This window comes from Dendrobates tinctorius, unplaced genomic scaffold (genome assembly GCF_039654945.1).
Source record: "Dendrobates tinctorius isolate UK_male_01 unplaced genomic scaffold, ASM3965494v1 ptg000058l, whole genome shotgun sequence".
In the NCBI taxonomy this organism is placed as follows: Eukaryota; Metazoa; Chordata; class Amphibia; order Anura; family Dendrobatidae; genus Dendrobates; species Dendrobates tinctorius.
Window position 1 is genome coordinate 1,089,778 of NW_027361726.1, and position 72,089 is coordinate 1,161,866.

The following is a 72,089-nucleotide window of genomic DNA, read 5'->3' on the forward strand; positions in this document are numbered from 1 at the left end:
TGCTGTACACAGATGCCAGCAACATGGGACTAGGAGCAGTACTGTCGCAGGTACAGAATGGGAAAGAAAGCGTGTTCTCCTATGCCAGCACAAAGCTGCGCCCCACTGAAAGGAACCTTGATAATTACAGTTCTTTCAAGCTGGAGTTCCTTGCCATAGTCTGGGCTGTCACCGAAAGGTTCAAACATTACCTAGCCTCTGCTAAGTTCACTATCTTCATGGACAACAACCCGTTGACGCATTTGGACACTGCAAAACTAGGTGCACTGGAACAGCGATGGATGGCTCGGCTATCGAATTATAAGTTTAGAGATAGCAAATTGGTATATCATAAACAATAAAACATAACCTTTAATGATTCTTTAAAAACCATACATCAAATCTAAACAAACATGTGCCAAAGTGCAATTGTGCAGTGCTCTATTAAAAACAAACCGTTTTGTACTTTATGAGGTACCATATGGCCCTGGACATTATCGTATTTCTTGTCCAAGTGTTTAAATACCTGGACTCTCCGACCATATGGGCCTTATATATATGTAATAGTGTGCCAACCGGCCTTTATGTCATCAGAATTATTATTACTTAATAGACATGTATCCAGCCCGTATACAAATAGCACAGCATATGTACAGCATCGGTCAAATGCCTAAGCATAAAATCACCTCATCAGCAAATTGTATCCATTTATGATACCACTATAGAAAATGAGACCGCTGTACTTATCTTTAAACGCTTCTATAAAGAACGGATGATCAGGTAAGGTCCATCTGAAAACCCCAAGATCGTGACCCGATCTCCAGAATTGTCACCCAACGCGTTTCATCAATGTCTGACTCATCAGGGGTATTGTGACACCTTCTTCTGGCGCATAGCACGCCCTTTGTGAGATAGCTGCCTTTTATAAATCGCGGCATACCGCGGCTTGTTGCCGTTTCCGGTTGCCCCGTTCAGTACTTCCGGTTTGCGCATGACGCCGGCATCTGCTCAGGCAACTTGCCCCACTTCCTGGGTTTTCCTAAACAGGCGCCGCGCGTCATGTTGAGACAGGAACCGACCATACCTTGCCCCACTTCCTGGGCGTAACCGGGCCTATCGGTCTGCATATCAAAATATTGCGTGATTGGTCTAAGCAGTCACCTGACCATTACGTATCATTAGGAGCCGCTCACTTTGTTTTATTGCATCAATCTAATAGTGCGGCTTCATTTACTCAATCATAAATGTTGAATGCGTCCCCCTATCATTATTTATACGGGATCCGAATTATTAAGTCATTTTATGATTGCATAGGCGTTATGAATCAGTACAGAACGCCAACACCCATATTATGGACATTGTCAGGGATTATCTTGTGAATAAAAATAAATTCTTTACACCCCATCATGGGAAAAGAAACAGAAAAAAAGAGTCAGGATACCGACTGCAACTTTTGTGTAATGTGGAAATTATTCAATTAATTTTGTTGCATGCATAACAAGGGGATACCACCAACCTCCATGTATCTGTAGGAATTATAGAAAGGGTGCCCACTAAATCTGGCCCTATATGTCCCTAACTGGCTGTTCCCTACCTCACGCGGAGGTTGGCACCCTAAATTCCTGCGCAAATGGCGCCCCCACTCCTCGTCGGCTCTCCCTGAACTAGAAAGCCCTATTGAAACTCCCTACAAGAAGGAAGAAAAGGAAAGTGTCTCATTCAGTCCTTTGGGATATACAGATTGTAATGAGAAAATCCAATATGTTTCTCTTTGGAGTATGCGTTTATCCCAATCACCTCCTCTTGGATTTTGGGGGACCTTTTCTATGCCCATGAAACTGACCGCCTTCACGTCACCCTTATGTCTTTGGTTGACATGGGTGGCTACCGGTGTATCACGTTTAAGAATTATATCTCTGTGGTGTTCACCTACCCTCACCCTCAGCTCCCTCTTGGTCTTGCCGATGTATTCAAGGCCACAGCTACAGGTGATTTTGTATACCACTCCTATTGATCTGCAATTAATGAATTGCTACATCCATCAATACTATATTCCCCCCTTTATCTGCGGGTTTCACTATTATAGTATTGTCTCTCTCCAGCTTGATCTCGGATAATCCACAAATTACATTTAGGAGGGGCCGCTCCTTGAGGGATAGGTTGGTCCGCAGCCATTATACCCAGAAAACCTCATACAGCCCAACATGGCTAGGTACACAGCCGAAAGGCTGTTACAGATGTGGTAGCTGTAAATATTGTACCTCTATTCAACAGAGTAAAGAATTTCAGAGCAATGTCACAGGAAAGATCTACCGTATTGGTCAATTCATTAATTGCAGATCAATAGGAGTGGTATACAAAATCACCTGTAGCTGTGGCCTTGAATACATCGGCAAGACCAAGAGGGAGCTGAGGGTGAGGGTAGGTGAACACCACAGAGATATAATTCTTAAACGTGATACACCGGTAGCCACCCATGTCAACCAAAGACATAAGGGTGACGTGAAGGCGGTCAGTTTCATGGGCATAGAAAAGGTCCCCCAAAATCCAAGAGGAGGTGATTGGGATAAACGCATACTCCAAAGAGAAACATATTGGATTTTCTCATTACAATCTGTATATCCCAAAGGACTGAATGAGACACTTTCCTTTTCTTCCTTCTTGTAGGGAGTTTCAATAGGGCTTTCTAGTTCAGGGAGAGCCGACGAGGAGTGGGGGCGCCATTTGCGCAGGAATTTAGGGTGCCAACCTCCGCGTGAGGTAGGGAACAGCCAGTTAGGGACATATAGGGCCAGATTTAGTGGGCACCCTTTCTATAATTCCTACAGATACATGGAGGTTGGTGGTATCCCCTTGTTATGCATGCAACAAAATTAATTGAATAATTTCCACATTACACAAAAGTTGCAGTCGGTATCCTGACTCTTTTTTTCTGTTTCTTTTCCCATGATGGGGTGTAAAGAATTTATTTTTATTCACAAGATAATCCCTGACAATGTCCATAATATGGGTGTTGGCGTTCTGTACTGATTCATAACGCCTATGCAATCATAAAATGACTTAATAATTCGGATCCCGTATAAATAATGATAGGGGGACGCATTCAACATTTATGATTGAGTAAATGAAGCCGCACTATTAGATTGATGCAATAAAACAAAGTGAGCGGCTCCTAATGATACGTAATGGTCAGGTGACTGCTTAGACCAATCACGCAATATTTTGATATGCAGACCGATAGGCCCGGTTACGCCCAGGAAGTGGGGCAAGGTATGGTCGGTTCCTGTCTCAACATGACGCGCGGCGCCTGTTTAGGAAAACCCAGGAAGTGGGGCAAGTTGCCTGAGCAGATGCCGGCGTCATGCGCAAACCGGAAGTACTGAACGGGGCAACCGGAAACGGCAACAAGCCGCGGTATGCCGCGATTTATAAAAGGCAGCTATCTCACAACGGGCGTGCTATGCGCCAGAAGAAGGTGTCACAATACCCCTGATGAGTCAGACATTGATGAAACGCGTTGGGTGACAATTCTGGAGATCGGGTCACGATCTTGGGGTTTTCAGATGGACCTTACCTGATCATCCGTTCTTTATAGAAGCGTTTAAAGATAAGTACAGCGGTCTCATTTTCTATAGTGGTATCATAAATGGATACAATTTGCTGATGAGGTGATTTTATGCTTAGGCATTTGACCGATGCTGTACATATGCTGTGCTATTTGTATACGGGCTGGATACATGTCTATTAAGTAATAATAATTCTGATGACATAAAGGCCGGTTGGCACACTATTACATATATATAAGGCCCATATGGTCGGAGAGTCCAGGTATTTAAACACTTGGACAAGAAATACGATAATGTCCAGGGCCATATGGTACCTCATAAAGTACAAAACGGTTTGTTTTTAATAGAGCACTGCACAATTGCACTTTGGCACATGTTTGTTTAGATTTGATGTATGGTTTTTAAAGAATCATTAAAGGTTATGTTTTATTGTTTATGATATACCAATTTGCTATCTCCAAATATCTGACATTGGTTTGAGACACCCCCGCTATATATACGAATTATAAGTTTACCATCAAGTACCGGGCAGGGCACAAGAATGCCAATGCTGATGCGCTGTCCAGAATGCCTAACCTACCAGATGCCGGAAAAGACCCTGAGGCTCTTGAAGAGATAGAGCTACCTCCCTTCCACCGGCCACTTGCGGCCCAGCGTGCTCAAGGAGTGAGAAACAGACGGTCTGGCTTGAAGGAGGTCACCCTGAACCCATTGCCCCATCATGACTGGGCAGAAATGCAAGATAGTGACCCTGCAGTCTGCCTGGTGAAGGAGCTGCTGACACGAGCTGACTCACGTCCACAGTCGGATGCTCCTGAAGAAACTCAGCAGTTGTGGAAGGAGAGAGGCCGGCTGTTCATATATGAAGGGAAGCTGTGTCGGAGGAGTATCAATGCCCGCACTCATGAGCTGGTTTGGCAGGTGATAGTCCCAAAGAGAGAGGCATCAATGGTCCTGGAAGCATACCACAATGGAGCTGGACACTTCGGATGGAAGAAGTTGGAAGTATTGCTCCAAGAGAGGTTCTACTGGGCTGGTATGAGGAAAGCCATTGAGAGGTGGTGCAGGGAGTGTGGACAATGTAACCTGCGCAGAAAGGATCGGGACAGCCAGAGAGCACCCCTACAGCCAATTATCACCAAACAGTCCCTTGAGTTGGGAGCCCTGGACCATGTGAAGCTGGTTCCAAGCCGGTCAGGCTACATCTATGCATTTACCATTGTGGACCACTACTCAAGATTCCTGGTAGTTGTGCCTGTCAAAGATCAGACGGCCAGGACAGCAGCCAGAGCATTCCAACAGCACTTCTGTAGACCACATGGATATCCTGAAAGGGTGCTGACAGATCAAGGTCCAGCTTTCGAGGCAGAAGTGTTCCAAGAATTCTGTAACTTGTATGGTTGTAAGAAGATCCGGACAACACCGTACCACCCACAAACCAATGGCATGTGCGAGAAGATGAACCAGGTGGTGATGGACCTCCTGAAGACTTTGCCCTTGGAGGAGAGGAATCTGTGGCCAGAGAAGTTGCCCGATCTGGTGGACCTCTACAACCATATCCCAGTGAACTCCACCAACTGTACCCTAGCCTATTTAATGAGAACCAGACCTGGTATGCTGCCTATCGACTTAGACATGGGAGTCCTGACACCTGAAGTAGCGTCACCAGATGCTGATTGGGACACAGAGAGGCAGCAACAGTACCGGAGAGTTCAAGAATGCATGGAAAGGAGTCTGGCTCAGGCAAGGCAAAAGCAGGAGAAGCTTTACAATCAAAAGGAACCTGCCATTCCTTTGTCGCCGGGGGAGCAAGTCTTGAAAAGGAAGAGAAGATTGCACAAATTGGATGATCAATGGGAAGCTGAACCTTATACCATTCTGCCCTCGAACTTTGATAATACTAAGATATGCTTAGTTAGTAAAGAGGAGAGAGGAGGAGAGACCTCGGCAGTGGTATCGAGAGATCATTTGAAGTTGTGTCCTGACCAGTTGAAAGAAAGGAAAGAAGAACCAGATAACATCCAACCCATAGTGGAAGAAGAGAAGGTCAGCACAGTGCTTGGAGAATTCCCTGCGAATTGGACTAAAGTGAACGATGCTATAGTGGTGCCAGTGTTGCTGATTCCCCAATTGGTAGATGGAAGATGTCACTCAAGGAAATCCTGAGGATCAGGAAAATCAGGCAGCAGAAGCCACACCAGCAGTGGAGCCAGAGAACCCTCGCCCTGCCAGTGGTGAACCTGTTATGCCCCTGGTGAGTCTAAGAGATTACAGACAATCTAGTATCCCTGTGTTACATAGAACCCCCAGTAGTGTATCCAGTGCAGTACACAGTACACCAGTCTTACGCAGGTCTACCCGCACCACACAAGGTATACCACCCCTTAGATATCGTATATAGCAAAATAAATGTAAATGTTGAAATTGTGTATGTGTAAATATGTAACTGTTCTTAAGCTTTGTGCCTACAGGTAACCTGTAAGAGTTTCCTTTGGAATTTGTTTTATGAACACTGAACCACAGGACTTGTGTGTGGTCAAAAACTTTCATCATTTGCCCAGGAATGGACCATGGACATTGATGCTGGACTTGCCATCATAGGACCATTTTTGAAGCACTTGGTTTTTGTACATTTTTCATTTTTAAATCTTGTACAATTTTTATTGTTTAACTGTTTATATGTTCATGTTTTCTTTTGTTCAGCCCAGGAGTGCTGACTTGCACTAGGGGGGAATGTGGCACCCCCAGGAGTATGGCCGCCACAGTGACTTTGCCTTCATCCAGGGGAGGGTAATGCCAGGCTTGGAGGCAATGAAGGGTCTCTCTCGCAGTCAATCCATACATGCAACACAGTTCCACTCCAGGCCAGCAGGGGGAACTCTGAACCAGGATTAAGGGGAGGAGTGCCCTCTGAGGGTCAAGAGGAAGGAGTGGTCAGTTAGTCTGCGGAGGGTGAAGTGTGTAGACGTGTAGAGAGAAGCTGGAGGTTGAGCTAGGAAAGGAGAGCTCTCTCGCAGTGAGAGCGCAAGAACTGTAGCCTGGTCTCCACGGCTGTACAGATACTAACGGTCCTACAGCAGATACCAGAGGTGTAGGAGGCTGTAAATGCCCTACTCCCGTCTAAGACTTGAGGCACAACAGCAGCTTGGATAGAGAGCCAGGACTCAAGAGAGGAGTCCCCGAGAGAGGCTACAGCTGTCTGCCGTGCAAGTAAGGTTCTTGGGAACAACTGACAGGAGGAACTTCAGAGTAACTGAGTACTGGAGTACTTCATTCAAACAAGCGCTAGGAAGGAGACTGCACAGCCCGTCTGCTGAGAGAGAATCCCTGAGTTGCTTCCAGGCTAGCCTGCTCTGTTACCATCTGTAATCAGGACCCTGGACTGCAGTTATCAAGTAAAGGTACAGAAATTGCACCCCGCTGTGTTTTGTCTGCTTCCTACCTTTCCGGCACTGCTACATCCCCGTGTCAACCACATCTACACTGCCCTGGGACTATAGCTTCACCTGTGGGGAGCTTTTACGTCCTTGCTGCACCCTACCATCAGTCCCAGCGGATCTGTCTGCAGCGACGGCTTAACACCTCCCTTGCCGAACACCACAGGTGGCGTCACAAACTATTCCATTCCATTAACTACATTTCGCCATTACTTCGGCGCCCAGGGCCACGGACCGGGTCACCGCTGCTGTGACACATCCCCCTGACACCAGCCCGATACCGAGTACCCCACAGCCCTGGGAGGGCGACCCACTGATGACATGAAATGACGTCATCGCGTCAGGTGCTTCACACGCTGATTATGGGAGGAAGTGGCTGGAGACCCCTCCTCTACCAATGCAGTCAGCGCAGATGAAGGCAGCGAGCGGGCAGGCATGGTGCATCCCTCGGACCTCTGATTTCCAGTCCCAGGGTTGTCTCGGTCCACAGGCCAGAGCGCCGAATGTGGCCAGCGGGCTGCACTTTGACCAGGTCTGGTCTATAAGGTGATGGTAGTCTCACGTTAGAAGCAGCAGTGGATGATGAGATATGGAGCGTGGAAAACAAAAGTTCACAACATTATTACCCTTCAGCCCCTCAGTGTATGCCGCAGCAGAGGTATGTGGCTGCAGGGGACAATTCCACAGTTATTTTGGGGCTGATATTGCACTTGTCATGTAGTGCACTTTGGACCCCCAGCAGTGAGAATGAAAACATAATCTGTGGCAGAACAATCACATCCTCCCGGTAGGGTCGGTAACATCGATTCGTGATCCCATATTTCGTTTTTCAGAGCGCTCATTAAACACGTCTGGTTAGATTTGCAACGCTTCCTCTTTGTGAGCTCTGCTGGCTTCAGTCCACAGACAGCAGAGCTGGATACGCCTTGCTCATGCCTTCTTTATTTTACATGTCAATTGCTTCTCCCCACCTCTTTGAGATATCCTGGGAGCTGAACTGCACACTTGAAGAAAAGCAAGTTTCAGACTGATGAGTAATTCAGACGTTACAGACGTTGGCTTCTGCTTTCTGCATAGGTTTTAGCCTCATAATGAGTCTTCATGATGAACTTTACCTGTGCTCCAATAGCCAAGCCATCCAAGGGGATTTTTCGGCAATACCCAGCTCTTTACTATTTCTTGCCGGTCTATTGGGAAATATCATCGCCATCTTCATCCTATGGCAACACAAGTTACGCTCAAGGAAAAAAACCTCGGTATTTTACATCTTGGTTACGGGTCTAACCGTGACCAACCTGATGGGGAAATGTTTGGTGAGCCCCATGGTGTCTGCTGCTTACTACAAAAACCAAACCCTGGTGGAGATGGTCGAGAATCGAATGCTATGTAATGTCTTCAGCTTCTTCATGATTTTTTTTGGCTTGGCCCCCATGCTTATACTTCTGGCCATGGCTCTGGATTGTTGGATTGCTTTGGCAAATCCATTCTTTTACCACATCCACATCACCAAAAAATTTGCTTTGCTGGTCCCGGTGACGGTATATGTCTTCTGTGCCGTCTTCTGTGCGATGCCGTTCTTTGGCATTGGGAAATTTGATCAGTATTGTCCGGGGACATGGTGCTTTATACAGATGACTGCAGAGCCGTCGGAGCCGGGGGTCCTAGCTTATTCTTTATTATATGGGACTGTCATGGGACTGCTGGTTGTAGCCATCATCATCTGCAATGTGGGCACGATGATACGCCTTTACCAGATGTACAAAATCCAGAACCAGAGGAATTCCATCAAAGCTGGACCCAAGGTCGAATTAGTTAAGCAGTCCGGCATGGAGGAGCTAGACCACCTCATCCTCTTGGCAGTCATGACAATCCTTTTTTCAGTTTGCTCCCTTCCTTTAACTGTACGTATCCGCTCCTGCCAAATGTGTGTGCAAATAGTTGTGTAAGTTTTTGCTGTTGTTTCACTGAAAAATATTGATTGTGACATCCACGTGGTTTCCTGACCCTGAGCGCAGTTTAGGTTTTCTGGTTTTGAGTCACAGAAGGTTAAGGCTAAGTGCCCACGTTGCAGAAATGCTGTGGAAACGTCCGCAGCATTTCCGCAACTCCCTGCTGCGGGGAAACGGATGCAGAATTCGCATGCGTTTTCCAGCAAAACACAAGCGTTTTGCAAGCGTTTTTAGCTTGCAGAATGCTTGCGCTTTCCAAGCAATTTGAAGCATCAAGTGTGATTGACAGGTTGGTCACACTTGTCAAGCATAGTGCTTGACAAGTGTGACCAACTTTTTACTATTGATGTTGCCTATGCGGCATCAGTAATAAAAGATAGAATGTTAAACATAATTTAAAAAAAAAAAAATTGGGATATACTCACCTTCTGGCGGCCCCCGAAGTCGTCTCGCCCCTCAGAGATGCTGCCGGCAACTTCCGTTCCCAGGGATGCCTTGCGACAATGACCACTGATGACGTAGCATCACGCAAGACCGCTACGTCATTAGAGGTCATTCGCGCAATGCATCCCTGGGAATGGAAGATGCTGGCAGCGTGGCTGTGAGGCGGGAAGGACTCCGGGGGCCGCCAGAAGCTGAGTATATCCCTAATTTTTAATTCTATTTTTTACAGGGATATGGTACCCAGAGCCTGGAGGACAGTCTCCTCTCCTCCTGACCCTGGGTACCATCCGCACATGAAACACTCACTTTACGCATGGTGGGCATAGCCAGACGCGTAAAGTGAGCGTTTCAGTGCAATCCTATGGTGGCGGAATCACTGCGAGTCCGCAGAAATAATGAACATGCTGCGGATTTTACCGCTATGCGATTCCGCAGTGGTAAAATCCGCAGCATGGGCACAGCAACTGCGGAATCCCATAGGATTGTATGGGGGTGCGTTTTATTAGAGTTTTTTAAGCGTTTCCGCTGCGGCAAAAACGTTGCGGAAACACATAAAAAGCTCAATGTGGGCACATAGCCTAAAGGTGAAAAAAAACAGTTTAAAGGGGCTCTCCGGAGTCTTAATCTTGCGTGGACCTTATTAAAGACATTACAGATACTCAAATGATGCCTCTGATGGATCGCAACTATCTTGTGCCATTTTTGCCACTGGCATTCGCTAATGGGTCCCGGGACCTTGTACTTAGTGCCATATCTGCACCCCTTTGGTAATACCCCGGAGATTGAGTCGGTACTGAATGTAGACATTATGTATAGTTTCTGTGAAGGTGGCTCATCCATACTACTATCCAAATAGTCACATTCCCAAACAAAAACTCTTTAAATTGCCCATTCTATTCTAATGCAAATGTATCTTTATCTTCCACCCTTGGATGAGATTGACCTGGGGACAACTCATTGTGTACATTGGGCGAAGAGCCAACAAAAATGACCATTTCAGACAATCCCAATCCTAGTGTTGTTCTAAGATACAGATATATATGAGAAGTTGTTTGGGTGCAATGGTTATGATGAACTTCCAAGATCGCTCAATTAAGAATTGGGGTAAAATAGAAGAGGAAAATGTGCACCAGGTACCTCTCCAAGAGCGATGCCCTGAGATGTGCTCCATCTGCTATCTCTGGGGCTTTGAGAACATATTCACAATGCAGTTCACTGAAACTGAGCTATTACCAGAGAAAGGCACAAAAATTGAATGTAACATTGTATCAGAACTGAGTGTTTTATTTTATTTGCTGTTCTCCATATAAATGTATACATATAATAATAATAATTATAATAATTTTATTTCTATAGCGCCGACATATTCCGTAGCATTTTACATTATAGAGGGGACTTGTACAGACGATAGACATTACAGCATAACAATAATCACATAGATCATAACAGATACCAAGAGGAATGAGGGCCCTGCTCGCAAGCTTACAGTCTAGGAGGAAAAAATATGTATATACACACACTCACACACTATATATGCATACAGGGTCAGACTGGGAACCACCAGTGACATTGACTCTGGGCGGCCAACGTTCAGCTACATGGACTACAGTATTTCTTGACCCTTTTCAGGAATTTCCCTCTGCCTCTATATAATAATTATCTGGGGAGTTTGGGAAATGAGTGATGAGATGCTGCCGTTGGCTGTAAATGTTGCATTGAATTTACTGTGGCAATTACTTCTGATGTAAGGGAAATGGGGCTGTCGTGCTGTGGGCCAGTCCAAAGCTGTGCGTATATATTTATGTATATAAAATTTGCATTTTGCAGAAATTTTATCTGCCTGAAATTTATTCAATGCAAATTGAATTAATTTATTATTCTGTTTTGCTTATTTAGCGCCATCATATTCCACAGCACTTTACAATCATCACCATCACTGTCCCCATTGGGGCTCACAATCTACATTCCCTATCTGTATGTCTCTGTAGTGTGGGAGGAAACCAGAGAATCTGGAGGAAACCCACGCAAATACTGGGAGAACAAACAAACTAACTGCAGATGTCGTCCTTGGTGGGATTTGAACCCCAGTACTCCAGCGTTGCAAGGCTACAGTGCTAACCACTGAGCCACCATACAGTGCTAACCACTGAGCCACTATACAGTGCTAACCATGTATATAAAATGAATAATAATGCTAGTCACCTGGCTATCACCTGTTCAGGCACAGTCTTCTTCAGTCCAGTCACTGGTGTGGTCTTCACTGTTCCATCTGTGGCCTCTTCTGGTGCCCCAGTATCTTTAGCTCCTTCTTTGCTGGCTCAGCCGTGATATTAGCAGATTGTGTGATGCAGAATATATCATACATGTCCTATCAGTGCATGAGGCTAAGGCCGGCACCAGAAGACTCTGATGATGGCCCAGTGAAGACTAGAGTTGAGCGATACCGTCCGATACTTCAAAGTATCGTATCGGATGGTATCGGCCGATCTTTAAAAAAAGTATCGGTATCGCCGATTCCGATACCGGAAGTCCCATTCAAGTCTATGGGACTTCCGGTATCGGAATAAGAAAAACCCTTTCCTGCCCTTGTACAGCCTCTCTGGGGTCTGTACGGGCCTTTCGGGGGGCTGTGCCGGCCTGCCAGGGGGTCTGTGCAGGCTCCGGTGGTCTGTGCCGGCCTGCCGGTGGTCTGTGCAGGCTCCGGGGGGCTGTGCCGGCCTGCCGGGGGGCTGTGCCGGCCTGCCGGGGGGCTGTGCAGGCTCCGGGGGGCTGTGCCGGCCTGCCGGGGGGCTGTGCCGGCCTGCCGGTGGTCTGTGCAGGCTCCGGGGGTCTGTGCAGGCATCGTCCGATGGGACTACAAGTCCCATCGGGCGATGCCTGCTACCATGACAGTGATTGACACATTAGCCAATGATGGGACAGTAGTAGTCCCATCATCCGGCTAATGTGTTAAATGTAAAAAAAAAAAAAATTACATGCTACATACATACAACATGCATACTACATACATGCTACATTCATACTACATACTACATACATGCTACATTCATACTACATGCAACATACATACTACATATATACTACATGCATGCTACATACATACTGCATGCTACATACATACCACATATATACTACATACATACTACATGCATGCTACATGCATGCTACATGCTACATACATAACACATATATACTACATGCATGCTACATACATACTACATGCTACATACTACATATATACTACATGCATGCTACATACTACATGCTACATACATACTACATATATACTACATGCATGCTACATACATACTGCATGCTACATGCATGCTACATACATACTACATACATACTACATGCTACATACATACTACATATATACTACATACATACTACATACATACTACATGCATGCTACATGCATGCTACATACATACCACATACATAACACATATATACTACATGCATGCTACATACATACTACATGCTACATACATACCATATACATACTACATGCATGCTACATACATACTACATGCATGCTACATATATACTACATGCATGCTACATACATACTACATGCTACATACATACTACATATATACTACATGCTACATACATACTACATGCTACATACATACTACATATATACTACATGCATGCTACATACATACTGCATGCTACATGCATGCTACATACATACTACATACATACTACATGCTACATACATACCACATATATACTACATACATACAATACATTCATACAATACATACATAGACATACAGTACATATAACATAGAGTAACATACTTACCAATACTTGTCACATTGTTCCCCGAAGCCATTGTCTTTCCGGAATAAATATTAACATAACAAACCACAAAAATACTCACCCACGATCCGAAGCAGTCCACGAGTGTGTCCCACGACGATCTTGGGTAGAGAACTGCAGCATCAGATGATGCTGCCGTTCTCTACGGGCTGCAGGAATCCAATGACGGAAGGTAGGTATCCTTCCGCACTGTATTCCTCCGCCACTTAAAAAAAAAAAAAGTCCCTAGTCTCACTTTATGCCATTGCTGTGTGGGAATTTCCCACGCAGCAATGGCATAAAGTGAGACTAGGGACTTTTTTTTTTTTAAGTGGCGGAGGAATACAGTGCGGAAGGATACCTACCTTCCGTCATTGGATTCCTGCAGCCCGTAGAGAACGGCAGCATCATCTGATGCTGCAGTTCTCTACCCAAGATCGTCGTGGGACACACTCGTGGACTGCTTCGGATCGTGGGTGAGTATTTTTGTGGTTTGTTATGTTAATATTTATTCCGGAAAGACAATGGCTTCGGGGAACAATGTGACAAGTATTGGTAAGTATGTTACTCTATGTTATATGTACTGTATGTCTATGTATGTATTGTATGTATGTAGTATATATGTGGTATGTATGTAGTATGTATGTAGCATGCATGTAGTATATATGTAGTATGTATGTAGCATGCATGTAGTATATATGTAGCATGTATGTAGTATGTATGTGGTATGTATGTAGCATGTAGTATGTATGTAGCATGCATGTAGCATGCATGTAGTATGTATGTAGTATGTATGTAGCATGCATGTAGTATGTATGTAGTATGTATGTAGCATGCAGTATGTATGTAGCATGTATGTAGTATGTATGTAGTATATATGTAGCATGCATGTAGTATGTATGTAGCATGCAGTATGTATGTAGCATGTATGTAGTATGTATGTAGTATATATGTAGTATGTATGTAGCATGCATGTAGTATGTATGTAGCATGTAGTATATATGTAGCATGTAGTATATATGTAGTATGCATGTAGCATGCATGTAGTATGTATGTAGTATGTATGTAGTATGTATGTAGCATGCAGTATGTATGTAGCATGTATGTAGTATGTATGTAGTATATATGTAGTATGTATGTAGCATGCATGTAGCATGCATGTAGTATGTATGTAGTATGTATGTAGCATGCATGTAGTATGTATGTAGTATGTATGTAGTATGTATGTAGTATGTATGTAGTATGCATGTAGCATGCATGTAGTATGTATGTAGTATGTATGTAGTAGAATCATAGAATCATAGAATCGTAGAGTTGGAAGGGACCTCCTGGGCCATCTGGTCCAACCCCCTGCTCAAAGCAGGATTCGCTAAATCATCCCAGTCAGATGTCTGTCCAGCCTCTGTTTGAAGACTTCCATTGAAGGAGAACTCACCACTTCTCGTGGCAGCCTGTTCCACTCATTGATCACTCTAACTGTCAAAAAGTTTTTTCTAATATCTAATCTGTGTCTCCTCCCATTCAGTTTCATCCCATTGCTTCTAGTCTTTCCTTGTGCAAATGAGAATAAAGTTGATCCTTCTACAATGTGACAGCCCTTTAGATATTTGTAGACAGCTATTAAGTCTCCTCTCAGTCTTCTCTTTTGCAAACTAAACATTCCCAAATCCTGCAACCTTTCCTCATAAGACAGGGTTTGCAGACCGGTCACCATTCTGGTCGCTCTTTTCTGAACTTGCTCCAGTTTGTTGATGTCTTTTTTAAAATGTGGTGCCCAAAACTGGACACAATATTCCAGATGAGGTCTGACCAAAGAGGAGTAGAGGGAAATAATGACTTCACGTGATCTAGACTGTATGCTTCTGTTAATACATCCTAGAATTGCATTTGCCTTTTTTGCTGCTGCATCACACTGTTGACTCATATTCAGTCTGTGATCTATTAGTATACCCAAGTCTTTTTCACATGTGCTGTCACTTAGCCCTATTCCTCCCATTCTATATATGCTTTTTCCATTTTATTGCCCAGATGTAGTACTTTGCATTTCTCCCTGTTAAAAACCATTCTGTTAGTTGCTGCCCACTTCTCCAGTTTATTTAAATCTTTTTGAATCCTCTCTCTCTCTTCTCTAGTATTAGCTATCCCTCCTAGCTTTGTGTCATCAGCAAATTTAATCAGTTTACCCTCAATTCCTTCATCTAAATCGTTGATAAAGATGTTGAACAATACAGGGCCCAGGACAGAGCCCTGTGGTACCCCACTTGAGACATTCTTCCAACTGGATGTGCAGCCATTTACGACCACTCTTTGGGTCCGATCACTAAGCCAGTTATGAATCCACCTAACAGTTGCCTTGTCCATTCCATACTTAATCATTTTTTCAATAAGGATTGTATGAGAGACTTTGTCAAATGCTTTGCTGAAGTCAAGATATACTATATCTACAGCATTTCCTTGATCCACCCAATCAGTGATACCGTCATAGAAGGAAATTAAGTTAGTCTGACATGACTTATTAGTTACAAACCCATGCTGACTCTGTTTAATCACTTCATTCTTATCCAGGTATTGACATACATGTTGTTTAATAATTTGTTCAAAGATCTTTCCTGGTATAGAAGTCAGACTCACCGGCCTATAGTTACCTGGGTCCACCTTCTTCCCCTTTTTGAAGATAGGAACAACATTTGCTCTTCTCCAGTCTTCTGGCACTTCTCCTGTTCTCCAAGAATTTTCAAAGATTATAGAGAGGGGTTCAAAAATTTCTTCTGCTATCTCCTTCAGTACTCTGGGGTGTAATTCATCTGGACCTGGAGACTTGAATTCATTTAGGCTAGCTAATTGTTTCCTCACTATCTTTCTGTTTATAGATATCCTGGATTCTTCTATTCCCTTAATAGGACAGTGAATAACAGTTGATGTTACATTTCCTTTCTGAGAGAAAACAGATGCAAAATAGGAATTTAAAAGTTCAGCCTTCTCAACATCCTGTCTTACCAATTCATCATTTTCATCCTGTAAAAATCCTATAGCATCTTTGACTTTTCTTTTACTTTTGACATATCCCCAAAATCCTTTATTATTGCTTTTGACATCTCTTGCAAGCCTCAATTCATTTTCAGCTTTAGATAATCTGATTTGTGCCCTGCAGGTTCTGCAGACAGCATTATATTCTTCTTTAGATATGCCTCCCTCTTTCCATTTTATAAACATTTTTTTCTTCCTTTTTAGCATGTGCTTAAGTTCTGTGTTCATCCATCCTGGTTTCCTTAACTGCTTCCTATTCTTCCCTCTTTTCGGAATTGTTAACAACTGTGCTTTGAGAATTTCATTTTTCAAGATTTCCCATCCTTCCTGGACATTTTTGTCTTTAAGGATATCCAGCCATTGGATCCCTCCAATTCTCTTTCTGAATCCCTTAAAATCTGCCTTTCTGAAATCTAACCTTGACGTCTGAGTCTTCACAGGTCTTCCGCCTCTAGTTATCCATATAGTATATATGTAGTATGTATGTAGCATGCATGTAGTATGTATGTAGCATGTAGTATATATGTAGCATGTAGTATATATGTAGTATGCATGTAGCATGCATGTAGTATGTATGTAGTATGTATGTAGTATGTATGTAGCATGCAGTATGTATGTAGCATGTATGTAGTATGTATGTAGTATATATGTAGTATGTATGTAGCATGCATGTAGCATGCATGTAGTATGTATGTAGTATGTATGTAGCATGCATGTAGTATGTATGTAGTATGTATGTAGTATGTATGTAGCATGCAGTATGTATGTAGCATGTATGTAGTATGTATGTAGTATATATGTAGCATGCATGTAGTATGTATGTAGCATGCAGTATGTATGTAGCATGTATGTAGTATGTATGTAGTATATATGTAGTATGTATGTAGCATGCATGTAGTATGTATGTAGCATGTAGTATATATGTAGCATGTAGTATATATGTAGTATGCATGTAGCATGCATGTAGTATGTATGTAGTATGTATGTAGTATGTATGTAGCATGCAGTATGTATGTAGCATGTATGTAGTATGTATGTAGTATATATGTAGTATGTATGTAGCATGCATGTAGTATGTATGTAGCATGTAGTATGTATGTAGCATGCATGTAGCATGCAGTATGTATGTAGTATGTATGTAGTATGTATGTAGCATGCAGTATGTATGTAGCATGTATGTAGTATGTATGTAGTATATATGTAGTATGTATGTAGCATGCATGTAGCATGCATGTAGTATGTATGTAGTATGTATGTAGCATGCATGTAGTATGTATGTAGTATGTATGTAGTATGTATGTAGCATGCAGTATGTATGTAGCATGTATGTAGTATGTATGTAGTATATATGTAGCATGCATGTAGTATGTATGTAGCATGCAGTATGTATGTAGCATGTATGTAGTATGTATGTAGTATATATGTAGTATGTATGTAGCATGCATGTAGTATGTATGTAGCATGTAGTATATATGTAGCATGTAGTATATATGTAGTATGCATGTAGCATGCATGTAGTATGTATGTAGTATGTATGTAGTATGTATGTAGCATGCAGTATGTATGTAGCATGTATGTAGTATGTATGTAGTATATATGTAGTATGTATGTAGCATGCATGTAGTATGTATGTAGCATGTAGTATGTATGTAGCATGCATGTAGCATGCAGTATGTATGTAGTATGTATGTAGTATATATGTAGTATGTATGTAGCATGCATGTAGTATGTATGTAGTATTTTTTTTTTTTTTTTTTTTTTTTAACATTTAACACATTAGCCGGATGATGGGACTACTACTGTCCCATCATTGGCTAATGTGTCAATCACTGTCATGGTAGCAGTCATCGCCCGATGGGACTTGTAGTCCCATCGGACGATGCTTGCACAGACCCCCGGACATCAGCACAGCCCCCCGGCAGGCCGGCACAGCCCCCCGGCAGGCCGGTACAGACCCCCACAGGGTGCACAGACCACCGGCAGGCCGGCACAGCCCCCCGGCAGGCCGGCAGAGACCCCGGGCAGTCCACACAGCCCCCCGGCAGGCCGGCACAGCCCCCCGGCAGGCCGGCAGAGACCCCCGGAAGGCCCAAAATGACGGCGCATCATGATGCGCGCACACCGCGCATCATGATGACGTCAGGCCGTCAATCAACTGAACTTCCGATTCCGATGCCGAATTCCGATATTGAAAAAATATCGGAAGTCGGTATCGGAATTCCGATACAGCAAGTATCGGCCGATACCCGATACTTGCGGTATCGGAATGCTCAACACTAGTGAAGACCACACTGGTGACCAGTCTGAAGATGGCAGCTGAGGGTCAAGTGAGTATTCCATTCCCTGAGTCTTCTCCAGCAGACCTGTGTATTCTTGTGCTCAGCGTGTCCTCTGTGCCACAGATCGGACTGTATACCGTGTGACGGGTTCCCCTACATAAGACCTAATTGGCCATTTCAGCATGTTAGTGATTCTGCACTCGCCCCATGGGTGGACGTTGCACTGGGCTATATTCAAGAGGTATAAGGGCCATTTGTGAAAAACATTTGGTACAACGATAATTAGGCAGTGATTATGATATTATGAAATATTATACAATATTTAAAATAGTATTCATTAACATTATAGTATTTAATATATTAGTTCCCTTATGTAAAGAGTATGAACAAATAGAAAACACTGGGATCAATCTGATGGCAGACGGCCAGACGTCATAGACTTCAATGGACTGCTCATGTGATTACACGACAGCCTGTATGGGTACCGTAATTATTATTAAAAGGAACCCCTCATGTGCACAATCTGTGGACAGCAGCAGGGTATAGAGAAGGAGCAGCTGGGCAGAATGATGCATGGCTTCACTGGAAAAGATTCAGTTCAATTTACATTTTATTTATTGAAATCCTGGGACCTGTATGCATGAGTTCAGTGGGAGGTGCTAACCTTTGTGCATGAGTCCATTGGGCGGTGTTACAAGTGATTGTCAGCTATCTCTTTGTGCACAGAGGTTAGAACCGCCCAATGAACTCATGCACAAAAGTTAGCGCCGCCTACTGGATGCTTGCACAGAGGTTAGGCCGCCCACTTGACTCATGCACAAAAGTTAGTGCCGCCCACTGGACACATGCAAAGAGGTTAGGACTGCCCACTGGACTCATGCACAAAGGTTAGGACAGGCCACTGAATGCATGCACATAGGTTAGCACTGCCCACTGGACTCATGCACAGAGGTTAGGACCACCCACTGGACTCATGCACAGAGGTTAGGACTACCAATTGGACTCATGCTCTGACATTAGGACTGCTCCCTTGACTCATGCACAGAGGTTAGAACTGCCCGCTGGACTCATGCACATAGGTTAGGACCGCCCACTGGACTCATCCAATATAGATACCAGCGATTTCAGTGAATAAAATGCAAGACTGACTCTCTACTGATCAGATGCTTCACTCTTGGTTGAAGACGATGTGGGAGCCATCAACAGTACATTATTAGTACTTAAATATATCAGGATTACTTTTTTAGTTTGCAACATGCATATTGGATTTTCTTTTATTAGGACTCTCAGCAAGGGAGGGGTCTCCTGAGCTCAAATCAAGGGGAGCAGCTGCTGTACCTGCCCTTATGCCAAGCTTGGAATAAGGGGCTATCACTATTACTAAAAGTTATCACCTGTCCACATGATAAGAGATGACTTTGTGATCTTGGGGGGTCCGACTGTCTGCACCCACATTGATATCAAGAATAAGGCTCTTGAATGCCTCAGAGTGGAGTTGCACCACCACACCAGTCATTGTCTATGGGACTGCTTCTCTAGATGTCCTATAGACAATGACATTCCAGCTGAGAATTTAAAGCCCCATTTTTGGGATTGGTGAGGGTCCTATCATGTAAATATTATAATAAAATTATCTTGTGGATAGGTGTGAACTTTAACATTTGGAATTACCATTTAAATGGGTTTGTCCAGGATTAGGCTACTTTTACACTTAGGCTGGAGTCACACACAACGAATAAAAAATCGGTCCGATTTTTACGGTACGAAATCGCAAAAAGATTTCTTGTCCAGGGATCCGTCTGTCATCCTATTTTCCGGCGATGAACTGATTTTATTCGTATCTAAGCATCAAATTGACATCCAATGCCAATGCCTGATGCTCTTTCCTGTTGACCAGGAGAAGTCTTGCGATTTAATCACAAGTCACACGTGTGGTGCGTTTTCAATGCGATTTTTTATCGCATCCATAGACTTGCATTGTCGAATCCGATCCGAAAATCGGTAACAATCGCAGCATGCTACGATTGTCTCGGTCCGAGGAACGGATCCGATAGAAAATCGCATGATGGGAGCAGCACCATTGAATAACATAGGGACGACTGCAATGCGATTTTTTATCGCATTGCATTTGTCCGATTTAATCGCTAGTGTGACTCCGGCCTTACCGCATTTTTTGCAGTCCATTATTGCGGCCCATTTTTGCGGGCCATATCGCCGCAAGCTCGATCTCTTATCACGTCCGCAAATACGGCCCTCACAGCCGTACAGCACACGGCGCACCGTGGAATTTTTGCAGGCTGATTTTTCAGCCCCATAGAAATATATTAGGGCCGCAAAATCGGCTTGCAAAAACACGGTAAGTGTAAACCAGCCTTATAATAACTGTTGACCAATCCCAAGAAGAGATATTCAATACCAGATCATGGGGGTGCAGCTCTATTAGCTATTTTTCAGCTTTGGTGGTGGCCACTGGCCAGATCTAACAGGCACCACAGCGCCGTATAATGTGTAGTGGCCTGTGCAGGGTACTGCAGCTCAGCTCCTATAGAAGTGCTAGAGGGCCAAACTGCAGGAATGGCCACTACACAGTGAATGGAGGAGAATGGGTGTTGTACATAATGCATTGATGTGCTGGGTCCTATAGAGAAGTATACATTATTTGTGGCTGCTCTCTCCTTCAGCTATTTGCAGGAGACCCCCTGACATCTACTAACACCAAACCCCATCTTAGAATTTGAGAAAACAATATCCCCTTTTGAACACAGTGCTTTTACGGTTTTTTTTATCGATTGCATTTGTTTATTTTTTTTTACTTTAATGCATATATTTGGGAATAAAGAAAAATCATTTTTTTCATCTGGGTTTCCTAAACATTTTACACCATTTGGCTTTTACCGGCCTTTTCTTTTCCTTAGGCTGGAGTCACACTTAACGTATAAAAAAAAATCGGTCCGATTTTGACGACCTAGAATCGCAGGAATCACACAAATGGTCCCTGAACAGTGATCCATATGTCATCCGTTTGCAATGCGATGATGCGATTTCCTCGCATCTAAGTATCCGTGTGACATCCGTATCTCTTATTGACGCCTCTCCATTACTAAACAAGGCTTAATGTCACCTTAAAATACAAAGGTGACATTAACCCCTTATTACCCCATATGCCACCGCTACAGGGCAGTGGGAAGAGAGAGGCTAAGTGCCGGAATTGGCGTATCTTACAGATGCCCCTTTTCTGGGGTGGCTGGTGGCAGATTTTTTTTTAGCATGGGGGCAGTAACCATGGTCCCTCTCTAGGCTATTAAGATCTGTCCTCAGTCACTGGCTTTCCCTCTCTGGCGCAGAAAATTGCGTAGGAGCCCACAACAGTTTTTTCCGTGAATACATCCTTTTAGGAAAGACATACAGGTCCTAAATTTGACACACACATAGTACTAACAGTATTACACACTGACATATATACAGTAAATCTAATTGTTCTGCAATGGTTTACTGTATGTAAACCATGTCTCCTATCCTGTCGAATTCTGCAATGATTTTACAGAAGCCGACAAATGAATTAAAGGCTATTCCGCTATCTCTCTATGAAATATAAAGATATACCGTATATGTGTGTGTCAATGACATATATACTGTATACTTATACTATGTGTATATTTCTATTCTATCTATTCTATTGTAAGCTGCCACTGTGATTTTACTGTAAATCGCACATGAATTGCCAGCTTTTCAAAGGACACCGGGTGCGTATTTCTCGCAAGTCACACGCATGGTCCGTGTGTAGTAATCCGTTTTTTTTCTTGCACCCATAGACTTGCATTGGCGAGTCTCGGCCCATATACGGTGCAAATCGCAGCATGCTGCAATTTCACTTGCACGTATAATACGGATGAGACAAAAGCGGATGATGGGAGCTGCCCCATAGATTAAGGTTGGTCCGAGTGCTATGCAATTTTTTGTCGCATAGCACTCGTCCGTATTCCTCTCTAGTGTGACTCCAGCCTCATATTCAGTGTTGATGTGGTCTGTGGTCATAAATCTGCTGAGAGGAATGTTAGACTTTCTCACTGTAGAGTAAAAACGAGCTCACTGATGGATTCTTAGTTAAGTCATTGTGCTGCAAGTAATAGATGTGCAACATAGCTGCCAAAGAAAGCAAATAGTGCAAGATTTTTAATGAAACCCAGTTTCCAAAATTATTCTTTTTTTTAGCCCTGATAACTTGCATTTAGGCTAAGTGCACACGTAGCAGAAAATTTCTTCTCAAAAACCTGACTCTCTTCCCAGAAACCACGCCTTTTTTGTCTTCGCATTTTTTTGCGCATTTTTTGCGCGTTTTTGATGCGTTTTTTTCCGGCGCATTTTCAAAACGCATTGAACAAGCCAGAAACGCGGAAAAATCCGCTAAATTAATGAGCATGCTGCGTTTTTTACCGCGATGCGTTTTTTTCGCGGTAAAAAACGCATCAATATGCACAAAAAGTGCAAAATGCATAGAAATTAATGGGAAGCTTATTTTTAGCTGTTTTATAGCGGTTTTATAGTAAAAAAAAAATGCTAAAAAAACGCTGTGTGTGAACACAGCCTTAAAAGAAAAAAGAAAATTGATCCCTAAGTTGGACAAGGCAGAAGATTAGACACACATCATTAAAAAAAAAAAGAAGTAATTTATGATCATAAAGTCAGGTCATCCATAGGAGCCAGATCTTCAGATTTAACCCTTTCATATCTGCAGCTTTCATCACTTTCCGCCTCTTGTGGCTGAGGTTGCACGGAGGGGTCGTTATTAAGAATGCGGTCCCTCGGTATAATTGGAGCCATCTGGATAATAAGCGGGGCTATTTGATAACTTTGCATATATTAATAACCCTTCCAGCATTTCCATGGAAATCTTATTTTGGGATATGCAAATGATGGTTTCTTTTGATAAATGTGGTTACACGGGCAATGGCATCTTGTAATGTGCCATAATAGGGGGTCGGGTTTGGAAATGTTTTTCTAATCCTTATTAGGAAATGGTGCACTGATTGAGGGGGGTCTCATATTTATCACCCATAGTGGAAAGCAGCACCAAATTCCTCTCTTTCCCTGGAGAGCGCGGCACGTCATTATGTTACATGTACAGAAAACTGACTTTAATAAGGGTGGTGTAATGCTTTTATTTTCCTGTGGGGGTGCTGCAGGAAACCTTACTAAGTTCCTTACAGAATATAGAGGATCACTGGTGGTCTTGATTGCATGAGTAACCTTCAAGCAACAAAGGAAAAAGTCTAAAGTGGTCAATGTCCAGAAGCTCCAGAGAAATCTGAAGCTAAAATAACACTGTGCATTGTGAACTGACATGGTCAAGAGCACTGCAACCAATCACTGATTGGCTGCATGCTGTCAATGTGACGGCAGCACTGCAAACAACAGACATTGAGAGCAGCAGCAGAGACTTGGCACTGGACTCAGGGAGGGTGACTAAAGCCCAAACTATGACCCCCCCTTTAAGTCACACTCAAGGCCCCGTCTCACATAACGAGATCGCTGAAATGTCACAGGTTTTGTGACGCAACAGCGATCTCGCCAGCGATCTCGCTACATGTGACACATAGCGGAGACCGGCCCCCCGCTGTATATCGCTGATCGTGCTCGAAAGTCCTGGACCATTTTTTGAACGTTGGTGTCCCGCTGGCCAGCATGCATCGCTGTGTTTGACGCCGACGAGCAACCTGACAGACCTCAGGGACGCAGGCGTGAGTCGTCAGAATAGCTGCTGTGTGACAAGGTACCAACGACCGCCGAGGTCGTTATACGGATCGCCGTATCATCGTTGAAGAGATCTGTCTGTTTCACAGCTCACTAGCGACCATGTAGCGACGCACCAGCGATCCTTACCAGGTCGTATTGTTGTCGGGATCGCTGGAGCGTCGCTATGTGAAACGGGATCCTTACAATATTTTTCCTGAATAGAATAGAATAGTTTTACAGCAATGTCATGCTGGGAGTTCTAGTGCTTAATATATAAAGTATAAGAGAATTGCATTATGCTTATATCCAAAGGATGTTAAGATTTGTAGTGTCCTATAGGTGGAACAGTAGCAGAAATTATTTTTTCTACAAACTGGTATCTATCTAACACATTTTGGAAAATGTCCAGAAAACCATAAAAGCCTCCAGATAACAGGATATAGAAACTCGATGATTCAGTAAATTACTTCAGAAAATATAGAAATTAGTAAATTTCCATCCAGAACTACTGATCTGCTGGACACGTGTGCACCGGACCTCAGCATCGGAACTCATATGGAATAGACGGTCCAGCTCAAAAGGGTAAAATCCAAAATATTTTATTTAGATATCCATAAAATAGGTATACAAAATACAAAAAATGCATATACCTGACCGGAAAACCGGAGGGAAGGTTGAGGAGACACTGTACGCATTTCGAACGAAAAGTTCTTAGACTCAGTATAGCTCCAAGGGAAGGGGTGTGAGAATATAACTAGTACACACAGGTAGCACTAATTAACATGTGATGCACATTTAAAACCACCAAATAAAACAAATACAATCAATAATGCAACATGAGTTCTTTCCGTAAATTCAATCCAGTGGGAACACATGCATCTAGAAGAAGAATCCATAAGGCTTCTTTGTCCCGTAGTTGTTTTTCTCTATTTCCTCCATGAATGTGTCTTTTTATTATTATTATTATTATTATTATTATTATTATTATTATTATGCATTTATATAGCGCCATTTATTCCATGGCGCTTTACATGTGAAAAGGGGAAATATAGACAAGTGTAATATATATACAAGAGTAATATACAAGTGTAAGACAAGGGACAAGGGACACACAAGTACATAAGGAGAGGGGACCCTGCCCGTGAGGGCTCACAGTCTACAGGGATGGGTGAGGATACAGTAGGAGAGGGTAGAGCAGGTCGTGCGGTGGTTCAGTAGACCGAGGATCATTGCAGGCTGTAGGCTTGTCGGAACAGGTGGGTCTTCAGGTTCTTCTTGAAGGTTTCCATTGATGGTGAGAGTCTGATGTGTTGCGGTAGGGAGTTCCAGAGTATGGGGGAAGCACGGGAGAAGTCTTGTATGCGGTTGTGGGAAGAAGAGATAAGGGGGGAGTAGAGAAGGAGATCTAGGGACGATTGAAGGTTGCATGCAGGTAGGTACCTAGCGACCATGTCACAGATGTACGGAGGAAACACGTTGTGGATGGCTTTGTATGTCATGGTTAGGGTTTTGAATTTGATCCTCTGGGCAATAGGAAGCCAGTGAAGGGTCTGGCATAGGGGGGAGGATGGGGAATAGCGGGGAGACAGGTGGATTAGTCGGGCAGCAGAGTGTAGGATGGACTGGAGCGGTGCTAGAGGGCAAGCCAGAGAGTAGGAGGTTGCAGTAGTCGAGGCGGGAGATAATAAGAGCGTGCACTATTGTTTTTGTGGTTTCGTGGTTGAGGAATGAGCGGATCAGGGAAATATTTTTGAGTTTGAGGCAGCAGGAGGAGGCGAGGGCTTGGATATGTGGTTTGAAAGAGAGCGCAGAGTCGAGGATCACCCCAAGGCACCGGGCATGCGGGACTGGGTTAAGAGAGCAGCCGTTGACATTGATGGATAGGTCTGGTGGAGGGGTAGAGAGAGATGGGGGAAAGATGATGAATTCTGTTTTGTCCATGTTCAATTTGAGAAAGCGAGCAGAGAAGAAGGCTGAGATAGCAGACAGACATTGTGGGATGTCAGTCAGTAAGGAGGCGAGGTCGGGTCCAGATAGGTAGATCTGCGTGTCATCGGCATAGAGGTGATACTGCAAACCGTGGGATTCTATGAGCTGTCCCAAGCCGAAGGTATAGATGGAGAATAGTAGGGGTCCTAGGACAGAGCCTTGGGGAACACCGACAGACAGGGGGCAAGGTGGGGAGGTGGTGTGTGAGAGGGAGACAGTGAATGTACGGTCCGTTGGGTATGATGAGATCCAGGATAGGGCCAAGTCTGTGATGTCAAGAGATGAGAGAATCTGTAGCAGGAGGGAATGGTCTACGGTGTTGAAGGCAGAGGACAGGTCAAGGAGAAGGAGGACAGAGTAGGTTCGCTTGCTCTTGGCGGTTAGTAAGTCGTTAGTGACTTTAGTTAGGGCAGTTTCAGTTGAGTGATGCGGTCGGAAGCCAGATTGTAACCGGTCAAAGAGGGAACAGGGGGAGAGGTGGGAGGACAGTTCAAGATATACATGCTGTTCCAGTAGTTTTGAAACATAAGGGAGAAGAGATATCGGGCGAAAGTTAGACACAGTGGATGGGTCAAGGGAGGGCTTTTTGAGGATGGGTGTGTTTGAGGCATGTTTGAAGGATGAGGGAAAGACACCATTTGTAAGTGAAAGGCTGAATAGGTGTGTTAGAGATGGGATGAGGACTGTGGCCAAGTTAGGGATGAGGTGGGACGGGAGTGGGTCGAGGGCACAAGTGGTGAGGTGTGATCTTGACAGAAGGGTGGAGAGCTGATATTCTGTCATGGTGGAGAAGCTGGCTTTTTCAGAACAGGGCTGAGCGGTTAAGAGGGGCATTGGGGGCTGCGGGCCAAAATTTTGTCTGATCGTGTCGATCTTCTGCTTAAAGAAGGAGGCAAAGTCTTCAGCAGAGATGAGAGGAGGGGGAGGAGGTGCTGTGGAGTGGAGTAGAGAATTGAAAGTGTTGAAGAGCTGTTTAGGGTTATGAGACAAGGAGGATATGAGAGATGCGAAGTAAGTTTGCTTTGCAGCAGAGAGCGTGGACTGCTTGTATGCGTTGAAGTGCTCAGTAGAATGGGTTCTCTTCCATCTCCACTCAGTGGCCCTGGAAACCCGTCTCAGTTCTTTGGTCAGGCTGGTCAGCCAGGGCTGCCTGTTGATCGAGTTTTGCTCTGCGTGAGGGGGGCAGCCGAATCAAGTGTTACTGTTATTGTGGTGTTATAAAAAGTGGAGTCTTTACCTGTTCAATAGCAAAAACATTGAAAAATGACAAATCTCTATTGTGTGACATAATAAAGTGTTTGGAAGCATTAGATATGCTGCGCAACGTAGGGTTAATAATATCATAGATGTGTTCTCGGACACGTTCCTTTAATTTTCTGATGGTGGAACCTACATATTTTAAATTGCATTGTTTGCATTCTATAATATACACTACATGATCTGTGTTACAATTCAAATAATCATTAATAAAAAAAACTTTATTAGTTAAACATTTAGAAAAAGACAGCGTTTAGTTGAGTGTGAACAGGTTTTACATGGAAAGAAACCACATCTGAAAAAACCCTTGGTTGTCAACCAATTTGTTTTAGTGCGCTTATTGGATCTGAGGAGACTAGGTGACAGAAAATTACCGAGTGTGGGAGTGTGGCGCCCCTGAGGCTCAGTCGCCACAGAGGTACTGCACCTTCTCCTAAGGTGTAGTGCCCCACTACCTAGGTAAGTTGGGAACTCCTTTCCACGCTCCAACACTCGCACCCCACACAACAGGGTAGTTCTGCACAACCACATTGCGGCTCAGTGCTTAGAGAGTAGCAGAGGACCTCTGGTGGTTCCCTGCATGGAACACTGGATGTGCTGGGAGGTGGGTGGAGTTGAGACCCATATAAAAGGTTGGGAAGGTTTAGAATTACAGGTCAGTCTGGAGGTGAGTCTGACGGGAGGTCAGGCGAGAGAAGGACCGTCAGTCAGGAGAGTCTGAGGACGGTCTGAGGAGAAGGAATGCTGCAGCTGCCTCGGTGATCTGAGCCAGCTGGCACGGGAAAGGAACAGAAGGAGAAAGACGTAGAACTGCAACCTAAGCTTCCATAAGAGAGAGAAAGAACAGTGTGGAACGAAGGAGTAGGAGAATAGAGAGGAGACGTGGGTTGGAAGAGGAACCCTGCCTATAGGTTCTCAGCGCAAGGCCGGGGCCCGGTCCCCGAGGTTGTATGGACACTTATGATTCTGCAGCAGACACCGGTGGAGTAGTTGGCTGTAAATGCACTACTCCCATCTAAGACTTGGGGCACAACAGCAACTGAATAGAGAGCCAGGGCTCCGGAGAAGGCAGTCCCCAAGAGAGGCTACAGCTGTCTGCCATACGAGTAGAGTTGTTAGGAACATCTGACAGGAGGAACTCCAGAGTACCACGGTACTGGAGTTCTTCACATCTTAAGGCGCAATAGAGGAGTCGTTCAGGAAAGGTACATGTTGGCAGAGTGTTGGAGAGGAGAATCCTGACTTGCCCGGGAGGTTGATTGAGTCTCTGCCCCTGAGGACACGGCACGGAGGCAGGCACCAGAGTGTACCACGGACTGTGAGTAAAGCTTTGGAACTGCAAGCCCTGTTGTCTTCCATTCATTTGTGCGCTAACACCGTCAGCACCGCTACATCTGAGTACCACCAATCCCCTCATCGCTTGTGCCTCTCCTCTAATCTTACATCCACACTGCCCTGGGACTACAGCTCCACCTGTTGGGAGCTACACCATCTTTGCTGCACCATCTCATCAGTCCCAGTGGATCTGCATGCAGCGTTGGCTTAACATCTTACTTGCCAAACACCACAGGTGGCGTCACGAACTGTTCACATAAACTATATCCCAAACCACCATTGATTTGGGCACCCAGGGCCACGGACCGGGTCACCGCTGCTGTTACACATCCCACTGACACCGGCCCGGTACCGAGTACCCCACAGCCCTGGGAGGGCGAACCAGGAGCCCTTCTGGAAACAATTTGAATCCCATTTGCTAGAATTTTGTCCATAGTGTCATCACTTCTGAGTAAATTTAGATTGCGAGATACTATATCTGACATGGACTTAAAAAAAGTGCTGTAGGTAAGCACTAGAGTGGGGCTATTATTCTTAGACCTAGCGTTAGATCCAGAGTCAGATCTGTTTCCTTCATTAGACAAAGATGCATCATGTGAACTTGGTTCAACAATTAAAAGGGAATCACGCGTTTTTTTTTCCACAATTTTATGCACTCTATGCAGAGACCATTTGGGATAGTTGCGATTTCTCAGTCTGTTCTGAATGCAGACACTTTCCTGTTCATAGGAGAGAGAGTTACTGCAATTGCGTTTTGCTCGAATAAGCTCACCAACAGGGATTGATTTAATAGTGTGAACAGGGTGGAAACAGTCTGCATGCAGAATGGTGTTTCCTGCAGTTTTTTTTCGATAAGTAGAACTGGCAATAGTATAAGAAGGTATTCCTACTAAACATAGATCCAAAAAACACATAGTTTTGCTGTCAGACGAAAATGTAAATTTTAACCCCTTCACCCCCAAGGGTGGTTTGCACGTTCATGACCGGGCCAATTTTTACAATTCTGACCACTGTCCCTTTATGAGGTAATAACTTTGAAAAGCTTCCATGGATCCCGGTGATTCTGACATTGTTTTCTCATGACATATTGTACTTCATGTTAGTGGTAAAATTTAATTCATATAACTTACGTTTATTTGTGAAAAAAGCAGAAATTTGGCAAAAATTTTTAAAATTTCGCAATTTTCCAACTTTGAATTTTTATGCCCTTAAATCACAGAGATACGGCACACAAAAAACTTAATAAGTAACATTTCCCACATGTTTACTTTACATCAGCACAATTTTGGAACCAAAATTTTTTTTTGTATGGAAGTTATAAGGGTTAAAAGTTGACCAGCGATTTCTCATTTTTACAACACCATTTTATTTTTAGGACCACATCCCATTTGAAGCCACTTTGAGGGTTCTATATGATAGAAAATACCCAAAAGTGACAGCATTCTAAAAACTGCACCCCTCAAGGTTGCTCAAAACCACATTCAAGAAGTTTATTAATCCTTCAGGTGCTTCACAGGAATTTTTTGAATAGTTAAAAAAAAATGAACATTTAACTTTTTTTCACAAAAAAAAATAATTCAGGTTCAATTTTTTTTTATTTTACCAAGGGTAAAAGGAGAAATTGGACTGGAAAAGTTATTGTGCAATTTGTCCTGAGTACACTGATACCTGATATGTGGGGGGAACCACTGTTTCGGCGCAGCTCAGAAGGGAAGGAGCGCCGTTTGACTTTTTCAATGCAAAATTGGCTGGAATTCTGATTGGACACATGTTACGTTTGGAGAGCCCCTAAAGTACCAAAACAGTGGAAACCCCTGACAAGTGACCCCATTTTGGAAACTAGACCCCTCAAGGAACTTATCTAGATATGTGGTGAGAACTTTGAACCCACAAGGGCTTCACAGAAGTTTATCACGCACAGCGGTACAATTGAAAAATCATATTTTTTCACAAAAATGATCTTTTCACCCCCAATTTTTATTTTCCCAAGGGTAACAGGACCCTAAAAGTTATTGTGCAATTTGTCCTGAGTACGCTTATACCCCATATGTGAGTGTAAACGACTATTTGGGCGCATGGCAGAGCTCGGAAGGGAAGCAGCGCCATTTGACTTTTTTGGCTGGAATTGAGATCGGACACCATGTCGCGTTTGGAAAGACCCTGATGTACCAAAACAGTGGAAACCCCCCACATATGACACCATTTTGGAAACTAGACCCCCCAAGGAACTTATCTAGATGTTTGGCGAGAACTTTGAACCACCAAGAGCTTCACAGAAGTTTATAACGTAAAGCCGTACAATTATAAAATCAGATTTTTTCCACAAAAATGATCTTTTCACCCTCAATTCTTACTTTCCCAAGGGTAACAGGACCATAAAAGTTATTGTGCAATTTGTCCTGAGTACGCTGATACCCCATATGTGGGGGTAAACCACTATTTGGGCACATGGCAGAGCTCGGAAGGGAAGCAGCGCCATTTGACTTTTTTGGCTGGAATTGAGATCGGACACCAAGTCGAGTTTGGAAAGCCCTGATGTACCTAAACAGTGGAGTCCCCCACAAGTGACACCATTTTGGAAACTAGACCCCCTAAGGAACTTATCTAGATGTGTGGTCAGCACTTTGAACGCCCCCAGTGCTTCACAGAAGTTTATAACGCCCAGGCGTGAAAATAAAAAAATCGTATTTTTTTATTTTCCCAAGGGTACCAGGAGAAAATGCACCCCAAAAGTTGTTGTCCAATTTGTCCTGAGTACACTGATACCCCATATGTGGGAGAAAACTACTGTATGGGCCCACGTCGGGGCTCGGAAGGGAAGTAGTGACGTTTTGGAATGCAGACTTTGATGGAATGGTCTGCGGGTGTCATGTTGCCTTTGGAGAGCCCCTAATGTACCTAAACAGTGGAAACCCCCCACAAATTACACCATTTTGGAAACTAGACCCCCTAAGGAACTTCTCTAGGTGTGTGGTGAGCACTTTTAACTCCCCCCAGTGCTTCACAGAAGTTTATAATGCCCAGGCGTGAAAATAAAAAAATCGTATTTTTTCCACAAACATGATCATTTAGTCCCCAATTTTTTTATTTTCCCAAGGGTACCAGGAGAAAATGGACCCCAAAAGTTGTTGTCCAATTTGTCCTGAGTACCCTGATACCCCATATGTGGGAGAAAACTACTGTATAGGCCCTCGTCGGGGCTCGGAAGGGAAGTAGTGACGTTTTGGAATGCAGACTTTGATGGAATGGTCTGCGGGTGTCATGTTGCCTTTGGAGAGCCCCTAATGTACCTAAACAGTGGAAACCCCCCACAAATGACACCATTTTGGAAACTAGACCCTCTAAGGAACTTATCTAGATGTGTGGTGAGCACTTTGAACCCCCAAGGGCTTCACAGAAGTTTATAATGCCCGGGCGTGAAAATAAAAAAATTATATTTTTTTCCCACAAAAATGATATTTTTGCCCCCAATTTTTTATTTTCCTAAGGGCAACAGGAGAAATAGGAACCCCAAAAGTTGTTTTGCAATTTGTCCTGAGTAGGCTGATACCCCATATGTGGGGGTAAAACACTGTTTGGGCGCATGGCAGAGCTTGGAAGGGAAGGAGCACCATTTTACTTTTTCAACGCAGAATTGGCTGGAATTGAGATCAGACGCCATGTTGCGTTTGGAGAGCACCTGATGTGCCCAAACAGTGGAAACCCCCAATTCTAACTCCAACCCTAACCCCAACACACCCCTAACCCTAATCTCAGCCCTAGCCCTAACCCTAGCCCTAACCCTAGCCCTAATCCTAGCCCTAACCCTAGCGCTAGCCCTAACCCTAGCCCTAACCCTAATGGGAAAATGGAAATAAATACATTTTTTTAATTTTATTATTTTTCCCTAACTAAGGGGGTGATAGCGGGGGGTTTGATTTACTATTTATGGCGGTTTTTATTTTTGACAGCTGTCACACGCTAAAAGACACTTTTTATTGTAAAAATAGTTTTGTATCACCACATATTGAGAGTCATGCAAGGTCTTATTTTTTGCGGGACGAGTTGACGTTTTTATTGGTATCATGTTCGGGCACGTGACAATTTTTGATCGCTTTTTATTCCGATTTTTGGGAAGCAGAATTAACAAAAACCAGCGTTTCATGAATTTCTTTTGGGGGGTGCGTTTACACCGTTCCGCGTGCGGTAAAATTGATAAAGCAATATTATTCTTCGGGTCAGTACGGTTACGGCGATACCTCATTTATGTCATTTTTTTATGTTTTGGCGCTTTTATGCAATAAAAACAATTTTATATAAAAAAATAATTATTTTTGCATCGCTTTATTCTGCGAGCTTTAACTTTTTAATTTTTTCTCTGATGATGCTGTTTGGTGGCTCGTTTTTTGTGGGACAAGATGACGTTTTTAGCGGTACCATGGATATTTATATGCGTCTTTTTGATCGCGCGTTATTGCACTTTTTGTTCGGTGGTATGATAATAAATCATAATTTTTTGCTTCGCTTTTTATTTTTTAAGGGGTTCGCTAAAGGGGTTAACTAATGGGACAGTTTTATAGGGCAGGTCGTTACGGATGCGGCGATACCAAATATGTGTACTTTTATTGGTTTTTTTATTATTTCCAAAAAATGAATTTATTAGAGAATATATATATATATATTTTTTAATTTATTTAGCGATTTTTTTAAAATTATTTTTACACTTTTTTTTAACTTTATTAGGTTGTCCCGGGGGGACATCACTGTCCTGTGACAGATCGCTGATCTGTCACATCACAGATCACTGTGACAGATCCGCGATCTGTCACAGGCATTGAAGAAGACTTCCTCGTGCCTGCGCTTTGCAGGCACTGAGGAAGCCGGCTCCCTGCAGGCCCCCGAAGAAAAAAAATTTTCTGTTGAAACATTGGAACAAAAAGAATCAGAGCCCTCGCATTCAAAAAAATGTTTATGAACCGTAAGGTCTCTTACAAATTTGTTAATGTCCTTTAACGTTGAAAAAACATCTAATCGAGAATGAGTGGGAACGAAATTCATACCACGAGAAAGAAGTTTGGTTTCTGCAGCTGTAAGAACATGTGAGGATAAATTGACCACATTCAATATTTGCTCTTCTTGGAATTTCTCAGTCTGCTTTTGAAAAAGACCGGCACTTCTGCGGTGTTTCCTCCCCGCCCTACTTGATCGTTTTTTGGATTGTGTCTGCGTGGTTGACGATAGTAGTTAGACTGGGCCTGCGTGCCAGTATTCCCACCATCATGATCCGATAATGAAGACACATCCTGTAAATTATCTGTAGATACATCAGATGAATCCGGGTCAGAGGAGGAAAAAGTGACTTGATTTTTCTGAGAAGAAAAAAAAGTGCGGGTTTGTTTTTTCAAAATAGATTTAGGGAAAGAACCAGATTTTTCCCATCTGCCCCATTCATAAATTTGATTATTTGCATAGTCAAATGCATCTCTGTTAAATTTTTTCTTCTTTAGATTTATGACAGAATCCTCTAAAGATTGAACTTTAATTTTCAGCTCTTGTTGAAAAGCTTGGTAGGAATCACCCACCATAGAGGATTTTAGGGCAGAAGATTTAGAATCAATGTCAGACTGTATTTTAGAGAGTTCCTGAGTCTCAAATTTAATGATTAACTCCATTAATTTCAAAGAGCATTTAGATAGAATACTGTTCCACTCTGACACGAAAATTTCATTATATACTGTTGTAGGGATCTTCTTGATTCTTAAACCTCTTGGCACCATATTTCGTGAAACATAGTTTTCCAATGTGGTTTTATCCCACCAGATACGAGTTTCATTCAAAGTCAATTTTTCCAAATCAAGCATAAGGTTTAACGAATCAGGAGTGGAATCAATATTGGAATTAATGGTCTGAAAAACCAGAGCCGCACGTTCCATTCTCGAGGTTCCCACAATTGGATCCATTTTGGAAAAAACTCAAAAAATGCATAGAAAACATAGATCAACCTTCCCATCCACTTTATGGGTAATGCAAAACAATAGTCAATTTGTTAGTCCAAACAATATGAAGACAAAATCCATTTGAGAAGTATACGCTCCAAGGGAAGGGGTGTGAGAATATAACTAGTACACACAGGTGGCACTAATTAACATGTGATGCACATTTAAAACCATCAAATAAAACAAACACAATCAATAATGCAACATGAGTTCTTTCCGTAAATTCAATCCAGTGGGAACACATGCATCCAGTTGGGAACTTCGGCCGAAAGGTGGCAGATGTAGTTTAACAATGATAAACGTAAGGTTATACACATGGGAAGAAGGAATCAATATCACCATTACACACTGAACGGTAAACCACTGGGTAAATCTGACATGGAGAAGGACTTGGGGATCCTAGTTAATGATAAACTTACCTGGAGCAGCCAGTGCCAGGCAGCAGCTGCCAAGGCAAACAGGATCATGGGGTGCATTAAAAGAGGTCTGGATACACATGATGAGAGCATTATACTGCCTCTGTACAAATCTCTGGTTAGACCGCACATGGAGTACTGTGTACAGTTTTGGGCACCGGTGCTCAGGAAGGATATAATGGAACTAGAGCGGGTACAAAGGAGGGCAACAAAATTAATAAAGGGGATGGGGGAACTACAATACCCAGAGAGATTAGCAAAATTAGGATTATTTAGTCTAGAAAAAAGATGACTGAGGGGCAATCTAATAACCATGTATAAGTATATAAGGGGACAATAGAAATATCTCTCCAAGGATCTGTTTATACCAAGGAAGGTGACGGTCACAAGGGGGCATTCTCTGCGTCTGGAGGAGAGAAGGTTTTTCCACCAACATAGAAGAGGATTCTTTACTGTTAGAGCAGTGAGAATCTGGAATTCCCTGCCTGAGGAGGTGGTGATGGTGAACTCAGTCGAAGGGTTCAAGAGAGGCCTGGATGTCTTCCTGGAGCGTAACAATATTGTATCTTACAGTTATTGTTAGTTTCTTTAGAAGGACGTAGATTTGGGGATTTATTCTGTCAGAATTTTATAGGCTGAACTGGATGGACTAATGTCTTTTTTCGGCCTTACTAACTGTGTTAATACTGTATGTTACTGTGACGGTCTCAGCTCCTGCTGAGCCCATTTTTTGAGTGGACCCTCTGGGTCGTGGCACCCACCCACCGAGGGCGAGCTGACCTTGTGAGAATCCACCCCCTATACAGGGAGTGTGTAAAATAATGCATATCCTGTAAAATACTCAGGACTAGTTACCAGATAAAAATATAGTGGTTTATTTGCTTACTTCCATCAAAGAAAGGTTATTACAGAAAAACAGGTGAATAAAAATAGGTGAAAGAGAAATTGTCCATTAGATCATGTTCTGAGATCCCACATGGCAAAAGCAACATGTATTCTTCTTCTCTCCGAGATCCTGAATAGCAAATGGCTGCTGTGTCTCAGTTCGGCTTCTCTCATCGCCGTCAAGTAATATACCAGCTGTTATGTCATGTCATCTTGCGTCTGTCTCTCATGATGGTGAGGGAAGAAGAGAGCGACCTCTACAGTTAGCCATGAATTATATACGTCTCCTAAAGCACGTGGTCTCTACATATATGGAGCTGTCTTTCTACCATGAGCCAAGCTTAAAAATAGCCTATGTCATGTAAGCTAAAGCATTCTACAGAACTGAGTCTTATAAGAAATTAACGGATTATTAATATTTAACAATTCCCCCTTTTGAGGGAGACAGACATTAATTAGAACCCTCAAATATAACGATCTTTTTTTCTTCTTTTCTTCTTCTTTGACAAAATAATTTAATATCAATAATAATAATAATAATAATAATAATAATATTAGATTACTGTTATAAGTACTCAATGACATAATTGATGTGAATTCATGTTATGGTAAGCCGTGAACAATATTCATATAAAATATGTATAATTATACTTCCCTAAGTCTAAATTGAAGCATCTCAGGTCCAGTCATCATCATCTGGTGTCATCTGGTCTTCATTTTGATGTCTTCTGTCTTCTTCTTGGTTCTTTTAAAAATACAGTTTTCTTATAGCATATAGATGTTGTAGGAATTGTGTGGTGTATCAAATCAAAGTCCATAAATTCAAATGTTGATAAGAAACAAAGTCTATAGATGAAATGCAGCTTTAATATCTGTGTAGTGTCACCTTTAAAAACCTGGGCTTACATTGGCTCGCCTTGGATATTCTGGAATCCTCCATCGGTACTGGTCTTTGAACAGGTGTGACGTCTTTGGTCAGCAAAGCAAGGGTTAAAATGACTCTTCCTTGCTAAACATAGCACCATAACCAGTCCTTGTCCTAATGCACAGGACATATGTCAGGGTTGTAGCTTCCTGACAATTACCTTCATTGTTCACCAGCTTTCATCGAAGCTTTTCAGGTGATTGAAAACCTCTGGAACTTGATAAGAACGTGATAACACCGTTCATCTCAGCATCATAGGATCATCGTCCTCTGGTTGTCAGGTTAGACACTTTAATTGTGACTGTCGGTGGTGGATACTGCACTTGTGACTGTCAGTGGTGGATACTGCACTTGTGACTGTCAGTGGTGGATACTGCATTTTTAATTAACACAGTCTATTACTCAGTAATCATAGCTTTGTTACCTTCTGGGATTTCTGGATCGCGGCATTCTTCTTCTTGCAACTGATAAAAATCAATGAAGTTTAGAAATGTGAAAAGTCTTTATTAACATAATTTCAGTATCTTGCTTGAAGTCTTCATTCCCTATTCTATACCAAATCTGGTAATTTCCCTATCCCATAATATCACAGCGTACCATAGCAATCAGTAATATCCATATAATTATTATCAGAATTTGTACTGTATATGGATTTCAATATTTGAAATAATAAACCAATAATAAGTGATAATACATTATTATCCATTTTTTTTTTTCATGTGATAGAACATTTTTATGTCATAGGTGTAATTACCTTTTTCAACCCATAGGTGTCACTGTGTTTTATGTAACCAGTGTTTTCATCTTTATTAATAAGGAATATATTTATTATACTAATAATATGTAGGAATGTAAAGCCATGAACCAAAATAAGAATATATGAGTGAGCGAATGAATGAATAAAAGAATTGTTGCATATAACTCAGAAGTGAAACATTTTCCTTAGTAATAGAACCATATAATTGCTATATTTAATGAAGCAATATTCTCAGTAGATATTACTTTACTAAATATTGGTGAAAGAATTAAAAATAATGAAAAATAAGAATGAAAAATAAGAATAAGAATAAGGCCTTTATGTTGATGCAGAGTAGTTATGTCTTCAGTAACATATACCCTTAATATTTCCATGATCTGGATTATTTCATAATTGTCATAAACTTGTGTTATCAAAATATTCAAATCATGCAACTTTGCATGTAATTCCTCTTAGTGTAAAGAAATGACTCTTTATAATACTTATTATTATACCCAATACTTATACCATTGTACCTTATTAATATTTTTTTTTCCTATTAAAATGTGTGAAGAAGAGGTATTAATCAAATGTGATTATGTAGTCAGGATAAAAAACATATTTCCCCCTTAATACCAAAAAATATTGTTTCATGAAATAATTCATTTATCAAAACCAAAATTAAAAATAATTAATGTATAAATTATGTGAATTTATACTTGCTTATACCATTATTTGTCTGAAGATGTGTAACCATCAAAATTAATTTGAATATCATAAAATTATCCTTTGGAAAAATTAATTTAAATGTAGTTTAAGATTAACACACTTGGACAGAGAAGGAAGGTCCACTATTCCCAGATGCAGCTGGTGAATACCAGGCTCTGTGCTGGTGCCTGTTTAAAAGAGCTAAAGCTGATAAGGAAAGAATAGATTTTCTTCCTAAACTATTTTCTATTTTGTTGTGCGATTGCACTTATCCACAATTAACTAAATCAAGAAATAATAATTACTATAGAAATATAGAAATATATGTTTGTATAGATAATATTTCATTATGTATCTTAATATTCTAATAATTTCCTAAAGATAAAAGCTTTGGGGTTTTTTTTTTTTTCTTTCTCTCATGCATTCAGGATCCTGAGGTCTCACAAACGTATCACATTACTCGCTCAGCAGCTGCTCATACACTCAGTCACTGTCACTCAGACTGTGTCACATATTAACTTTATACCTCACATATGAAAGTGTGATGAATACATGTATTTTAACCCAAATTATCCTAATTATCAATGCATTGTAAACTATTTCAATTTAGTCTCTTAATATTTCTTTGAATATTCCCCAAATACACATGACATAAATATATATGTATATGTATAGCTATACTTGACATTTAGGCTTTGCAAAAGTTGAGACCCCCTTTAAAATTCTTTTCCTAAGGAACAGGGACATAGTATACTGGTATACTTGTATTATTAGAACAAGGTTCAAATTCCCCTGCTGTGGTTGTCATTCAAACCATGCAGTAAAAAAACACACACCCAGAACATTTTAAAAAGCAATTGGTTATTTCCTTTTAAGGGTTAGATATATAAAATCATGCAATATTGCAACATCCTGTGTAAATAAAGGCATAAATCCTTGGAAGAGTATTTTTCTCGATTAAGTCCTGCTTTGAAATGAAAATTCTAAGGAAACATAAAAAATAAGGTTAATATCATATAATTCTAAATATTATTACTGATATAGATTTTAATTTTCATTAAAAAATACAGTTCTACTATTTCTACTTCTACAAACACTCTATATATATACTGTATGACTATGTATATATCCACAAACCATAAAACTACAGGATTATACTCTATAACTCACTAATTGTATAACACTGTTACACAATATATATTACTTTTTTTCTAGCCAATTCCTACACCCATACTTATTTCTCTGCAAAAAATATCCTGAAAGGTTCTTGCCATTTTAAAGCTGATAGATTCTTGGAGCAGAGTATTCAGTTTACAGGCCATGATGTCACTCACCACCTGTTTCTGTCTGTTAAATTCGGCCATCTTTGTTACAGAAAGAAAATCAGAACTCATCATTTTTCTTAATTCAATTTGTGTCTTTTCGGTGTTCTTTTGCATCATTCCATATGGTTTATAACAAACATGTGATTTTCTTTTTCTTTCTTCGTAGATTTGATTTTGGGGAAATCTCATTTTAGAAGGCTTTGCTAATACAGGCTTCTGATAAGATTTTACTCTGCCTGTCTTTACAAAATTAGCACAATTTACTTTCCTCTCACGATTCTCGTGTTTTCTGGCAAAATCAAGAAATTGCGCACATTCAAACAAAGAATCTTTTTGTGACGCAATAACACGAGATGCAGGATTTAGAAACCAAAATTTGCTTACAAAACTCCTTATGAGGGACGGTGTTTTGACATTCTCACTCAGCATTTTGTACAAACGTTCATATATGGACATGAACGTAAAAATACATTCCTTCCGACCAATCCTTAATTTTTGAAGAATATCAATATCTGGATGATTTTCATTTGATGAACAAAAAATGAGAATTTTTAATCTGTCCTTATCAGTTAAATTCTCATGTGTCTCACCAGATAACTTTAAAGACAATCTCCTAGCAAAATTTACAGGGATCCACATTTTGAACAACTGATTCTTCTCCTCGTTAGATAAATCAAAGTTATCAGTACAACTTTCATAAATCTCAGAGTTTCTATAAACATCTATTTTGTTGTCATAAGCAGGAATTATTTGGCATATCTTTATCAAATTCTTCCTCACGCTACTTCGGATTTGGGCCTGTGAGTCTTCTATTTTTAGTGGTACGTCTTTCCCTTGTACGTCCTCTACGTCAGTTCTGAAGTCTCCTCCTACTTCTCCATCTTGTTCCACATCTGCAAGGTCACCTTCAATAGCTGCTACTACTTGTAACTGTTTCTCCACATTACAGTGAATCTCGGGAATATCACTATCCTCTACACAATCATTTTTAGATTTCTCTGACACAGATCTATGAAATATATCTACCATCTGTAGAATATTTTTTAATCTCTCTCTTTCTCTATTGAAAAACTTAGAATCTAACCTCTGATTCTCGAGTTCACACTCGGCATATAAACTTAACCATAAAACTTCTGAATTAGAATTGTCTACAGACTTAAATTTCAATTTACTCTGCTTAGCAAGACAATTAATGACATCCATTTCTCTTACCTTGAAATGTCTCAGCTTGTTCCCTTTGATGGACAACGCTGGGTTCCTGTCTTTACACGTCTGGCTTACGTCTGGTACTTTTGGCACTTGTAGTACTTCTCAATCTATCTGGTACTTCTTACTTCTAGGTTCTATGTGATTCTTGTAAGTAGTGGAATTCCCGATAACTTGCACATATGATTTGACGTTAGCAAAGTCCAATCCCCCGTGTGTGCAAGTTGAGGGAAATCCGCAAAAAAGTACAAAAATTCAGATCTGGCTGGCTCTCCAATGTAAAATAATGCATATCCTGTAAAATACTCAGGACTAGTTACCAGATAAAAATATAGTGGTTTATTTGCTTACTTCCATCAAAGAAAGGTTATTACAGAAAAACAGGTGAATAAAAATAGGTGAAAGAGAAATTGTCCATTAGATCATGTTCTGAGATCCCACATGGCAAAAGCAACATGTATTCTTCTTCTCTCCGAGATCCTGAATAGCAAATGGCTGCTGTGTCTCAGTTCGGCTTCTCTCATCGCCGTCAAGTAATATACCAGCTGTTATGTCATGTCATCTTGCGTCTGTCTCTCATGATGGTGAGGGAAGAAGAGAGCGACCTCTACAGTTAGCCATGAATTATATACGTCTCCTAAAGCACGTGGTCTCTACATATATGGAGCTGTCTTTCTACCATGAGCCAAGCTTAAAAATAGCCTATGTCATGTAAGCTAAAGCATTCTACAGAACTGAGTCTTATAAGAAATTAACGGATTATTAATATTTAACAGAGTGTCAGGGGCAAGACCAAGGGGGTGAGCCACCACGACTGCTGGGACCAGACGGCCGGCTCAGGGGACACTAGACGAGTGTCTGACGACAAGCAGGAAGCAAGACGAGACTAGACGTAGGTGCAAGGTATCTTCATTAGAATAACACAAGATCACATACAGAGAAAACAAGCAAAACGTGCAAGGTGCGCGCGTGGGCACGCCAAGGTCCATAACATGGTACGTGCCAGATGGCACGCCTAGGCACAGGTAATGGCATAATGGCATCGGACTCCGGACTGCTGGCAAACCGACAGGGTCCAGGGATCAGGCTGCGGACGTCAGCTCCGGACATCAGGCCGTAGTCATCTGGTTCCGGACCTCTGGCAACGGTCGGCAGGTTCCGGGCATCCGGCAGGCAAACCAGGGTTCAGGCAAGGAGGCACGACAGATATCCAAGCAGGGTGCGTGTTTAGGGAACACGCCAAGGTCCAAGGCTAGGTGCGTGTGTAGGGGACACGCCAGGGTCCAAGGCTAGGTGCGTGTGTAGGGGACACACCAGGGTTCAAAACTAGGTGCAAGGCAAGGTGCGTGTGTAGGGGACACGCCAGGGTTCAAAGCGAGGTGTGTGTGTAGGGGACACGCCAAGGTTCGCAAACGAGACAGGGTGCGTGTGTAGCCACGCCAAAGCATAGAATAAAACAGTGCGTGTAGAGACACGCCAAGGTACAAGGTATAAGACAGAGTGCGTGTAGAGACACGCCAAGGTTCAAGGTACAAGACAGAGTGCGTGTAGAGACACGCCAAGGTACAAGACAGAGTGCGTGTAGAGACACGCCAAGGTACAAGACAGAGTGCGTGTAGAGACACGCCAAGGTACAAGACAGAGTGCGTGTAGAGACACGCCAAGGCACAAGACAGAGTGCGTGTAGAGACACGCCAAGGCACAAGACAGAGTGCGTGTAGAGACACGCCAGGGTTCAGAGCAGGGCTGCGTGCTAGGAGCTACGCAGGGACGCACACCTCACTGGCCAATGCACACGGCTGTAACGCCAGCACGAGGCACGACTAAGGCACAGGAGGGGGCAAAGGAACCTTCGTGCTAGGAGCCACGCCAGGTTCAGGGCAGGGTGCGTGCTAGGAGCCACGCCAGGGTTCAAGGCAGGGTGCGTGCTAGGAGCCACGCCAGGGTTCAAGGCAGGGTGCGTGCTAGGAGCCACGCCAGGGCACAAGGAAGGGCTGCGTGCTAGGAGCCACGCAGGGGGCACGCCACACTGGCCAGTACACACGGCTGTACACAAACACGTGGCACTTACCACGGCACAGGAGACGGCCAAGGGGAACCCACGCCGGGGTTCAATGCAAGGACAAGGCAGGGAACAAGGCAAGGAATACAGGCAGAAACAGAGCCAGGTCAGAGAGAGGACAGAGTCTAGCAGCGGAGCGTAGGCAGAAGCCCAGAGCCGGGCCAAGGGAAGACATTGGGACTAGACAAAGAAACGAGCACTAAGGAGAGGAGAAATGGTGCGTGTGCCAGGGAGCACTACAGAGCACCATAGGAGAGAGCGAGGCAGAGCAAGCAAAGACTGAGACCATAGGGAGGAACACAAAGCAAGGAATAGCAAGGCAGAGAACACAGGGAGGACTACAAGTCAAAGCATAGCTAAGGCGAGACATAGCAAAACAGACTAAGACAAAGAACAGCAGAAGGACTACAAGGCAAAGCAAGGCAAAGACAAACATGGCACGAGAGACAACACAAGACATGGCACAAGACAAGAGGCGGAATACGAGCACGGAGCGTGTGCAGAGACGCACTACAGAGCAAAGTGCAAGGGCACAGAATAGAGGGAGCAACCCCACAGACCCAGAGCCTTGCAGGGAAGCAACACAATAATCAGGCCCTGAGCATAGGAAGAGGCGGCCTGATATAGGGCATAGCACCTCCTCCTCAGGTCAGGACCAGGGGAGAACTTCCGGGATTCTAGACATGACGAGATGATAGCAGAACCAGACAGTGCAGGATCTTAGGAAACGTCACATGATCAAGGACTCCAGACATGACGAGAAGATCACAGAAGGCAGAGCAGAAACGCAGGGATCCTGCAGCTCAGACATGAGGTGAGTCTGCACACAGCTCTAGCGAACATGCAGGACAGCAGACAAAACATGCGCATGCACATCGCTCCAGGAGTTCTTGAGACAAACAGACATGGCAGACATGGCGGACGTGACAGTTACTATCTAGAAGAAGAATCCATAAGGCTTCTTTGTCCCGTAGTTGCTTTTCTCTATTTCCTCCACGAATATGTTTCTTTACCTGTTCAATAGCAAAAACATTGAAAAACGACAAATCTCTATTGTGTGACATAATAAAGTGTTTGGAAGCATTAGATATGCTGTGCACCGTAGGGTTTACAACATCATAGATGTGTTCTCGAACGTGTTCCTTTAATTTTCTGATGGTGGAACCTATATATTTTAAATTGCATTGTTTGCATTCTATAATATACTGTACACTACATGATCTGTGTTACAATTGGACCTCAGACTAATCTGCTGGACTTGTTCAAACGGAACCTCAGACTAATCTGCTGGACACGTCCACAGCAGACCTCAGACTTATCTGCTGTCCACACTGGACCTCAGACTGATCTGCTGGACACGACCACACCGAACTTCAGACTGATCTGCTGCACAAGTCAGCACCGGTCCTCAGACTAATCTGCTAGACACATCTGCACAGGACCTCAGACTGATCTGCTGGACACGTCCGCACCGGACTTCAGACTGATCTGCTGGACAAGTCAACACCGGACCTCAGACTAATCTGCTGCACACGTCCGTGCCAGACCTCAGAGTGATCTGCTGGACACGTCTGCACCAAACCTCAGATTGATCTGCTGGACACGTCTGCACCGGACCTCATACTGATCTGCTGGACACATCCACACTGGACCTCAGACTGAGACACTCAGCGTCCACACTGGACCTCAAACTGATCCACTCACAGCATCCACACTGGACCTCAGACTGATCCGCTCACAGAGGCCACACTGGACCTCAAACTGATCCACTCACAGCATCCACACCGGACCTCAGACTGATCTGCCCATAGCATCCACATCATAGTCTTCCCTCTCCTGTGGTTCTTGGACTTCCTAGGGTCACACTGCACAGCTCTGTGGCAGACTCGAGAGGTGGTAAAGTGGAGTGAGTACTGTCAAGCACACTGCTTGCGCACCCAGCTAGCTAGGGTGGATACCCAGTCTGTGCCTAAATACTCATTTTGGATGTGTGCTAATTCCCCTTCTTCACCTACTTTGATTTTTCTCCATCCTCCACTTCCCAGTGCATTCCGCTGTTGTATTTGTGAATATTTTATGTCATTGGTATTTTTCATTACCCCTGTTCGTGTTACCTTGTTAGTTTTGTTGGTGTATTACAGTACACTACTACTTCTCTCTATCCTGGGTGGAGGAAGGGTACCGACTGAGGGCGGATCCAGGATCTAAGGCAAGGTATGTGGTCCCAGCGTCTTCACGATCAGAAGTAATCCAGTGAACAGGGCAAGATAGGGCATACTCTAGCGTTAGGAATATGGAAGGATACCCAACAACAGAGTCATGACAATACCTCTACAGTAGATAATACAGAATCCACCTGTCATGGTGTGACTCGACCCCAACGGATGGTTGGTCAAGAGACTGCGTAACTCACACACAATGGGATGGAAAAAGCAAAAGGAAGGTCCTAGCGATAGGGAATGAGGGATGGTCACCACCTGAACTCAGTCTGAGCCTGTCCATGCACTCCTCTAACACCCTATGCAGGTTCTTCCCCCTGCCGCCTTTAGGAACCTAATCCCCAGTGTCACCTGTCTCTGCCCTGGCTAATGCACTGGCCGGAAAGTAGCACTAGCCGTTGCCACTTCAGATAGTACACACAGGGGAAAGTGACAAATACCAAAAGGGACTAGGAGAAAAAGCACCACACTTAGCTTATATACACCACTGCAAAGCTCCACACTGCATATATCAACCACAACAGGACTCTTAACACCACTTCTGCTAGTATGGTCTCCAGAAAGAACCTGTATAACCAACAGTCAGCTGATGCATTAGGTGACTCTATAAAGGAAGGTGGGAGTGGTCACCACCTACATCAGCTGACAGTGCAGCACTGCAGTAACACCAGGTTGCCAGCAGGGAAAAGCTGACATTAACCCCCGATGGGTCAAAAGAAAAAAAAGTTTAAACTGGAATGGAACCAGAGCTGTCACAAATCCAAAAATGGATCGTGACACCGTTCACAATAGATGGTATCACAGCTCATCTGTTCCTGGACAATGACTGATAACACCTCTTTCACAGGGATACCACGACAGAGGGGAGAGAAAATTGCAGCATCTGATCACACAAAATCCTGCACTGATTAGAACTGCTTCACCATCCTATTAAACAGGTGCAGGTTTCCTTGATGTAATTTGAAGAGGGTTATTCCATTCAGTTGATCTCCTGGAGCTCTCAATCCTGAATTGTCTCAGCTTTTCTGTGTTGGCCACTCTACTCTGTTATATATATTCTCCACTGGCTCTTGAGAGTTGCCAGAGATAGTTCTACATCCTGGTTTGGTGTTGGAAGAGAAATTCAGTGGTTGGAGTAGGCGGTTGAAAAGTTGTTCAGGAGATTGCTGATTGTAGATGTTTTGCATTTTTATCCTCATCATTTCCTATTTGGTTTCTCCTACCTATTCCTCCCCTGTGCTTGACTCTGTTGTTTTGTTAGTGTATTTGTATGATTGTAGTTTTCTTTTATCATTGTTTGTTTACCCCTGTCTGACTGCTTTGCGTAATCCTGAACACTTCGGCCTCACGTCTCCCTGGGTGGGGGAGGAAACAGATAAGGTTTAAGATAGGATCGACATGAAAACACATAAAGAAAAAAAGTATATCCACACAAATAGGGATCACCACAAGGATATGATAATCAAAAAGTATCAATTTTATTAATGGACACAACAAACAGACACTTTGTTTAAAAACAATTAAAAAGTCTGAACAACCAGACACTGATAACAAAACAAAGACAATGGGTCATTTTGATAAATAGTTAAATACTATGGGTCCCAAGGCCAACCATTCAGTATAATGCCAGGTATCTGGTTTGGGGGTCCCATGTAACCTACCCGGTAGCTTGTTCATCCTCAGAAACCAGGTGATATCATGCTAGGGAAAGGGACTTGTTAATGTATGTTTATTTGTGTTGGCAACATGATAAGTATTCAATTTTTTATTTATGGCATATGTAGAATCTCTATGTAACCATAGTAGTTATTGATAATATGGTATTTTTGATCCAAGGTCATGATTGTCATTACAATTGATTTGATAGACCCTAGGTTATGGTAACTAGCAGATACCTGGCATTATACTGAATGGTTGGCCTTGGGACCCATAGTATTTAACTATTTATCAAAATGACCCATTGTCTTTGTTTTGTTATCAGTGTCTGGTTGTTCAGACTTTTTAATTGTTTTTAAACAAAGTGTCTGTTTGTTGTGTCCATTAATAAAATTGATACTTTTTGATTATCATATCCTTGTGGTGATCCCTATTTGTGTGCATATACTTTTTTTCTTTATGTGTTTTCATGTCAATCCATTTATATGCACTAGGTGATCCCACCTAAATTGACATTGTGGATGGTGCCCGTTTATTCTATATCTTGTCAGGTTTAAGATAGGATCATAGTAAAGTATGTGACCCCGGCGTCTCCACCTTCTGAGGTAATCTGTCACACGGATAGACTAGTGCGCCCTATAATTCAAGGGGTCAGGTATGTGCCCACAGTCCCTGGTCACTACATGACAGCCTCTATATAGAGTAGATAGCACAGGATCCACAATCCACCATTCACAATAAATGGTATCGCAGCTCACCTCTTCCCCTTCATGTACAATGACTGATAACACCTCTATAAACAGTAGATAGCACAGTATCCACCAGACACAATAGATGGTATCACAGCTCACTTCCTCTTCTGTAACGTTGTAGTACACACCCTTCTCTGATTTTATCTCTATGCAGGAGTCCTCATTTTACAGGACCCCTTTGAAAATAATTATAAGACTCCGACAACTTTACATTTGCATCGTTTGCCTTACAAGGTTAAAGGGAGACTCCAGAGTTTCCCATGTGACAATATTCATTAGGGGACCCAGACTCATTAATGAGTGTCCCAGAGAGGAATTCAATGCACCAGATCCCAACATGATGCAACCCCTTTAATATAATCTGGATAGAATTTCCCCACATTCTCAGAGATTCAAATTTGGCCAGGTTATTAACCCTATCCGTGCCGACTCAGCAAAACCTTCTTCACAAAAATAACTATATTTTGTCCACTTACTGTAAAGCCTATTGTGAAAGCTGTCTCTAACCACAGACACTCCCGCCCTGGAAAGTACAGTGTGACTTCACCCTCACGTGCGGCTTTACCATCAGAGAAAATGTGGAAAGAAAAAATAAAGAAAAAAATAAAGAAAAAATAAATCTAGCACATGAGCCCTTTAACACACGATGGCAAATGTCATAAGACATAACAGAATCATATATATTTTTCTGAATGTCTCTGGGGCTCGGAGCCAAAATAAATTTACTTCTATTAGTTTTTTTTTTACAAACTTTTTAAAGTGAATTACAGCCACAGAGATCACTCCCATGAAAATTCTGTTCCCAGGCAAAAATGAAGGCAAAGGTTGATGTGGCCTCATTATATGGCCTAAAACATGTGACCACTGCAGCCGCCTGCCTCACTATGACCAATGAGCCCAGTGATTGACTGCAGTGGTCACTTGACGTAGCCAGGATGTAACCACTGTGGACTTGTCAATAAATAACGGTGGGAAAACAGCAGAGACGTGGCAGTACAGAAATATGTTTTGAAACACAGTATAACAAACGTGCAAAAATACTCTGCTGTAAAAAAAATATGATAGTAAACAGCAAGTGCTAGTAAAAAGGTGATAACAAAACAGGGTATTTAGTTGATATGTTTTTTGCAAAAAATGTATCCTAAGTCGCTCTACCAAACGTCAAGGTAACCCATCAGAGCAGTCCCTAACCGATGTATTTAAAACCTGACCATTTGAATAGTACCTATATGAGCAGGATTCAGACAGGTAATGTCCGATGTGGACACGCTGTGGAAGACTGCTTTATATGTGCATGGCCCACAAGAGAGGGGTGGAGACCTCCCAAAACTTGCATAAGCAAGAAACCAATTGAATACAAACGCATGGGCCATGCACACTGTGAACAAGTCGGTAGGACAGTGTTCACACCACCAAAAGACTGAAACACAGAGAAACATAGTACAACAAACACAAAAATACTCTGCTGTAAAAAAATATATATAACAGTAAACAGCAAGTGCTAGTAAAAAGATGATAACAAAACAGGGCATTTAGTTGATAAGTTTTTTGCAAAAAATGTAGACTAAACCGCTCTACCAAACATAGAGACTGCTGCAAAACCGATTGAAAACCTGTTAATAATGGGAGGGTAAAAACAAGGAGGATGAAGGAGGATTCTAGAAATGAGGCTGTGAGCGTATAACGGGTGAATAAGGGTAAATGATGCTGTGCAGTCCTCTATAGGGCTCTGCAGAATACACACGTCCAGGCACTTATCAATACAGAAACAACAATAAACAGGCTCTAGATCCAATCACTCCCTCAGTAGTGCACACAAGGCTGTACAGACAGAATGGTAAGTATTTGCCTCCACAGAGATGGTAGTGCAGTCAGGATGGAGTGCAGTGTTCCCCTCACACCCGACGCGCGCTGTTTTGCTGATCACTTCTTCCGCTTCTTCTGTGGTGATACAGTGCCTTGGGAAAGTATTCGGCCCCCTGGAACTTTTCAACCTTTTCCCGCATATCATGCTTCAAACATAAAGATACCAAATGTAAACTTTTGGTGAAGAATCAACAACAAGTGGGACACAATTGTGAAGTTGAATGAAATTTATTGGTTATTTTAAATTTTTCTGGAAATTCAAACACTGAAAAGTGGGGCATGCAATATTATTCGGCCCCTTTAGCTTAATACTTTGTTGCGCCACCTTTTGCTGCGATTACAGCTGCAAGTCACTAGGGGTATGTCTATATCACTTTTGTTCATCGAGAGACTGAAATTCTTGCCCATTCTGCCTTGGCAAACAGCTCGAGCTCAGTGAGGTTTGATGGAGATCGTTTGTGAACAGCAGTTTTCAGCTCTTTCCTCAGATTCTCGATTGGATTCAGGTCTGGACTTTGACTTGGCCATTCTAACACCTGGATACATTTATTTGTGAACCATTCCATTGTAGATTTTGCTTTATGGTTGGGATCATTGTCTTGTTGGAAGACAAATCTCCATCCCAGTCTCAGGTCTTTTGCAGACTCCAACAGGTTTTCTTCAAGAATGGTCCTGTATTTGGCTCCATCCATCTTCCCATCAATCTCAACCATCTTCCCTGTCCCTGCTGAAGAAAAGGAAGCCCAAACCATGATGCTGCCACCACTATGTTTGACAGTGGGGATGGTGTGTTCAGGGTGATGAGTTGTGTTGCCTTTACGCCAAATATATTGTTTGGCATTGTTGCCAGAAAGTTCGATTTTGGTTTAATCTGACCAGAGCACCTTCTTCCACATGTTTGGTGTTTCTCCCAGGTGGCTTGTTGCAAACTTTAAACAACACTTTTTATGGATATCTTTGAGAAATGGCTTTCTTTTGCCACTCTTTCATAAAGGCCAGATTTGTGCTGTGTACGACTGATTGTTGTCCTATGGACAGACTGTCCCACCTCAGCTGTAGATCTCTGCAGTTCATCCAGAAATGAAAGTTTAGAGGGACGGCCGGGTCTTGGTAGATTTGCAGTGGTATGATACTCCTTCCATTTCAATATGATCGCTTGCACAGTGCTCCTTGGGATGTTTAAAGTTTTGGAAATCATTTTGAATCCAAATCCAGCTTTAAACTTCTCCACAACAGTATCACGGACCTGCCTGTTGTGTTCCTTGTTCTTCATGATGCTCTCTGTGCTTCAAACAGAACCCTGAGACTATCACAGAGCAGGAGCATTTATACGGAGACTTAATTACACACAGGTGGATTATATTTATCATCATTAGTCATTTAGGACAACATTGGATCATTCAGAGATCAACGATGAACTTCTGGAGTGAGTTTGCTGCACTGAAAGTAAAGGGGCCGAATAATATTGCACGCCCCACTTTTCAGTTTTTGAATTTCCACAAAAATTTAAAATAACCAATAAATTTTGTTCAACTTCACAATTGTGTCCCACTTGTTGATTCTTCACCAAACATTTACATTTGGTATCTTTATGTTTGAAGCATGATATGTGGGAAAAGGTTGAAAAGTTCCAGGGGGCCGAATACTTTCACAAGGCACTGTAAGTGACTGAACATGTGTATTCTGCAGAGCCCTATAGATGACTGTACGACATCATTTACTACACTTATTCACCAGTTATAAACTCACAGCCTCATTTCTAGAATACTCCTTCAACCCCATTGTTTTTCTGATGTATTTTTGAGGTGCCTAACCCCTATTTAGTGAATTTGGTCTTATTATTTTGATAGTAGTCAGCGGGTACAGCGGCTGGAACCAGACCTCTCACTTCTCCAGCAATCAAATGAATCAGTGAACATGTAATATGTAGAGTAGAGTAACCAGCCCTCTGCACAGCAGGCGGTGCACGGTCTTGGTTTTCTCTTCTAATGGGAAAATGAGGGCGTCATGTGACTGCTGCAGACAATGATTAGCTGCAGCTGTCACATTCCTTCTGAGCAGCAAAGCAATCTATTTTTTCCTGGTTCAGACAAAATATGACCTATGTACATAATCAGTGGCCATTCAAAGGCTGCAGTGATCACCTGAGTCCCCCACTAACACACAACGCAACCACAGCAGCAGTACCAAAGAGTGTTGGGGTCCAGAAGCTAAGTATCATAGCCAATTTGTGTCAAAGTAATGGACAACCCCTTTAACTAGGGGTTAACTTTACTAAATAACTTTAACTTTATTTAAATAGCCATCATGCAATACTACATTTGTCCAGCAGTGGCCACTGCAGGAGTAATGGAGTAATGTGGAGCAGCCGCAGGAAGTTTTAGCTGCTGGATCAGAGGCAATCAGCTGAGTATAAAGGATTCCTCAGTTGCAGGGGTAACATGTCAGGTAGCTGTTATATTGCATAGACGTAGGCCATTCCCCAAAACCCTGGCCATGGTTTTAAAGAACAAAAATGGAAATTTGTGCAAAAACTTTCCAGCCAATATAGGGGGAAGCTAAATCGGCACAAACAAGATAGAGCTGCACAGAAATTCATGGGACCCAGCGACAAGCAGAGACTATCAGTAAAGGTATATTAACCTTGGCGAGACGCAGCCTTATCGATCAGCGATCAGCGGTGCCAATTATTTTCAGGCACCTCTGCTGGCACTTTGTGTCACTATCTCTTCACCTTTCTCCTACCTGAACCTGAGTAGTTTAATTACCTGGGAAATTTCTGTTCTACAAACATGTTATCGGAGCCTGAGCAAACACCTTGCACCAGATTCTTCTTTCCTTGGAATAAGGCGGGAGCCTCACATATTGGCAGCTGCACATCTATTCTTCTCGCTCCTAGAAGACAGCCACAAATTATACAGTGCGGAGCTGGGTAATATAATCTGTTGTCCCTCCTGTGGAATCGAGTGTCTAGAACTCACAGTGTGGAGAGGAATTACTGCAACTGCAGCTTCAGTCATTCCCGAAATGGTCCACCGACCCTCCAAATAGGGCTCCATTGGGTTCCTTCTCACCCACAAAAGTCTATGTAGTTGGAAGCCACCATGACATGAGTTTAAATGATTAGTAGGGCTACTTTCTTCCTATATTATTTATAGCCATGCCTAGATTAACCGATTACTGCCTTGGGTATCTTATTATAAGGGGTTGTCCATTTTGGGGCATTTCTTTTGGTTAGAAATGTCAACACTTGATTGCAACCTAAAGTTTTTGGGAACTTTGGTGATCAGAGGAACATTGCAACAAGTGATCAGTTCTCCTACAGAGCCCCTAGAGGGGAACTGAAGCAGTACAGATCAGGAGGTGAAATGCGCCGCTGCTGACGTTACAACCAGTTATCATTGGATTTTACTTACCTGTCCCACGTCGATGTAATTAAACCTAAGAAACTGAGTATAATTGATGGAAAAAATCTGTGACTTTGTTTTAGGGCTTCTGTATAAATGTCATCAAAAATTGAAATATACATTTTTTATGTTATTGAAATATGGAGATGAAAAGCCCCATTAACCCTTGTTTTCTTTTCCAGTTCCGAGTCTACATTGGAGCCTTCTCAAAAGAGAAAAGTGAATATGCCGATCTTATCGTTTTGCGGTTTCTCTCGATGAATTCCATAGTGGATCCTTGGCTTTTTATCATCTGCAGGACATCAAAATTTCACACCCATGTGCACAGTTTGTGCAGCTGGTTTCACACCACAAACACCACCCAGAGTCAACTACTGGACGAGATTACCAAGAGTGAATTGTGATCTTGAGACTGAAGTACAATTTCTTGCTCTTGCCAAAATTTTGGCAGTTGACTATAAAAACGTTTGGGGATGAAGTTGTTCCCGGCTGAGGATGCACTTGGATCATTATTATTATTATTATTATTATTATTATTATCATGGTTCAGTAATATATTTACAATGTATAAATCTACTGATAAGTAATGAAGGCTATAAGGATATTATGAAGTCTTTATTTATGAGACTATTGCACATTAGTCTACGAAGACCGATCAGGTCGAGCTCCGGAGTGTAATGGAACAGTCAAAAGGACACTCAGCTGGAATCATGGGCAGGAAACTGCAATCAACTGGAGAGAAAAAATGAGAATCAGAAGTGGAGATAGTGTACAGATTGTATATAAATAGGAGTCAGGGTCATAAAATCAGATTTTTCATGGGGGGATAATTGAAGAGAAGGCTGTGGTGGATACAGAATCGACTCTTAAAGAGTTACAACACATTTGGGTTATGTTTCTGGCTCCGTAAGGGCTTCTGTCTAAAATCCCGATAAATGGGATTTGGCCAGGACCCATGTGTCCTTCTAAGAAAGATGGACCCTCTTGAAGCAGAGGCCAGGGAGACCGATCAGAAAGTGGCTCTGTCTGGCTCATTCTAAGGAATTTGGCAAAATGGAGAAAATCACATTAATCTTCCAGTACAGAGAGAAATAAGGAGCCTTGGAGTTTCAAACACGGTGTTTAGTGATAGCAAAATATTTTGGCTCCGGCACAATGTATTTTTCAAAATAATAAAACAAATGTCATTTGTTTGTTTCTTTACCTTGATAAATGCAGAAACCTTATTTGTAAGACTCCTCATTTCCCGCAACACAGACTGACTAATGTTATTTTTTTTTATCTTCTCCAGCCACAGGCAGCAGAATCGGATATCCACACTAAGGCTATGTGCACACGCTGCGGTTTTTGCTGCGGATATGCTGCGGTTTTGGCCGCTGCGGATCTGCAGCAGTTCTGCAGACAATGTACAGTACCATGTAAGTCTATGTGACTTACAATCCGCAGTGCACATGCTGCGGATTTTTAACTGCGGAAAGCTGCGGTTTTGAATCCGCAGAAAGAAATGACATGTCACTTCTTTTCTGCGGATTCTGCTGCGGTTTACCATCTCCTCCACTGTAGAGGTGATAAACCGCAGGCCAATCCGCAGGTCATTTTACCTGAGGTTTTACCTGCGGTTCCGCAGATACAAATCCGCAGACCAATCCGCAGCGTGTGCACATAGCCTTAGGGTACGTGCACATGTTACGTATTCTGCCCTGTGGATCCGCAGCAGATCTGCAAGTGATGCACAGTACCATTTTAGCCTATGTAAAAAAAAAACACTGTGCACATGCTGCAGATTTTTCCACGCAGATTTGAATCCGCAGCATGTCAATTCTTTTGTGCAGATCCGCAGCATTTTGACACATGCTCCATTAGGGTATGTGCACACGTTGCGGAATCTGCTGCAGATCCGCAGCGGATTTGGCCCTGCGGATCTGCAGCAGATCTGCAAGTGATGTACAGTACCATTTTAGCCTATGTAAAAAAAAAAAACGCTGTGCACATGCTGCGGATTTTCTGCGGCTTTGAAAATGCAGCATGTTACTTCTTTTGTGCAGATCCGCAGTGTTTTGAAACCTGCTCCATTATAGGAATCCGCAGGTGTCAAAATGCAGGGGAAATCCGCACAAAAACTGCAGAAAATCCGCAGTAAATCTGCACTAAATCCGCAGGTAAAACACAGGTCATTATACCTGCGGATTTAACAACCGTATTTTCCGCTTTGTAAGACGCACTTTTTTTCCCCCAAACTTGGGGGGAAAATGGGGGTGCGTCTTACAAAGAGGATATACCTTATCGGGTGTAGGCCGCAGGGGTGCCCGGGCATCTCTGGGTGTCCGTCGGCGCTGTGGGTGTCGCCGGGTGCCCAGCCGTGTCTCCACGTGCCCAGCCGTGTCTCCGGTTCCCATCCCGGGGCTCTGCCGACATTTTGCGACAGGCCAGAGCCCCGGGGCTCCCTCTCGGTTCCCCCTGTATTGGCTGGCTCCGGCAATACGACGGCCGCCACCGGGGACGGCGCATGCGCTGATGGTGATCTCGGGACTGAGATCTCGAGGGATGAGATTTCAGTGCTGAAACCCCTGCGGCCTACACCCGGTAAGTGTCGGCAGAGCCCCGGGCTGAAGCACAGACCCCTGGCAGCAGGACAAGCCCCCCTGATAGCAGCACGAGCCTCCATGGTAGCAGCACAGACCCCTGGCAGCAGCACAAGCCCCCCTGATAGTATCACGAGCCCCCCTGGCAGCACGCTGCACATCGGAGCACCCTCTCATCCCTTCCTGCGGCCTGCAGTATCACCCCACTCCTGCCTCCTCCAGCAGCGACCCTGGGACCCCGCTTCACCGCAGCCACCACCCCCGGTAAGCAATAAGACACCTGGATTATAAGAGGCACCACCATTTTATTAAAAAAAGTTTTTTCCTATTTTTCTCCTCAAAATTTGTGGTGCGTCTTATAATCCGGAGCGTCTTATAAAGCGAAAAATACGGTAAATCCGAGCAGAAAATTCCACAGCAGAATCCGCAACATGTGCACATACCCTTAAACAGGTGTTGTACCTTCACGTAACACCACCAGGTGAGCGCAACTGTCCCCTCTGTGGTCTCCCAAACAGAACAGCCCTGTTGTGCGCACTTCTGACAATCTCTAGACTTCTTTATAGGGAATAACGCCATCGGGGGTAACATCCAAATTCCATTTTTCAGGGATGGAAACAGAAGTCCCAAGGAAGCCATAAGTGTAAGGCCCAAACGTAATGTGAATATAGCCCATAACAATGACCTGGGGAAACAAGGAGACTGTAAGGGTATGTACACACATTAAGTATTTGCTGCAGACATTTGTACTGCGAATGCTGAAGTGTTGGCAGGAAAGATGACACATAAAATATGTGCATTTTTGCTGAATTTTTCCCCATTCATTAGGAAACAGAAAGAACTGACATGCCGCAAATTGGAACCTGCTGCAAATCTGCAACGCAAGACTTCGGGAATCTCGTTCACTTTGCTGGGACTTGGAAAATTCTTCATGTTTTTGTCACAAAAATTGCAGGGAAAAAAGTGGCAAAAATGCAGCAAACACTTAATGTGCATATACCCAAAGCACCACATTTTTGTAGATTATTTTTTGCCCAAAATATAAGTATTTAAATGAAAATATCTAACAAATAAAGAAGCACTCTGCAGAGTAGCATGCTACAGTGCCATAGCATATAAACATGAAATATATGAAATACGAACTGCATTATTGCGCTAGAAAATAGGAAAAAACAAGATGCTTAGCGCATAATGTGGCCAATTCATGAGCTATGAATCTTCTACGTTGTTAGTTATGTATGGAGATGGCTGCTCTTAGTTTGCACCTGTATACACCAGCTTGGAAGTGACGGTCAGTCTTTTGATATTGAAATAAAAATATGTCCCTAAATGTGCCCTTATTCTTTAAGATTCCCCAGTTAGACAGTCTTTGGTTGGGTAGGGGGTACACGCTCTGGAGATGTGCATGCAGCAGTGGCCACAGTCAGTCACACTCTGTCTAGGAAGGTGTCATCTGCTGCACTTTCCCATACAGTATAACAGCATACCTCCCAATCGCCCCGATTCTAGCGGGACAGTCCCGATTTTGACCCCCCCACCCGCTGTCCCACCCGGGAGTCTACTTTTCCCGCACTGCATTAAGATAAGCCACACGCCCCCCCCATGAACCCCATCCTTGCCCTCCCGGAGAGACCCACTGCAGTCCCTCATAGCCTGCAATGACGTCGCTGGGTGCACAGGACCTGCGATGAGGTCACAGGAGTGGAGGAGTCAGGGGTCACATGATCAAGGGCCTCAGTGTATGAAGGACTCTGCTGTGATGGTTGTCATGGTGCTGGATTGGGGAAGTTTATGTGTGGGGTCAGGAGGGGTTTACAGGGTGGATGTAGCAGAGCTATGTGTGTACAAGGTGTACGGATCGGAGCCGTGGGTGTACGAGGTGTACAGAGTGGAACCGTGTGTGTATGAGGTGTACGTAGTGGAGCCGTGTGTGTACGAGGTGTACAGATCGGAGCCGTGTGTGTATGAGGTGTACGTAGTGGAGCTGTGTGTGTACGAGGTGTACAGAGCGGAGCCGCGTGTGTGCGAGGTGTACGGAGAGGAGCCGCGTGGGCACAAGGTGTACGGAGTGGAGCCGCGTGTGTATGAGGTGTACGGAACGGAGCCCTGTGTGTATAAAATGTACCGAACTGAGCGGTGTGTTTACAGAGCAGAGCAGAGCCATGTGTGTACGGGGTTTACGGAGTGGAGCCACATATGAACGGGGTGTACGGAGCGGAGCCACGTGTGTACGGGGTGTATGGAGCAGTGTGTTTACCGGTTGTATGGAGTGGAGCCACGTGTGTATGGGGCGTATGAAATGGAGCCCTGTGTGTATGAAGTGTACAAAGCTGAGCCGTGGGTGTACGGAGCGGAGCAGAGCCGTGTGTGTATGCGGTGTACGGAGTGGAGCTGCGTGTGTATGGAGCGGAGCCGCATGTGTACGAGGTTTACGGAGTGGAGCCATGTGTGTACTGAGTGGAGCCGTGTGTGCACAAGGTGTACAGAGCAGAGCCGTGTGTTTACGAGGCATACAAAGCGGAACAATGTGTGTATGAGGTGTGCGAAGCCATGCGTGTACAAGGTGTATGGTGGGGAGCATTCATACCTCCCAACCATCCCGGATCCAGCAGGACTGTCCTGATTTTGAGAGAGAGTCTGCCCCAGTGCCCCAGCCAGGAGTTTACTTTTCCCGCGGACACAGGAGTACATGGCGGAGCCCTGAGGAGCACTTTGAAATTTGCACGTGACGTTCCACCGGAAGTGACGTGCTAGAAGCTGACCCGAAATGAGGTAATTTCAGGAGGAGATTGTGATGGAACCATGGAGGCACTTCAGGGAATGCTTCAGATCCATCACTGTGTCCTCCTCCGACAGTGCAATCGCCTTGGAATTGGGGATGCCGGCCATGTGAGCGGATTATAATATGTCCTGCAGTATCTCAGGATACTCAGGAGTCTCAGGTGGGCATTACAATAGGAGCCGGGCTGCTTTAGTATATTTATAGAATCTTTGTTTCTCTATCTGTTTCTTTCTCTCTCTGTGTTCTTTCTTTCTTTCTCTCTCTGTTCTTTCTTTCTCTAATCTTTCTTTTTTTCTTTCTCACTCTCTGTTCTTTCTTTCTTTACCCTTTTTTTCTCTCTTAAATCTTTCTTTCTCTCTCTCTGTTCTTCCTTTCTCTCTTTGTTCTTCCTTTCTCTCTCTGTTCTTTCTTTCTCTCTGTTCTCTTTCTTCCCCTTTTTCCTTCTTTCTCTCTGTTCTTTCTTTCTCTCTCTGTTCTTTATTTCCTCTCTTTCTTTCCCTGTTTTTTCTTTCTCTCTCTCACGCTCTGTTCTTTCTTTCTCTCTCCCTCTCTTCTTTCTTTCCCCTCTTTCTTTCTTTCTTTCTGTTCTTTATTTCTTCCCCCTATTTATTTCTCTCTCCCTCTGTTTCTCTCTGTTCTTTTTCTTTCTTCTTTATTTCTCTCTCTCTGTTCTTTCTTTCTTTTCTTTCCCCTCTTTCTTTCTCTCTCTGTTCTTTCTTTCCCCGCTATCATTTTCTTTCTCCCTGTTCTTTCTTTCTTTCTATTTCTTTCCCCTCTTTCTTTCTCTCTCTAATCTTTGTTTATTTCTCTCTTTAATCTTTCTTTCTCTTTATGTTCTTTCTTTCTCTTTATGTTCTTTCTTTCTCTCTCTATCTGTTCTTACCTTCTTTCTCTCTGTTCTTTCTCGCTCTCTGTTCTTTCTTTCTCTTTCTCTGTTCTTTCCTTCCCCTTTTTCTTTCTCTGTTCTTTTTTCCCCCTCTTTCTTTCTCTTTCTCTCCCCCTCTGTTCTTTCTTTCCCCTCTTAATTTTTTCTCGCTCTCTGTTCTTTTTTTCTGTCCAATCTTTCTTTCTCTGTTCTTTCTCTCTCTGTTTCTTCTTTCTTTCTCTCTATCTCTTGGTTCTTTGCCCTCTTTCTTTTTCTTTCTTTCTTTCTTTCTCTCTGTTCTGTCTTTCTTCCCCTCTTTATTTCTTTATTTTTCTCTCTGTTCTTTCTTTCCCCTCTTTCTTTCTCTCTCTGTTCTTTTTTCTGCCCCCTCTTTCTTTCTGCTTTTTCTCTTTCTTTCTTCTCTCTTTCTTCCTTTCTCTCTCTGTTCTTTCTTTCCCCTCTTTCTTTCTCTCTCTCTGTTCTTTCTTTCTTTCCCCTCTTTCTCTCTGTTCTTTTCTATTTCTTTCCCCTCTTTCTTTCTCTCTAATCTTTCTTTCTCTCTCTAATCTTTCTTTCTCTCTATGTTCTTTCTTTCTCTCTCTCTCTTCTTCCATTCTTTCTCTCTTTTCTTTCTCTGTTCTCTTTCTTTCTCTCTGTTCTTTCTTTCTCTCTCTGTTCTTTCTTTCTCTTTAACTCTCTGTTCTATCTTTCTTTCTCTTTCTCTCTGTTCTTTATTTCCCCGCTTTCTTTCTTTCTCCCTCTCTGTTCTTTCTTTCCCCTCTTTCTTTTTTCTCTCTGTCTGTTTTTTTCTGTCCCCTCTTTCTTTCTTTCTGTTCTTTCTCTCTCTGTTTCTTTCTTTCTATCTCTATGTTCTTTCCCCTCTTTCTTTCTTTCCTACCCCTCAGTTTTACCATCTCTGCACGGTGGACCCCGGGCTGCGAATGCACCTTATACCACCTTTATTATTTGGTGCATTCCGCAAGCCCCTAACATGGGAGGTATGCAAATTGTATGCAGACATGGAGGCCGGACGGGACAGAGGGAGGATGGAAGATCACACTTGTGGCCTCGGGATAGGAAGGTGCTGTCTCCTGCACTTTCCCGTACAGTATAACAAATTGTATGCAGACATGGAGGCCAGATGGAGGATAGAAGCTCACACTTGTGGCCTCCATATATGAAGGTGCCATCTGCTGCACTTTTCCATACAGTATAACAAATTGTATGCAGACATGGAAGCCGGACAGGCAGAGGATAGAAGATCACACTTATGGCCTCCATCTAGTGAATGAGGACTTATAAGAACGCTATGTGAAGTAAAGTCCAGGTATAAAGTATAGTATTAGCGCACAGACACAATGTATCTAAGAAGGCAAAGTAATAAATATCCCTTAATTCACTCCGAGCTCATTTATAAAGCCATGATCTTCGCTCCTTCTCATATTCACATCTTTCTCCAGAAAAAGTGGAGGATCCCTTTGCGAAAAGTTTACTTTCCCACCTCTGTTAAGATCCCATCTTAAAAGGGAAGAAAAACTTTAGACACCACTGTGTAAGTCCTGAGAAAGTTTACTCCTTGGTCAACAACGATGTGGTAATACAGGAAAACGGTGATGTAACCTTTTGACAAACTGCATGCCAGGGGCGGACATACTGCCGTACATAAGGTTTTTGAGAAATGATACAAAACATTATATTATTCTGTTATAATTCTAAAAGCTCATATATGAACTTTTTCTGAAACAGTATATTCTGAATTTTCCACTGAAATAACATAAATCTCTGATCTACACATATGCAAGCACTTATTATGCGAATTCCGCGCAGGCGCAGTGAATCATTCGGCTGAACATGTACGGAGCATACCACATCTCCTGGGCAGGGGAGGAATCAAAAGACACATTACGGCAGGGGATTACCGAGGATTCATTTTGTGAGGTAAAATATTTCCCTGACTGTTTTTAAACAATATTTTACCTCAGAAAATGAATCCTCTGTGATCTCAAGAGAGCACAAACGAGAGAAGTCAGCACATGGGGAAAGAGAGCGTGGATAGGTGGGTGAGCACATGGGGGGGGATTCTCAACACTGCAAAGCCTGCCCCCATCACGACATTACCACCTCATCGGGACTCCATCTAGTTACTATCATATATGCGATTCACCTGAAAACTTTTCATTTTAAAAACTGAAGATTTATTCGAAATGTCGCGTCGGTGTCTCAACAGCAGCGATAATTTCTGCTAAATATGTGGAAAATATTCAATGAAAGCACAAAAGAGGGAAATGACTTCACTTGTTAAGAAAGCATATGAACTATACTTTGAATGTTCAATTGGAGATCAGGACAAACAGTGGGCACCTCATATATTCTGTGCATCTTATTCTAGTGGACTTAGAGCGTGGCTGAATGGATCATGACTTAAATGCCATTCGCTGTCCCAATGATATGGAGAGAGCTGAAAGATCATGTAACAGATTGCTACTTCTGCCTTACAAATTTAACAGGATATTCAGCAAAGAACAAGAAATCAATAGAATATCCAAATCTTCCTTCAGCCATAAGACCAGTGCCACACAATGAAAGTCTTCATGCTCCAAAGCAACCCAAAGTATGGACAATGGATGACGACGAAGATGAACTAACAATGTCAGTGGAAAGTGAAACTGCTGCAGACCCAGACTTTGAGCCTTCTACATCTAATCTACATCTGTTCAGTCAAGCTGAGCTGAGTGACTTGATCAGAGATCTGAAATTGTCAAAGAGGTAGGCAGAATTATTGGGATCAAGGCTACAAGCACGGAATCTCTTATTACCAGGAACAAGAGTTTCTGGTTTTCGCAGTCGTCAAGAAGACCTTAATCAATTTTTCAACCATGTCGACGTCTTGGGGTTATTTGGTGCTCTTGGATGCGAACATGACCTTAAAGAATGGCGACTGTTCATTGATTCATCAGTTTTAAGTCTGAAGGCTGTTTTACTACACAACGGAAATTTTTATCCTTCTATACCTATTGGACATGCTGTACACATGAAGGAAACATATGAGAATTGTGATGCAGTAACCTCTGTTACAGCTAGGGGGTGCTATGCGTACGCTTCAGGATGCGCATGGAGGCATAATAATGATGGGGAATTAGGGACTGGCATTATTGTAAATGGACGATATGTGTCGCAGAGGTGCTCTGTGCTGTAAGCCCAAAATTATACAGTTATGCTAGGACTTATAGTTCCACAAGTGTTTGTTGTGTTTTCTTATAAGGGGGGCTTATAGGGTTAGTCAGAGAGCTGGGCGGGAATTGACTAACTACACATGCACCGCCCAACAATGGGGGTTGGTTACAACCATATAATGTGACTGAGGTCTGGTCACATGGTCAGAGAGTGTGTGTGCCTGAATGGTTCAGGGTGCAAGGTCATGGAAGGTCTATGTTGGAACTTTCTGGGAGAAGGATTGGATTCCTGGAGCACATGGTGAGACCTTGGACCTGGTGGCCTGGGTGTTGGATGAATGTCCTGAATAGCACCTGGACAGGCCACGTGTGTTTGCGGAGTCTGTGAAGGCACTGCATTTGGGGGAGCTACCTTCTGTCTAAGGATCTGGATTGTCGGTAGTGCATTGGACGCAAGGATGGTGTTCCCAGTTTGGTAGCTTCCCCAGGAACCAGGACTAACAGGAGGTCATTCTGCAGAGCAGGAGCTCCTGAGAGGTAACCCCGGGCATGGGGAAAGAACTGTGTGCACTTGCAAAGGTCCGCTATTGAACTGTGCGGTCACCTGGTGATAGGAGAAAGTCAGGTGTGACTAGTAAATGCTTGGTAAAGCTTATGTGATAAAGTAATGGACTATGTGTAAGCTGGTGATGTGCAAACTGGCTTACGGCATGGTTTATGGCGCTTAAATAAAAAATTGCCCACGTGGAAAATTGCCCACACAAAAAATTGCCCACACAGAAAATTGCCAAATGCAGATTCACAAAGTTTCAGATCTATGATATTTGAGGTGCAAGGTGAGGATGTTCACATGATATGTGATCAACTTGTGATTTACAGTTCACCTAGTGCAAAACTGCAAAAATGAAGGTATCTGTTTGCAGCAGTCTGTCATTATCAGCAATAGATAGATACAGTCTGCTCTCTTCTCTGATTCTGCCTTACTCCTCCCACCAGACCAAAACAGCAGCACATGCAGAACCAGCAGGAATGTGATTCAGAGGAGCTATTACTGCTATCAGTACTCACAAAAGAATCACTGTATTATCTGTAGAGCTACATGGGACTGCAGGTCACATCCATACCTCACAACTTTTTAAGAAGGGAAAGAGGGAGAAAGGCTGCGGCACACGCAATGCGCTGTGGCAAATTTTAGGCCACACCCCGACCACACCCATTTCACAACTAGTCAAACCCATGTCCATGCCCCAACCACACCCATTTAGCACTGCTGATCACACTGACTGGTACTGAGGGCACAGTGGCTGGCATTATGGGAACAGTGGCTGGCATTATGGGCACAGTGGCTGGTACTGTTTGCACATTGACTGGTACTGAGGAAAAGAAAGAACAGAGAGAGAGAAAAAAGAAAACAGAGAGAAAGAAAAACAGAGAGGGAAAGAAAGAGGGAAAGAAACAACAGAGAGAGAAAGAAAGAAACAAAGAAAGAGAAAGAGGGGAAAGAAAGAGAGAGAGAACAGAAAAAGAGAAAGAAAGAGGGGAGAGAAAGAAAGAACAGAGATGAAGAAAGAAAGAACAGAGAGAGAAAAAGGGGACAGAAAAAAGAACAGAGAGAAAGAAAGAGAACAGAGAGAGAAAGAAAGATCAGAGAGAAAGAAAGGAAGAACAGAGAGCGAAAGAAAGAACAGAGAGCGAAAGAAAGAGGGGAATGAAAGAGAAAGAAAGAACAGAGCAAAAGAAAGAACAAAGAGAAAGAGAAAGAAAGAGGGGAACGAAAGAACAGAGAGCGAAAGAAAGAAAGAAAGAAAGGAAAAAAGAAACAGAGAGAAAGAAAGAGAACAGAGAGAAAGAATGAGGGGATAGAAAAAAAGAACACAGAGAGAAAAAAGAAAGAGGGGAAGAAAGAAAGAACAGAGAGGGGGAAAGAAAGAACAGAGAGAGAAGAAATAAAGAGAAAGAAAGGGGAAAGAATAGAGAAAGAAAGTAAGAGAGGGGAATGAAAGAAAGAAACACAGAGAGAAAGAAAGAACAGAGAGAAAGAAAGGGGACAGAAAAAGAGAAAAACAGAGAGAGAGAAAAAAGTAAGACAGGAAAGAAAGAAAGAACAGAAAGGGAGAGAGAAAGATAGAGAAAGAAAGATTAGAGAGAGAAAGAAAGAGGGGAAAGAAAGAGCAAGAGCAGAGCGAAAGAAAGAACAGAGAGAAAGAGAAAGATAGAGGGGAAAGAAAGAACATAGAGAAAGAAAGAGAGAGAAAGAAAGAAAGAAAAAGAGGGGAAAGAAAAACAGAGAGAGAAAGAAAGAACAGAGAGAAAGAAAGAGGGGACAGAAAAAAAGAACAGAGAGAAAGAAAAAAGAAATAGGGAAAGAAAGAACAGAGAGGGAGAGAAAAAGAAAGAGGGGAAAGAAAGAGCAGAGAGAGAAAAAGAAAGAAAAAAAAAACAGAGAGAGAGAAAGATCAGAGAGAGAAAGAAAGAACAGAGAGAAAGAGAAAGAAAGAAAGAAAGAAAGAGGGGAAAGAAAGAAAGAACAGAGAGAGAGAAAAAGAGAAAGAAAGAGGGGAAAGAAAGAAACAGAGAGAAAGAAAGAGAACAGAGAAAGAAATAGTGTACAGAAAAAAAGAACAGACAGAGAAAGAAAGAAAAAGGGGAAAGAAAGAACAAAGAGGGAGAGAGAAAGAAAGAAAAGGAACAGAGAGAGAAAGAAAGAGTGGACAGAAAAAAGAACAGAGCGAGAGAGAAAAAAGAGGGGAAGAAAGAACAGAGAGGGAGAGAGAAAAAAGAGGGGAAAAAAATAAAGAACAGAGAGAAATAGAGAGGGGAAAGAAAGAAAGAAAGAGGGGAAAGAAAGAGAGAAAGAGAGAGAGAAAGAAAGAGAAAGAAAGAACAGAGAGAGAAAGAAAGAACAGAGAAAGAAAGAGGGGAAAAAGAGAACATAGAGAGAAAGAAAGATTAGAGAGAAAAAGAAAGAGGGGAAAGAAAGAAAGAAAGGAGCGAAAGAAAGAAAGAACAGAGAGATAGAAAGGAAGAGGGGAAAGAAAGAAAGAAGAGAGAGAAAGAAACAGAGAGAGAAAGAAATAAAGATTCTATAAGACACTATAGCAGCCCGGCTCCCATTGTAGTGCCCACCTGAGCCTCCTGATGCAGGAAATATCATGATCCACTCACATGGCCAATAGTCCAAGGCGATCCCGCTGTCCGCACTGTCAGAGGAGGACACGGTGATGGATCTGAAGCATTTCCTGAAGTGCCTCCATGGTTCCGTCACAATCTCCTCTCGAAATTACCTCATTTCTGGTCAGCTTCCAGCACGTCATTTCCGGGAAGAACATCACATGCAAATTTTAAAGTGCTCCTCAGGGCTCCGCCATTTACTCCTGTGTCCGTGGGAAAAGTAACCTCCCGGCCGGGGCAGTGGGGCAGACTCAAAATCAGGACTGTCCTGCTGGATCTGGGATGGTTGGGAGGTATGAATGCACCCCACTATACGCCATACACCTAGTACACGCATAGCTCCGCACACCTCATACACACACGGTTCTGCTTTGTATGCCTCGTACACACACGACTCCACTCAGTACACCTCACACACACATGGCTCCACTCCGTAAACCTCGTACACATGCGGCTGTGCTCCGTTCACCTTGTACACACACGGCCACGCTCTATACACCTTGCACACACTTGGCTCCACTTCGTAAACCTTGTACACATGCGGCTTTGCTCCATACAACTCGTACACACGCTGTTCCGCTCCGTACACCTCGTACACACGCAGCTCCACTCCATACACACGCAGCTCCACTGCATACACATCGTACACACACGACTCTGCTCCGTACACCCTGTACACACGGCTCTGCTCCATATACACGCGGCTCCACTCCGTACACCCCGTACACACACGGCTCTGCACAGCTCCGTAAACACACAGCTCAGCTCAATACACTTTGTACACACAGGGCTCCGTTCCATACACCTCGTACACACACGGCTCCACTCCGAACACCCCATACGCACATGGCTCTGCTCAGCTCCGTACACTTTGTACACACAGGGCTCCGTTCTGTACACCTCATACACACACAGCTCCGCTTCATATACCTCGTACACACACGGCTCCACTCTGAACACCATGGCTCTGCTCAGCTCCGTACACTTTGCACACACAGGGCTCTGTACCGTACACCTTGTACACACACAGCTCTGCTTCATATACCTCGTACACACACAGTTCCACTCCATACACCTCGTACACACAAGGCTCCACTCCAAACACATCATACACACACGGCTCCGCTCCTTGCACCTCGTACACACACGGCTCCGCTCTGTACACCTCGTACACACACGGCTCCACTCCGTACACCTCTCCGCTTCATACACCTCGTACACATGCAGCTCCGCTTCGTACTCCTCGTACACGCGTGGCTCCACTCCATACACCTCGCACACGTGCGGCTCCGCTCCGTACACCTCTTACATGCGCGGCTCCTTTCCGTACACCTTGCACACACAGCTCTGCTCTATTCTCCATACACACACGGCTCTGCTACATACACACTGTAAACCCCTCCTGACCCCACACATAAACTTCCCTCATCCAGCACATGACAACCAGAACAGCAGAGTTCTGCATACACCGAGGGTCCTGATCATGCGGCCCCTGACTCCTCCCCTCCTGTGACTTCATCACAGGTCCTGTGCGCACAGAATAGAACAGCCTAGCGACATCATTGCAGGATGTGAGGGCTGCGGTGGGTCTCTGGGAAGGAGAGGATGGGGTGCATGGGGGCGTGCGGCTTATCTCACTGCAGTGCAGGAAAAATAGTCCCGGGCAGGACAGCGGGTGGGCTGTGCAAAAATGGGACTGCCCCGCCAAATCTGGGACTGTTGGGAGCTATGCACATCTAATACATTATCATCTCAGTGGGAGCCCACCAAAAGCAGGGTGTTGCTGGCAGAGATAGTTGGTCCTGGAAGCCCAGGAGGCACAGCAGAAAGGTGCAATTCTGCCACTTGTGGCACCTTGTGTTCTTGCTGAGAATGTATGTTTTTGCAGTGGTGTAACTGGAGTCTGATGGCCCCAGTGCGAAATTTGGACCTGCCCCCCCACACACACACACGTTGGTCAGATGTATGGGCCTCTGTATTCTAAATTCTATAAAGACTTATGAATTGCTACCCCTCTCCCTTCATTATGTAGTAATGTCCCCATCCTGGTATATATGCCCATCATCCTGCTGAATATGTCCACTTCCTGGTATATATGTCCCATGCTGGTATATATGGTCCCCATCCTGGTATGTATTGTCCACATGGTCTCCATCCTGGTATATATGCCCACTTCCTGGAATATATGTCCCCATCCTGGTTTACATGGTCCCCAATCCTAGTGTATGTGTCCCCGTTGTTCCCCTAATGCATAATTAAAAACAAAAACATTCTACTCACCTTTTCTCTACTCCCACGTCGACCAATGTCTTTTGTAGCTACCTCACAGCCCGGCAGCTGACATCGGAGTGTGTGCCATCGTCATGTGCCGCTCCCTGTAGCTGCACCTCCGACGTCAGCTTACAGCCACTGCATGTATCGCAGTGCAGCATGTATCGCAGTGCAGGGACCCGACGGGTCTCTGCAACACGATGCATGTCAACTGGATCTGCGTCTTCAGTGAGTACAGAGATCCAGCAGAAGTAGGCACCTGTACCCCCGTGCCTGGTCGAAGCCTTGATCCCTGCGACTACAGTCGTTACACCTCTGTGTTTTTTCAGTTGGTGAACCAATAGTCTTACTAATGTGTGTTCCCCTCACCCTGTTTTGTCTGAGTGGTGTTCCACTGTACCCATGGGGATCAAGTGCAGTCGTTCAGTGGGATGAGCCCTGGTTCTTGCAGGCTCTCGAAAGACAACCAGGTCAGCAGACAAAAGCACCCACTGACCGGCGTGTCTCCATAGTGATGTCACTGACCAACAGAGGAGCCGGAAGTGCCATAGCAACGCCGCTCTCCCATTGATTTCAGTGGCAGTGAAAATGGAGCCTGCACTTCCTTCCCTGTCCACTTATGACTACCAAGAGAATAAGAGTGAACAGATCCTACATAGTTATGCATCATACACATATACTGCAGGTGTAGGCAGGCATAGGATGAAAGAAAATGCAGAATGGATTTGAATAAGGGTCTCTAGGCCCATACACACCACACTGAGAGTGGAATAACAACTCGTAAGAACAGAATCTGTCCTCTGGGACTAGATATGAGTGAACCGAACCTGTAGAACCCGTAGAAGTAAACTGGGCCCAGAGACCTTTGTTGAAATCCATTCTGCATTTTCTTTGCTGCCCGTATTGTGCTGTATTGTATTTCAATGGAACCCATGGAAGTCAACTGGCTTTCCTTGTTGACATTATTTCAAACGGGCCTTCCAGCACTTCCCACCCCCATTGTTTTCAATTGGCAATCGTGTCATTTCTTTTGGTACAACCCCAGTGAGCATTGGCTTTCCTGCTGTGCCAGCCAATTGTGTTTTGGTTAGTTAAGACATGTACTCTAATAGATCTATCCCCATATTTGTTAATTTCTTTTCAATAAAAGTGTATTTTAAGTTCATCTAAAGTATTCTAGCCAGAGGAACAACAAAGTTATGATTTACTTGGGGTTTGAATATCTTGCATTTCATACTATCAACGCAGCGGTGACTTGGAAATGCCGACTGCATCACTCTTCAAAGGTGCCTTTCAATTCTCAAAACAAAACATGACAACGTAGTTCAAGAACCAACAGAACATTATCATGACTCCTGCCCTCAAAAAGCAGAAGCAAATGTACTTCTGTACATCTCACCTATAACTCTATACTATTCTCCTACCCAGCAGAGCATCTCACCTATAGGGTAGAGCAGGGGTCTCAAACTCGGCAGAGTAAATGGGCTGCACATAAAAAAAATTTAAGCTGACAGGCCACATTCCTTTCAAACTTAATACAGTACAAAATTATTGTTAAACAATTGAGAAAACAAGAGAGAAAGAAAGAACAGAGCAAAAGAAAGAACAGAGAGAGAGAAATAAAGATTCTATAAAGATACTATAGCAGCCCGGCTTCCATTGTAGTTCCCACCTGAGCCTCCCGGTGCAGAACATATCATGATTTGCTCACATGGCCGGCATCCCGGATTCCAAGGCGATCCCACTGTCGGAGGAGGACATGGTGATGGATCTGAAGCATTCCCTGAAGTGCCTCCATGGTTCCGTCACAATCTCCTCCCGAAGTTACCTCATTTCCGGTTACCTTTCAGCACATCACTTCCGGTGGAACATCATGTGCGACTTTTAAAGTGCTCCTGGGGCTCCGCCATGTACTCCTGTTCCGCTGGAAAAGTAACCTTCCGGCCGGGGCAGTGGGGCAGATTCAAAATCGGGACTGTCCTGCTGCATCTGGGATGGTTGGGAGGTATGAATGTTCCACACCATACACCTCATATATGCACAGCTCTGCACACCTCATACACACACAGTTCTGCTTTGTATGCCTCATACACACATGGCTCCGCTCTGTACACATCTCCGCTCCGTACACCTCGTACAAACACAGCTCCGCTCTGTACACCTCATACACACGACTCCGCTCCGTACATCTCGTACACACATGGCTCAGCTCTGCACACCTTGTACATACACAGCTCTGCTCAGTACACCTCATACACACGCCTCCGCTCAGTACACCTCGAACACACGGCTGTGCTCCATACACCTCGTACACACACAGCTCCGCTCTGTACACCTCGTACACACACGGCTCCGCTCTATACACTTCGTACACACATCTCCGCTCCGTACACCTCATACACACACGGCTCCACTCCATACACACATACACTGCTCCGTACACCTCGTACACACATGGCTCCACTCCGTACACCTCGTACACACATGGCTCCACTCCACACACCTTGTACACACTAGGCTCCGCTCAGTACACCTTGTACACACGGCTCCGCTCAGTACATCTCGTAAACACGGCTGCGCTCCATACGCCTCGTACACACACGGCTCCGTTCCATACACTTCGTACACACGGCTCCGCTCCATAAACCTTGTAAACACACGGCTCTGCTCCGTACACCTTGTACACACAAGGCTCCATATTCCTCGTACACACAGCTCCGCTCTGTAAACCTCGTACACACACAGCTCTGTTCCGTACACCTTGTACTCACACAGCTCCGCTCCATACACTTCGTACATACACATCTTTACTCCGTACACCTCATACACACGGGTCTGTTCCATACACACACGGCTCCGCTCCATACACACACGGATCCGCTCCATACACACAGCTCCACTCCATACACCTCGTACACACATGGCTCAGCTCCGTACACCTTGTACACACAGAGCTCTGCTCCGTACATTCGTACACACACAGTTCCACTCCATACACCTCGTACACACATAGCTCTGCTATATCCACACTGTAAACCCCTCCTGACCCTACACATAAACTTCCCTCATCCAGCACCATGACAACCAGCACAGCAGAGTCCTGCAGACACGGAGGCCCTGATCATGTGACCCCCTGACTCCTCCCCTCCTATGATCTCATCACAGGTCCTGTGCGCAGAGAGCCAGAGAAGAGAGAGCAGCCTAGCACCATCAATGCTGGCCATCAGAGGCTGCGGTGGGTCTCTGGGAGGGTGAGGATGGGGTGCATGGGGGGGTGTTGCGGCTTATCTCCCTGCAGTGCAGGAAAGTTAAATCCTGTGCGGGTCAACGGGTGGGGGGAGGGGTCCAAATCAGAACTGTCCTGCGAAATCCGGGACAGTTGGGAGCTTTGCATGTGGTGCATCATGGGCCGCAGATGCCTGCTTCAGGGGCCACATGCGGCCCGCGGGCCACGTGTTTGAGACCCCTGGGGTAGAGGCACACTAGTATATGCATTATCAGAGCGATTTTGTTGCATGACAGTTGCACAAGTGCTTTCCGTATGGTCATGCGAGTGTGCTGCGAGTGGGATTTTTTTCTCACCTAACATCAGTGTGACATCTGTGTGGTGTCCGTGTGCAATGTGTTTTATCATGGTCTTTCCCATGCTGTAAAAAAGTTTGAAAAGAGAAGTCACACAGATGAGATAGATACAGTGGGTATGGAAAGTATTCAAACCCCTTTAAATTTTTCACTCTTTTTTCTTTACAGCCATTTGGTAAATTCAAACAAGTTCATTTTTTCTCATTAATGTACACTCTGCACCCCATATTGACTGAAAAAAATCAGAAATGTAGAAATTTTTGCAAATTTATTAAAAAGAAAAATTGAAATATCACATGGTCATAAGCATTCAGACCCTTTGCTCAGTATTGAGTAGAAGCACCCTTTTGAGCTAGTACAGCCATGAGTCTTCTTGGGAATGATGCAACAAGTTTTGCACACCTGGATTTGGGGAATCCTCTGCCATTCTTCCTTGCAGATCCTCTCCAGTTCCATTAGGTTGGATGGTGAACGTTGGTGGACAGCCATTTTCAGGTCTCTCCAGAGATGCTCAACTGGGTTTAGGTCAGGACTCTGGCTGGGCCAGTCAAGAATGGTCACAGAGTTGTTCTGATGCCACTCCTTTGTTATTTTATCTGTGTGCTTAGGGTAACATAGTAACATAGTAACATAGTTATTAAGGTTGAAGGGAGACTTTAAGTCCATCTAGTTCAACCCATATCCTATCCTAACTTGCCCTAACATGTTGATCCAGAGGAA

At 43.5% G+C, this 72,089-nt stretch overlaps 1 protein-coding gene across 1 annotated transcript; it reads left to right on the forward strand.

Moving 5' to 3' along the window:
• Positions 1–7,974: 7,974 nt before the first annotated feature.
• On the forward strand, positions 7,975–54,136 carry PTGDR (prostaglandin D2 receptor). Its single transcript, XM_073577914.1, has 2 exons — positions 7,975–8,883; positions 53,126–54,136. Exons 1-2 carry the CDS (start codon positions 8,074–8,076, stop codon positions 53,345–53,347), a joined length of 1,032 nt encoding a protein of 343 aa, XP_073434015.1. The 5' UTR covers positions 7,975–8,073; the 3' UTR covers positions 53,348–54,136.
• Positions 54,137–72,089: the final 17,953 nt, after the last annotated feature.

Excerpts from the sequence above, each read along its gene's own strand:
- PTGDR (XM_073577914.1), top strand. The coding sequence starts at position 8,074 with ATGAGTCTTCATGATGAACTTTACCTGTGCTCCAATAGCCAAGCCATC. Across the intron at positions 8,884-53,125 it reads TTTGCTCCCTTCCTTTAACT|TTCCGAGTCTACATTGGAGC; the intron begins GTACGTATCCGC and ends TTTCTTTTCCAG.